This window comes from Triticum urartu, chromosome 6 (assembly GCF_003073215.2).
Source record: "Triticum urartu cultivar G1812 chromosome 6, Tu2.1, whole genome shotgun sequence".
NCBI classification, from domain to species: Eukaryota; Viridiplantae; Streptophyta; class Magnoliopsida; order Poales; family Poaceae; genus Triticum; species Triticum urartu.
Window position 1 is genome coordinate 135,548,129 of NC_053027.1, and position 72,089 is coordinate 135,620,217.

General features: G+C 45.2%; 3 protein-coding genes across 4 annotated transcripts; 2 read left to right on the top strand and 1 right to left on the bottom strand.

Annotated features, from left to right (window-relative positions):
* Positions 1-26,800: 26,800 nt before the first annotated feature.
* LOC125517433 (aspartyl protease 25-like) lies at positions 26,801-28,345 on the top strand. The gene is made up of 2 exons (XM_048682636.1): positions 26,801-26,974; positions 27,053-28,345. Exons 1-2 carry the CDS (start codon positions 26,818-26,820, stop codon positions 28,324-28,326), a joined length of 1,431 nt encoding a protein of 476 aa, XP_048538593.1. The 5' UTR covers positions 26,801-26,817; the 3' UTR covers positions 28,327-28,345.
* A 6,099-nt stretch (positions 28,346-34,444) lies between these two features.
* On the top strand, positions 34,445-38,811 carry LOC125517264 (putative clathrin assembly protein At5g57200). Of its 2 annotated transcripts, XM_048682444.1 has the most exons (15): positions 34,447-34,869; positions 34,994-35,063; positions 35,629-35,726; positions 35,863-36,001; positions 36,165-36,292; positions 36,384-36,476; positions 36,552-36,602; positions 36,704-36,769; positions 36,868-36,933; positions 37,013-37,093; positions 37,223-37,294; positions 37,387-37,560; positions 37,654-37,732; positions 37,918-38,036; positions 38,166-38,811. In XM_048682444.1, exons 1-15 carry the CDS (start codon positions 34,789-34,791, stop codon positions 38,610-38,612), a joined length of 1,764 nt encoding a protein of 587 aa, XP_048538401.1. In that variant the 5' UTR covers positions 34,447-34,788; the 3' UTR covers positions 38,613-38,811. The 2 variants fall into 2 exon arrangements, with proteins under 2 accessions (XP_048538400.1, XP_048538401.1); XM_048682443.1 differs by having other exon boundaries at positions 34,445-34,869; positions 37,387-37,732.
* Positions 38,812-39,163: 352 nt separating this feature from the next.
* LOC125517265 (glycosyltransferase BC10-like) lies at positions 39,164-45,685 on the bottom strand. The gene is made up of 11 exons (XM_048682445.1): positions 45,484-45,685; positions 44,316-44,832; positions 44,102-44,200; positions 42,605-42,705; positions 42,454-42,525; positions 41,951-42,041; positions 40,991-41,071; positions 40,416-40,472; positions 40,211-40,333; positions 40,092-40,130; positions 39,164-39,558 (listed from the first exon to the last, which is right to left on the bottom strand). Exons 2-11 carry the CDS (start codon positions 44,694-44,696, stop codon positions 39,430-39,432), a joined length of 1,173 nt encoding a protein of 390 aa, XP_048538402.1. The 5' UTR covers positions 44,697-44,832; positions 45,484-45,685; the 3' UTR covers positions 39,164-39,429.
* Positions 45,686-72,089: the final 26,404 nt, after the last annotated feature.

Genomic DNA, 72,089 nt, shown 5'->3' on the forward strand with positions numbered 1-72,089 from the left:
CACAGTTATTAGCTAGATGGCTTCTTCTCCCTCTTTGGATCTCAATACAAAGTTCTCCTCGGTATTCTTGGATATCTATTCGATGTAACTCTTTTTGTGGTGTGTTTGTCGAGATCCGATGAATTGTGGGTTTATGATCAAGTTTATCTATGAACAATATTTGATTCTTCTCTGAAACCTTTCATGTATGATTGGTTATTTTTGCAAGTCTCTTCGAATTATTAGTTTGGTTTGGCCTACTAGATTGATCTTTCTTGCAATGGGAGAAGTGCTTAGCTTTGGGTTCAATCTTGCGGTGTCCTTTCCCAGTGACAGCAGGGGCAGTAAGGCACGTATTGTATTGTTGCCATCAAGGATAAAATATGCGGTTTATATCATATTGCTTGAGTTTATCCCTCTACATCATGTCATCTTGCCTAATGCATTACTCTGTTCTTATGAACTTAATACTCTAGATGCATGCTGGATAGCAGTCGATATGTGGAGTAATAGTAGTAGATGCAGAATCGTTTTGGTCTACTTGTCGCAGACGTGATGCCTATATACATGATCTTGCCTAGATATTCTCATAATTATGCACTTTTATATCAATTGCTCGCCAGTAATTTGTTCACCCACCATAATATTTATGCTATCTTGAGTGAAGCCACTAGTGAAACCTATGGCCCCAGGTCTATCTTTTATCATATAAGTTTCCAATCTATTTTAATTTGCAATCTTTACTTTCAATCCATATCATAAAAATACCAAAAATATTTATATTATTATCTCTATCAGATCTCACTCTTGTAAGTGACTGTGAAGGGATTGACAACCCCTTTATCACGTTGGTTGCGAGGTTCTTATTTGTTTGTGTAGGTATGAGGGACTTGCGTGTAGTCTCCTACTGGATTGATACCTTGGTTCTCAAAAACTAAGGAAAATACTTACGCTACTTTGCTGCATCACCCTTTCCTCTTCAAGGGAAAACCAACGCAGTGCTCAAGAGGTAGCAGTGATGAACTACTTTCCAATAAGGGGGAAGGTACAATTACCTCGTCAAGTTCTAATTTCCTCCCACTCACTTCTTTCGAGAGAAACTCCTTCTCTAGAAAGGATCCATTCTTAGCAACGAATATCTTGCCTTCGGATCTGTGATAGAAGGTGTACCCAACAGTCTCCTTTGGGTATACTATGAAGACACATTTCTCCAATTTGGGTTCGAGCTTATCAGGTTGAAGCTTTTTCACATAAGCATTGCAGCCCAAACTTTAAGAAATGATAGCTTGGGTTTCTTGCCAAACCACAGTTCATAAGTGTCGTCTCAAGAGATTTAGATAGTGCCCTATTTAACGTGAATGCAGCCGTCTCTAAAGCATAACCCCCAAACGATAGCGGTAAATCAGTGAGAGACATCATGGATCGCACCATATCTAATAAAGTGCGGTTACGACGTTCGGACACACCATTACATTGTGGTGTTCCACGTGGCGTGAGTTGCGAAACTATTCCGCATTGTTTTAAATGAAGTCCAAACTCATAACTCAAATATTCACCTCCACGATCAGATCGTAGAAATTTGATTTTCTTGTTACGATGATTTTCCACTTCACTCTGAAATTCTTTGAACTTTTCAAATGTTTCAGACTTATGTTTCATTAAGTAGATATACCCATATCTGCTCAAATCATCTGTGAAGGTGAGAAAATAACGATATCCGCCGCGAGCTTCAATGTTCATTGGACCACATACATCAGTATGTATGATTTCCAATAACTCTGTTGCTCGCTCCATTGTTCCGGAGAACGGAGTTTTAGTCATCTTGCCCATGAGGCATGGTTCGCAAGTACCAAGTGATTCATAATCAAGTGATTCCAAAAGTCCATCCGAATGGAGTTTCTTCATGCGCTTTACACCAATATGACCTAAACGACAGTGCCAAAAATAAGTTGCACTATCATTATCAAATCTGCATCTTTTGGCTTCAATACTATGAACATGTGTATCACAACTATCAAATTTAGTAAAAATAGACCACTCATCAAGGGTGCATGACCATAAAAGATATTACTCATATAAATAGAACAACCATTATTCTCTGATTTAAATGAATAACCGTCTCGCATCAAACAAGATCCAGATATAATGTTCATGCTCAACGTTGGCACCAAATAACAATTATTTAGGTCTAAAACTAATCCTGAAGGTAGATGTAGAGGTATCGTGCCGACGGCGATCACATCGACTTTGGAACCATTTCCCACGCGCATCATCACCTCGTCCTTAGCCAATCTTCGCGTAATCCGTAGCCCCTGTTTCGAGTTGCAAATATTAGCAACTGAACCAGTATCAAATACCCAGGCACTACTGCGAGCATTAGTAAGGTGCACATCAATAACATGTATATCAAATATACCTTTCGCTTTTCCATCCTTCTTCCCCGCCAAATACTTGGGGCAGTTCCGCTTCCAGTGATGAGTTCCTTTGTAGTAGAAGAACTCAGTCTCAGGCTTAGGTCCAGACTTAGGTTTCTTCACTTGAGCAGCAACTGGCTTGCTGTTCTTCTTGAAGTTCCCCTTCTTCCCTTTACCCTTTTTCTTGAAACTAGTGGTCTTGTTGACCATCAACACTTGATGCTCTTTCTTGATTTTTACCTCTGCAGCTTTCAGCATTGCGAAGAGCTCAGGAATCGTCTTATCCATCCCTTGCATATTATAGTTCATCACGAAGCTCTTGTAGCTTGGTGGCAATGATTGAAGAACTCTGTAAATGACACTATCATCAGGAAGATTAACTCCCAGTTGAGTCAAGTAGTTGTGGTACCCAGACATTCTGAGTATATGTTCACTGACAGAACTATTCTCCTCCATCTTGCATCTGTAGAACTTATTGGAGACTTCATGTCTCTCAATCCAGGAATTTGCTTGAAGTATTAGATTCAACTCCTGGAACATCTCATATGCTCCATGACGTTCAAAACGTCGTTGAAGTCCCGGTTCTAAGCCGTAAAGCATGGCACACTGAACTATCGAGTAGTCATCAGCTTTGCTCTGCCAGGTGTTCACAACATCTGGCGTTGCTCCTGCAGCGGGTTAGTCACCTAGCGGTGCTTCCAGGACGTAATTCTTCTGTGCAGCAATGAGGATAATCCTCAAGTTACAGACCCAATCCGTGTAGTTGCTACCATCATCTTTCAACTTAGCTATCTCTAGGAACGCATTAAAATTCAACGGAACAACAGCACGGGCCATCTATCTATAACAACATAGACATGCAAAATACTACCAGGTACTAAGTTCATGATAAATTAAAGTTCAATTAATCAAATTACTTAAGAACTCCCACTTAGATAGACATCTCTCTAATCATCTAAGTGATCACGTGATCCATATCAACTAAACCATGTTCGATCATCACGTGAGATGGAGTAGTTTTCAATGGTGAACATTACTATGTTGATCATATCTACTATATGATTCATGCTCGACCTTTCGGTCTCAGTGTTCCGAGGCCATATCTGCATATGCTAGGCTCGTCAAGTTTAACCCGAGTATTCTGCGTGTGCAAAACTGGCTTGCACCCGTTGTGTGTGAATGTAGAGCTTATCACACCCAATCATCACATGGTGTCTCGGCACGACGAACTGTAGCAAAGGTGCATACTCAGGGAGAACACTTATTCTTTGAAATTTAGTGAGAGATGATCTTATAATGCTACCGTAGAACTAAGCAAAATAAGATGCATAAAGGATAAACATCACATGCAATCAATATAAGTGATATGATATGGCCATCATCATCTTGTGCCTTTATCTCCATCTCCAAAGCACCGTCATGATCACCATCGTCACCGGCTTGACACCTTGATCTCCATCGAAGCATCATTGTCGTCTCGCCAACTATTGCTTCTACGACTATCGCTACCGCTTAGTGATAAAGTAAAGCAATTACATGGCGATTGCATTTCATACAATAAAGCGACAACCATATGGCTCCTGCCAGTTGTGGATAACTGTGTTACAAAACATGATCATCTCATACAATAAAATTTAGCATCATGTCTTGACCATATCACATCACAACATGCCCTACAAAAACAAGCTAGACATCCTCTACATTGTTGTTGCAAGTTTTACGTGGCTGCTACGGGCTGAGCAAGAACCGTTCTTACCTACGCATCAAAAACCACAATGCAGTATAGCGATTGCTTTTTGATCTTCAGAAAGAACCTTGTTCATTGAATCTGATTCAACTAAAGCTGGAGAAATAGACACCCACTAGCCACCTATGTGCGAAGCACGTCGGTAGAACCAGTCTCGCGTAAGCGTACGCGTAGTGTCGGCCTGGGCCGCTTCATCCAACAATGCCGCTGAATCAAGAATCAACTAGTGACAGCAAGCAATATGTATATACCCACGCTCACAACTCCTTTGTGTTCTACTCGTGCATATAACATCTACACATAAACCTAGCTTGGATGCCATTGTTGGGGAACATAGTAATTTCAAAAAAATTCCTACGCACACGCAAGATCATGGTGATGCATAGCAACAAGAGGGGAGACTGTTGTCTATGTACCCTCGTAGACCGTAAGCGGAAGCGTTATGACAACACGATTGATGTAGTCGTACATCTTCACGATCGACCGATCCTAGCACCGAAAGTACGACACCTCCATGATTTGCACACGTTAGGCTCGTTGACGTCCCACAAACTCACGATCCAGCAGAGTGTCGAGGGAGAGCTTCGTCAGCATGACGGCATGATGACGATGATGATGATGCTACTGGAACAGGGCTTTTCCTAAGCACTGCTACGATATGACCGAGGTGGATTATGGTGGAGGGGGCACCGCACACGGCTGGAAACAATCAACTTGTGTGTCCTAGGGTGCCCCCTTGCCCCTGTATATAAAGGAGCAAGGGGGAGGCCGGCCGGCCCTTGGGGCGCGCTAGGAGAGGAGGAGTCCTCCTCCTAGTAGGAGTAGGACTCCCCTTTCCTACTCCTACTAGGAGGGGGAAAGGAAGGAGGAGAGGGAGAAGGAAAGGGGGCCTGAGGGAGTCCTGGACTAAGGGGTCCTCGGGCGTCCGGACTGTTATCCATGGGCTGGACTGATGGGCTGTGAAGACATGAAGGCCGAAGATTGCACCGTGTCCAGATTGGACTCTACTTGGCGTGGAAGGCAAGCTTGGTGACCGAAGATTCCTTCTTATGTAACCGACTCCATGTAAACCCTAGATCCCCTCGGTGTCTATATAAACCGAAGGGGGTAGTCCGGAAACGACAACACATATACTCATTACCATACCCACATAGGCTAGACTTCTAGGGTTTAGCCATTACGATCTCGTGGTAGATCCCCTCTTGTAACACTCATATTCATCAATATCAATCAAGCAGGAGGTAGGGTTTTACTTCCATAGAGAGGGCCCGAACCCGGGTAAACATTGTGTCCCCTGTCTCCAGTTACCATCGATCCTAGACGCACAGTTCGGGACCCCCTACCCGAGATCCGCCGGTTTTGACACCGACATTGGTGCTTTCATTGAGAGTTCCACTGTGGCGTCGACGAAAGGCTCGATGGCTCGCCTTGTCATTAAAGACAATATTACCACGGGGCTAGTTTTGGCCCCGGGCCAAACCCTCTGGCTGGGCGACTTTACTATGATCGCCCATTCGGCTGCGGGGCCGACGATGACCTCTCGGGCCATTGAAAATCCCCTTCGCATCAACTCCGAGCACTCCAAGCAGATGGATCCAGTTGAGTTTTTGTCCTTAAACGAGCTCCTAGATCGCATCGCTGCTTTGGGAATCGCCACAGATTACGATCAGATCGGGCCTAAAACCGATCAGGGAGAAACCGAAATCCCACCGGTCACCCACCAGATCGTGGTAGTCCTGGAGCAGGACGGCGAGTTTTCTTCTATATTGAAGACGGACTATGTTCGGGTCGCCGTTCATGAAGAGTCGGATACTCACCCACGAAAGGACGCAATCAGCTCTCCAAACATAGCATCGGACGGCGGTTCCAAACAATCGGAAGATATTCCAGAACCCGGACTGTCTAGTCCAGAAGGCCTTCGGACTCCGGACAACCGGCTATGTCGGGGTTCGAATTTATTTCCACCCACCCACCCGGATGTTGAGGCTCTCATGAGCATAAAACAACAACCTCAGGAGAAGGTCCACCACTTTTGGGCCAGGTTCCTCCTTGTCAAGGACAAGGTAAAGGATTTCCGTGACGAGGACGCAATATCAGCGTTCTACAAAAACTGTGCGGACGAAGGAATCCTCAACGCCGCCAATCGCCGCTGCATACTGAAATTCGCTGACTTAGCAACCATCGTACAAAAATACTGCGCGATGGAAACCGCTTGGGAAACTCGGGCAACTCGCTAGGAACCACCAGACCCAACCCAACTTCCCCTATAGGCGAAAAGGGCGTACCTCATGGCACGCCCAATCCAACAGTCAAAAAACACAAAGCCACTATACGTCAAGGCACTGTTCTGGAAGGGTGGCTCGATGGCCCATGCAAAATACATACAACAGTAGATACCGTGGCAACCCACAGCCTTAGAGCATGTTGGATACTACGACAGGTAGCCAAGAGCGGTGAGGACATCCTTATCAAGGACGCCCCAGAACAACACCCCCCATAAGAAGACGACCCAAGAGTATTGACAGTCTTCGAGACATTCGCTTCAAATAACAAGCGCAAAAGGGCACTTCGCAAGCTCAACCAAGTCTGCCAAATTGTTGTAATAAACCCATGGAACGACACGGCTATAACATTCAAACCCGGTGACGAACCAAAGTACAGAATAGCACGAGCACCAGCCGTGTTAGTCCTCAGCCCCATCGTGGACGGGTTTCGACTCACCAAGGTCCTCATGGACGGCGGCAGCGGACTAAATCTCATTTATGAGGACACACTCCATAAAATGGAAATAGACAAGAGCCGCATCAAACAAAGAAACACAACCTTCCGGGGAATTATTCCTAGTCGGGAGGCGCGGTGCGTGGGCAAAATCACACTTGATGTGGTATTCGGGTCACAGGAGAACTATAGGTCCGAAGAAATAACCTTCCAAGTAGCCCTTTCAGCAGCGGATATCACGCCCTATTGGGGCGGGATGCTTTTACACGCTTCCAAGCTATACCTCACTACGGATATATGAAGCTCAAAATGCCTGGACCAAATGGTATAATCACTCTCGTCAGTGATCCGGACATAGTCCGCGCTGAAAACAAAACCGCATCCTTAGCCCTAGAGGCGCTATCCGAAGCCCTCGCGGATGAAGAATTAACCGCACTACGCTCCACAGTGGACAGGGACGACGTGATCCTTGACAAACGCCCCAAATCCACCTCATTCAAACCGGCAGAAGAAATAGTCAAATTCCAGGTCCACCCAATGGACCCCAAGAAGACATCATCCATCGGAGCTCAACTGAACCCAACAGTTGATGCCGCACTACGAGAATTCCTGCGCGAAAACTGGGACATATTTTCTTGGCACCCTTCGGACATGCCAGGGATCCCACGCAAGCTGGTCCAACATAGCCTCAATATATTAAAGGGGTTTAAACCGGTTAAGCAAACACTGCGGCGCTTTTTCGAACCCAAGCGACAAGACATGGGGAAGGAGCTGGCCAAACTCATCGAGGCCGGATTCATTAGAGAAATTAAACATCCGGACTGGCTGGCAAACCTGGTGATGGTACCAAAGAAGGACAAATCCTGGCGCCTGTGCGTCGATTTCAAAGACCTCAACAAAGCCTGCCCTAAGGATCCCTTCCCCCTCCCCCGCATTGATCAAATCATTGACGCCACCGCAGGACACGACTCACTGTGTTTCCTTGATGCATACTCCGGATACCATCAAATCAAAATGAAAGAATCCGATCAAGCTGCAACAGCATTCATTACCCCATACGGGCCATTCTGCTTCAATACCATGCCCTTTGGGCTCAAGAACGCCGCCGCCACATATCAATGCATGATTCAAACATGCCTGGAGAAACAGATTGGCAAAACAGTAGAAGCTTACGTTGATGACGTCATCATCAAAACCAGACACGTGGAAACACTAATAGATGACTTACGTCTTACCTTCGACAACCTCAGGACGTATGACATCAGGCTCAACCCGGAAAAGTGTGTGTTCGGTGTCCCCACTGGAAAACTGCTGGGCTTCATCGTCTCCAATAGGGGAATCGAAGCAAACCCAGCCAAAATCCAAGCTTTGTCACAATTGGCTAAATCAATAGACCTTAAACAAGTTCAAAAACTTGCAGGTTGCGTGGCAGCTCTAAGCCGCTTTATCTCCAGATTAGGAGAAAAGGCACTGCCACTCTATCACCTTCTACGGCGAACCGACCACTTCGAGTGGACGGACGCAGCAACAGCCGGACTAGAAGAAATAAAAACCCTTCTTGCGAGCAATCCAATCCTGGTCGCACCAAACGCCGGCGAACCGATGTTATTATACATATTAGCAACACACCAGGTGGTGAGCGCCGTACTCGTCGTTGAGCGAGAACAGAACGGACATAAATTCCCGCTTCAGAAGCCAGTATACTACGTGTCAAAAAATAGCATACGCGGTCTTCATGGCATCCCGAAAGCTCCGTCACTACTTCCAGGAGTGTTCGATCACGGTAGCCTCCGAAGTACCACTCAACGAAATTATAAACAACTGCGATGCTACGGGCCGGATTGCCAAATGTGCCATTGAACTCTTGCCATTCGACATTACATACAAACCACGTCGAGCTATCAAATCCCAAGTTCTGGCCGACTTCATCGCCGAATGGAGAGAGGCCGAACTCCCTAAAGATTACGGCACATACTCCAATTGGGCCATGCACTTCGACGGCTCCAAAATGCTGGCAGGGTTAGGAGCGGGTGTCGTTTTAACGTCCCCCACCGGAGACATCGTCCAGTATGTTCTACAAATACTATACACAAACTCCAATAACGTAGCCGAATACGAGGCCTTATTGCATGGTCTCCGGATGGCTGTCTCCATGGGCATACAATGCCTAGAAGTGCGCGGGGACTCCAACCTTGCAATATCTCAAATGAATGGAGATTTTGACGCTAAAGATCCGAAGATGGCAGCGTATCGCAACACAGTCATAAAAATGTCGGCCCGGTTTGAGGGGCTCGAGTTCCATCACGTGGCTCGAGAAAGTAATCAAGCGGCGGATGTTCTTGCTCGTATTGGCGCTAAGCGCAACCCCGTCCCACCTAATATCTTCCTGGAAAGGCTCTTCAAGCCATCTGTGGTGTGGCAGGGGGAAAACGGCAACGCTAGTCTGGACCCAAACATAACCCCAGATCCCGGAAACATCGATATAACACCATCGGTGCATCTCATCATGGCAGTCATTGCCCCATGGATCGAACCCTTCCTGGCCTACCTTAATAGGAAGGAGCTTCCTGAGGACCAGAATGAGGCCCGCTGCATTGTCCGGCGCTCGAAGGCCTACAAGGTTCGTGATGAAGAACTCTACAAGAAAAGCGCCACCAGAGTCCTTCAACGATGTATATCCGAGGAAGAGGGGCGACAGGTCTTGGCTGAAATTCATGCCGGACTCGGCGGTCACCACGCCGCAGCTCGGGCCCTTGTTAGCAAGGCCTTCCGTACAGGGTTTTATTGGCCGACGGCCCGAGCGGATGCACAGGACCTTGTCCAACATTGCGTTGGATGCCAACTCTTTGCCAACCAAAGCCAGATGCCCCCACTACCCTGCAAACAATCCCCATCACTTGGCCTTTCGCGGTCTGGGGACTCGACATGGTTGGACCCCTTAAAGGGGGAAGCCATAAGAAAAAATATCTGCTGGTTATGGTGGAAAAATTCACTAAGTGGATAGAGGCTAAACCAGTCAAAACGGCTGAGTCCGGCCCGGTGATAGACTTCATATCCGATGTTGTGCATCGTTATGGTGTTCCACACAGCATCATCACTGACAATGACTCCAATTTCACAGCCGACGAGATAAAAACCTAGTGTACTACTCTAGGTATCAAACTCGATTACGCCTCCGTCTACCACCCACAAACCAATGGTCAAGTAGAACGCGCCAACGGTCTTATTATGAGCGGCATCAAGCCCAGGCTAGTGCGATCTTTGAAAGAATCAGACAAACACTAGGTTGAGGAGCTCGACTCCGTACTCTGGGGGCTGCGGACCATGCCCAACCGTACTACCGGATACACACCTTTCTTCATGGTGTATGGTGCAGAGGCCATATTGCCCTGCGATATTATTCATGACTCATCAAGAGTGCGTATGTATGAAGAGAGAGAAGCCGAGCTCGATCAGCAGGACAGCCTAGATGCCCTGGAGGAGGAACGTGATGTCGCAAAAGCTCATTCAACAGTTTACCAACAGCAGGCTCGAAGATATCAAAGCAGAGAAGTACGGGCCAAGCCTTACAATGTCGGCAAACTCGTTCTACGCCTCCCGAAGAAGAAAAAGGACAAACTCAAGCCCAAATGGGAGGGTCCCTTCATAATTGATGAAGTTCTCATCGGAGGAGCGTACCGTCTTCGCGATGCATCAGACAATCGCCTCGAGCCGAACCCCTAGAACGCGGCCAGACTCCGGAGATTCTACGCCTAGTGCTAAACTCATTGTTCGTCTCCTCCTCCCCTGTAGTTTCCATTATTTTTTCTCTCTTTTCCGATTACTTTCTTTTCTCGCTTTAAAAGCTTTAAGTACGGCTAGACCGCACGCCATTGGCACATACATCTTTAAACATGTACGCCACTTATATTCGGGGGCTTCTCAGACAGAAGTTCTTGTCATTCCTTGAGCAACAAGCTCCTCGCATATGAGTTTTTCCATATGTACCTTTTCTTTGCCACTATATGCATCGATATGACTTAAGTTTTGGCCAAGCTGGGTTGCCTAGCTCCTGTGCTTATGCCCTACGTTCCCGTTAGTTCGGCTAGGGCATAAAGGGAGCACCTCTGCGATTGTTGCTGCCGGGTCATCCGGATGTGTACCTCAGACTGGGTGAAGCCGAAAGCTAGCGTTCTTAAGGGAATATTCGGTCGGTGAATTAAAGATGTTTTCTAAACTCACTCCATTGTGCACCCCCAGAAGTTATACAAACTGTGGTGCTCGCATCACAATTCAGGCATGTACATTAAATGCATGCACACCCAGGGAAAGGAACCCTTAACGAAACTATTCTCACTGGAAGATGTTTCTTACGATATAAATGTAATATAACATGGCTAGCCGGATACAACTTGTCTGTTAAAGCAACTATGACCCCTGCGTCTAGTTTTCCAATCATACCCCGGCCTATTCGGCCGCGATGGTATTCGGAAACACTCCGCACCTTAGAGTCCGGAGGTTGAAGCGAAAAGGTCTGCCATGACAAATTATATACAATTCAGCTAGATGAGGGAAGTACACCGTCACTTGGACTCGAACACCTCTTCCTCTACACCTTCCAACAGGCAGTCTAACTTACAATCCTGCTGAGAATATTTGGCGGCCACCTCTACTTGGTCATATACTATACTAACGGGAATTTCTTCCCCATTCGGCCCTACCGGCCCGACACGAGCCATGTGATTAGGATCCATCTTGGTATAGCGCGTCTTCACCATGGCCCAGGCCTCTCGCACACCCTCTCGGCAGGCAGATATCTTCCACAGCCGGATACGCTGCCGCGCTCCCTTGAACAGCTCTACCAGCTTCTCCGTGCTTCCTGGAGGGGAGTCGGATGGCCATAAAGCCTTGGCTACACTCCGCATAGCCTGCCGAGCTTGCTCGTGCAACTGCGACAGCTCCTGCAGAAGATCATTTGATGATCCGGACACTTCCTCTTTGGGGCGGTTCATCAACAAACCTGCAATTACAACTATATCAGCTACCGCTACCTCCAAACTGTTGTAAGATAAAAGCGGCCACATACTGAATATGCCGCCTCGGAGCTTCTTGTTCTCCTTCACAGAGCTGGCTAGCTGCACTCGCACATCTTTCAGTTCTTCGCCTAGGTTGATGTTTGAATCCTGGATTTTCTTTTTCTCTTCAACGACATTTGTCAATACACGCTCGCCCGCTACTAGAAGCTTTTTGGCTCCGTGTTCTTCACTTCGAGCGGCGTTCAGCTGCTCTTGTACTTGGTCTAAACGACCCAACACAAAAATTAGAACCCAGATTCACACTATCAGTGTATCCTTATGAATTTTCGATGGAGGAAAAATATTACCTGGAGATGCCTTGTATTTCTCCAGTTCGGTGTTAGCAGCAAGCAGCTGGCGCTGACACTTTTCTAGTTCCTGAGCCAGCTGGGTATTCTTCTCCGTAAGAACCTGGTTGTACATTGATCCTTAAATCAGTTGATTCAACTCCTTTAAGTCTCAAGGGCTACTGGCATATGGTTTTCATAATCAGACAAATCGAATTTACTTGCACATCTTTCAGATATTGCTTTGTGGCCCTGCTAATCCCATCTCGAGCAGCCGGATGTACGCATCGGCTGCGTTGAAGGCATTAAACGACTCTTCTGAAAAGCCAGGATCTTGTAAAAGGGCCCGGCGGTGCCGATGATTCATAGCACTCTCCACTTCCGAGTTGGTGACCGATACATGGTCCGAATCCTCGACTGGAGGACAGTCCGGCATCGCCCCTGCATCAGCCCCCGTCTTCACGGCGGGATTTGAATCTTGGATGTGGGAAGGACGGCCGCTCGGACCCCCAGATACAGTCTGACGCGCCTTCCTCCTGACAAATGGGAAACGGGAAGGTCACGGTTGGACGTGACTGCTCAGGGGCAGGTCGGTGAATTCATACCTCTTCGATGAACGCGCAGCCGTGTCTTCATTTGCTTTCCTCTTGGAAGGATTGTCCGGCGCGGGAGCCGATCTCTTCGAAGTCGCCGAACGTCTCCCCTGCGAAGCACGATACGGTGTGATGGGTAAGATGGAGTAAGAGCACTCTTTTAGAGAAGGCGATTTCTTAATTATTTACCCGAGAAGCAGGAAGAAGGCCTGGATAGTCTGCGGTAATGGACACTTCTGTGCCGTCGTAGCTGGTCTGGTAGAACACTCCCTCCGCAAGCACCACAAATATATCCACGTCTTCTTCGAACCCGAGATCTAGCTCCCGGTTGTGGTCCTCCGGCTATGGGCGGGACTATAAAATCCCTCGGTGACCTTTCGCCAGTGCTGTCATAAGCAAACAAGCTAGAAGTTTATCAAAAGCAATTTGGAGATGGAAGAAGAAAAAAACAGAGGGGTCGGGCCTTACCCAGCTGGGAGGGTTATACATAGAATACCCGTCTCTAGATTTGATGCAGAGAAATTCCTTTTCCTCCCCTTTGAACAGTTCGGCTAATATCTTAGCCAGAGCGGCAGGGGTATCTGGACCTTTCCAGCCGCAGCGAGAAGCGTCGTCCTCCCCATTATAGTGCCACATGGGAAGCCCTCTGTATTGGAGCGGTTGAACCCCTCGCGCTATGGAAATCGCCATAACCTCGATTACTGTGAGTCCGGACTGAGTGAGCTCTCTTATCCTGCTCATCAGCTGACGAACCTCCGCATTGTCTTCCTCTTCAAGACTTCGGGGACGCCAACTGTGGCGTTTCTTCAACAGGACACGGGCAAATTCAGGAAGACCCTTTCGAATCGGGTCAGGAAGCGCAACGTCCTCTATATAAAACCATTTGGAAGGCCATTCATCAGGTGCCTTCCTTGGTGTGCCGGATGGATATCCGGTATCGGCGACGCGCCACACTTCGGCTCCGCCCACTTCAAATATTGACCCTTCGTGATTACGTGGGACGAGACAAAACGGCTTCCTCCACAACTCGAAGTGAGCCTCGACGCCCAGGAAAAGTTCACATAAAGCGACGTAACCCGCAATGTGCAGAATGGAGGCCGGAGTGACATGGTGCAGTTGAAGGCCCTAATATTCCAGAAGCCCTCGGAGGAACGGAAGGATTGGAAATCCGACGCCTCTTAGCAGGTAGGGGACAAAACACACTCGCTCCCCCACGGACGGATTGGGGAAGTCCTCTGCCTGAGTCCCCTCATTGAAGGAAGCTAGCCCCGATCGAACAGGGACTAGATCTGCATGTGGAAGGAATCCCTGCGTTTGCAACTTTATCAAACAGCTATGAGACACGGAACACCTCTCCCACTCGTGAAAGCACAAGTGCTCCCTAGGTGGTTTTGATAATTGATGACAACATATCTCTTGTTGGACTAACACTTCTATCTAGCATGTTTCAGATAAGTTCAACAATGGAGTGGCATGGACTAAAGGTTGTGGGAACTCCTTCAAGATGCTAAGGACAAGGGATTGGCTAAAGCTTCAAGCTCAAGACTCTTCACTTTTACATTTTAGTGATCCAAGATCACATTGAGTCCATAGGAAAAGCCAATACTATTAAGAAGGGATGAGGTGTTGCTTAATGAGCCTCTTGCTTCATGTGCTTAGTGATATGCTCCAAAATCCTCAACTACTTTCCCATATCCACATATGACCTAAACCCTAAGCCAAACTCGGTCCTACCGATTCTTCCTATCCGGCGCCACCGAGTTTCACTTGTCATTAGCCACTGCCAAACCCTAGCAATTCGGTTCTACCGATAAGGATCTCGGTCTCACCGGGATGGGCTTGCAAACTCTCTGTTGCCCATTGCAATATTCTCGGTCCCACCGAGATATGCAATCGGTCCCACCGAGATTGCAATGTAAACTCAGTGTTTCCCCTTTGTAACTTTTCGGTCTCACCGAGTTCCACTCGGTCTCACCGAAAGAGCAAATCGGTCCCACCGAGTTTGCCTGACCAACTCTCTGGTTAGCTAATTACCAAATTCGGTCTCACCGAGTTTGTGTAATCGGTCTCACCGAGATTACGTTATGCCCAAACCCTAACCGAATCGGTCCTACTGAGTTGCATGTCAGTCCCACCAAAATTCCTAACGGTCACTAGGTTTACTACTTTGGTCAGACCGAGTTTATTTATTCGGTCCCACCGAGATTGGAAAACTGTGTAATGGTTGGATTTTGTGTGGAGGCTATATATACCCCTCCACCTCCTTCTCATTCGAGGAGAGAGCCATCAGAACACACACACCATTCCTACTCATATGTTCTGAGAGAGAACCACCTACTCATGTGTTGAGACCAAGACATTCCATTCCTACCATATGAATCTTGATCTCTAGCCTTCCCAAGTTGCTTTCCACTCAAATCTTCTTTCCACCAAATCCAAATCCTATGAGAGAGAGTTGAGTGTTGGGGAGACTATCATTTGAAGCACAAGAGCAAGGAGTTCATTACCTACACACCATTTGTTACTTCTTGGAGAGTGGTGTCTCCTAGATTGGCTAGGTGTCACTTTGGAGCCTCCGACAAGATTGTGGAGTTGAACCAAGGAGTTTGTAAGGGCAAGGAGATCGCCTACTTCGTGAAGATCTACCGCTAGTGAGGCAAGTCCTTCGTGGACGATGGCCATGGTGGGATAGACAAGGTTGCTTCTTCGTGGACCCTTTGTGGGTGGTTGCTTCTTCGTGGACCCTTCGTGGGTGGAGCCCTGTGTGGACTCACGCAACCGTTACCCTTGGGTGGAGCCCTGTGTGGACTCGCGCAACCGTTACCCTTCGTGGGTTGAAGTCTCCATCAACGTGGATGTAGGATAGCACCACCTATCCGAACCACGGGAAAAACATCCGTGTCTCCAAATTGCGTTTGATCTCTCCAAACCCTTCCCTTTACATTCTTGCAAGTTGCATGCTTTACATTCCGCTGCTCATATACTCTTTGCATGCTTGCTTGATATGTATTGTGTGTGTTGAAATTGTGCCTAAACTCCACTTAAACCGAAAAGGCTTAAAAATTGCAACTTTAGCACTAAGTGTCTAATCACCCCCCTCTAGACACATCTACTTCTAGATCCTACAACTCGCCTTTCTATGGGCTGGGACGAGCGGAGGAGCTGGGAGCATTAGCCATGCCAGAACGGTTTCTCCTAAAGCAGTCTCTAGGAATTTCTTCTACGTAGCGCCGAATGGATCTGGGGTCCAATCTCTTTAAATAGGTGCTCTTCCTCGCATGAAGGGGGTGTTATTTGCAAAAATACCCTGACTTTCCACATTCACTCGACACGTGGAGGACAAAGACTATTCAACGCACGAAAGCCAAGGAGGCGACATTGGATCAATGGCTGAATACATACTTGGAGATCGTCGAAGGGAGAACCCGCCTTGCAATGCCGAAGACAGTATGTGTGCCGAGCACCTCGTTATTCAAGACTGGTTTGGGGGCTACTGAGGGAGTCCTGGACTAAGGGGTCCTTGGGCGTCCGGCCTGTTATCCATGAGCCGGACTGATGGGCTGTGAAGACATGAAGGCCGAAGACTGCACCGTGTCCGGATTGGACTCTACTTGGCGTGGAAGGCAAGCTTGGCGACCGAAGATTCCTTCTTATGTAACTGACTCCATGTAAACCCTAGATCCCCTCTGTGTCTATATAAACTGAAGGGGGTAGTCCGGAAACGACAACACATATACTCATTACCATACCCACATAGGCTAGACTTCTAGGGTTTAGCCATTACGATCTCATGGTAGATCCACTCTTGTAACACTCATATTCATCAATATCAATCAAGCAGGATGTAGGGTTTTACCTCCATAGAGAGGGCCCGAACCTGGGTAAAACATCGTGTCCCCTGCCTCCTGTTACCATCCGCCTTAGACGCACAGTTCGGGACCCCCTACCCGAGATCCGCCGGTTTTGACACCGACAGGGGCGCCGCCCCCCTTCCCTAGTCCAATTCGGACCAGAGGGGAAGGGGCGCGCGGCCTGCCCTGGCCGGCCCTCTCTCTCTCCACTAAGGCCCGCGTGACCCATTAGTTCTCCGGGGGGTCCGGTAACCCTCCGGTACTCTAGTTTTCTCTGAAATCACCCGGAACACTTCCAGTGTCTGAATATAGCCGTCCAATATATCAATCTTTATGTCTCGACCATTTTGAGGCTGCTCGTCATGCCCGTGAACACATTCGGGACTCCGAACTACCTTCGGTACATCAAAACACATAAACTCATAATACCGATTGTCACCGAACATTAAGCGTGTGGACCCTACTGGTTCGAGAACTATGTAGACATGATCGAGACATGTCTCCGGTCAATAACAAACAACGGAATCTGGATGTTCATATTGGCTCCCACATATTCTATGAAGATCTTTTATCGGTCAAACCGCATAATGATATATGTTGTTCCCTTTGTCATCGGTATGTTACTTGCTTGAGATTCGATCGTTAGTATATCAATACCTAGTTCAATCTCGTCGCCGGCAAGTCTCTTTACTCGTTCCGTAATGCTACATCCCGTAACCAACTCATTAGCTACATTGCTTGCAAGGCTTATAGTGATGTACATTACCGAGAGGGCCCAGAGATACCTATCCGACAATCGGAGTGACAAATCCTAATCTCGATCTATGCCAACTCAACAAACACCATCGGAGACACCTGTAGTTCACCTTTATAATCACCCAGTTACGTTGTGACGTTTGGTAGCACACAAAGTGTTCCTCCGGTATTCGCGAGTTGCATGATCTAATAGTCATAGGAACATGTATAAGTTATGGAGAAAGCAATAGCAACAAACTAAACGATCATCGTGCTAAGCTAAAGGATGGGTCAAGTCAATCAAATCATTCTCTAATGATGTGATCCCGTTAATCAAATGACAACTCATGTCTATGGTTAGGAAACATAACCATCATTGATTCAACGAGCTAGTCAAGTAGAGGCAAACTAGTGACACTCTGTTTGTCTATGTATTCACACATGTACTAAGTTTCCAGTTAATAAAATTCTAGCATGAATAATAAACATTTATCATGATATAAGGAAATATAAATAACAACTTTATTATTGCCTCTAGGAGTACGACAAGCTCTTTGTTACCTCCATAAACGAGAAACATATCCTTAGTCCTTTTCAGGTATTTCAGGGTGTTCTTGACCGCTGTCCAGTGATCCACTCCTAGATTACTTTGGTACCTCCCTGCTAAACTTATAGCAAGGCACACATCAGGTCTGGTACACAGCATTGCATACATGATAGAACCTATGGCTGAGGCATAGGGAATGACTTTCATTTTCTCTCTATCTTCTGTAGTGGTCAGTTATTGAGTCTGACTCAACTTCACACCTTGTAACACAGGCAAGAACCCTTTCTTTGACTGATCCATTTTGAACTTCTTCAAAACTTTATCAAGGTATGTGCTTTGTGAAAGTACAATTAAGCGTATTGATCTATCTCTATAGATCTTGATGCCCAATATATAAGCAGCTTCACCAAGATCTTTCAAAAAATTCTTATTCAAGTATCCTTTTATGCTATCCAGAAATTCTATATCATTTCCAATCAATAATATTAGAAATGCTACAGAGCTCCCACTCACTTTCTTGTAAATACAGGCTTCTCCAAAAGTCTGTATAAAACCATATGCTATGATCACATTATCAAAGCATATATTCCAACTTCGAGAGGCTTGCACCAGTCCATAAATGGATCGCTGGAGCTTGCACATTTTGTTAGCACCTTTAGGATCGACAAAACCTTCTGGTTGCATCATATACAAGTCTTCTTTAAGATATCCATTAAGGAATGCAGTTTTGACATCCATTTGCCAAATTTCATAATCATAAAATGCAGCAATTGCTAACATGATTCGGACAGACTTAAGCATCGTTACAGGTGAGAAGGTCTCATCGTAGTCAACTCCTTGAACTTGTCGAAAACCTTTCGCAACAAGTCGAGCTTTGTAGACAGTAACATTACCGTCAGCGTTAGTCTTCTTCTTGAAGATCCATTTATTCTCTATGGCTTGCCGATCATCGGGCAAGTCAACCAAAGTCCACACTTTGTTCTCATACATGGATCCCATCTCAGATTTCATGGCTTCAAGCCATTTCGCGGAATCTGGGTTCATCATCGCTTCATCATAGTTCGTAGGTTCGTCATGGTCTAGTAACATGACTTCCAGAATAGGATTCCCGTACCACTCTAGTGTGGATCGTACTATGGTTGACCTACGAGGTTCAGTAGTAACTTGATCTGAAGTTTCATGATCATCATCATTAGCTTCCTCACTAATTGGTGTAGGAATCACTGGAACTGATTTTTCTAATGAACTACATTCCAATTCGGGAGAAGGTACAATTACCTCATCGAGTTCTACTTTCCTCCCACTCACTTCTTTTGAGAGAAACTCCTTCTCTAGAAAGGATCCATTCTTAGCAACAAATATCTTGCCTTCGGATCTATGATAGAAGGTGTACCCAACAATCTCCTTTGGGTATCCTATGAAGACACATTTCTCCGATTTGGGTTCGAGCTTATCAGGTTGAAGCTCTTTCACATAAGCATCGCATCCCCAAACTTTAAGAAACGACAACTTAGGTTTCTTGCCAAACCACAGTCCATATGGTGTTGTCTCAACGAATTTAGATGGTGCCCTATTTAACGTGAATGCAGCTGTCTCTAAAGCATAACCCCAAAATGATAGCGGTAAATCGGTAAGAGATATAGAATGCACCATATCTAATAAAGTATGATTATGACGTTCGGACACACCATTACGCTGTGGTATTCCAGGTGGCATGAGTTGCGAAACTATTCCACATTGTTTCAAATGAAGACCAAACTCATAACTCAAATATTCACCTCCACGATTAGATCGTAGAAACTTTATTTTATTGTTACAATGATTTTCCACTTCACTCTGAAATTCTTTGAACTTTTCAAATGTTTCAGACTTATGTTTCATTAAGTAGATATACGCATATCTACTCAAATCATCTGTGAAGGTTAGAAAATAACGATACCCGCCACGAGCCTCAACACTCATCGGACCGCATACATCAGTATGTATTATTTCCAATAGGTCAATTGCTCACTCCATTGTTCCGGAGAACAGAGTCTTAGTCCTCTTGCCCATGAGGCATGGTTTGCAAGCATCAAGTGATTCATAATCAAGTGATTCCAAAAGCCCATCAACATGGAGTTTCTTCATGCGCTTTACACCAATATGACCTAAACGGCAGTGCCACAAATAAGTTGCACTATCATTATTAACTTTGCATCTTTTGGCTTTAATATTATGAATATGTGTATCACTACAATCGAGATTCAACAAAAATAGACCACTCATCAAGGGTGCATGGCCATGAAAGATATTACTCCTATAAATAGAACAACCATTATTCTCTTATTTAAATGAATAACCGTCTCGCATCAAACAAGATCTAGATATAATGTTCATGCTCAATGCTGGCACCAAATAACAATTATTTAGGTCTAAAACTAATCCCGACGGTAGATGTAGAGGTAGCGTGCTGATGGAGATCACATCGACTTTGGAACCATTTCCCATGCGCATCGTCACCTCGTCCTTAGCCAATCTTCGTTTAATCCGTAGCCCCTGTTCGAGTTGCAAATATGAGCAACAGAACCAATATCGAATACCCAGGCGCTACTATGAGCATTAGTAAGGTACACATCAATAACATGTATATCAAATATACCTTTCACTTTGCCATCCTTCTTATCCGCCAAATACTTGGGGCAGTTCCGCTTCCAGTGACCAGTCCCTTTGCAGTAGAAGCACTCAGTTTCAAGCTTAGGTCCAGACTTGGGCTTCTTCCCTTGAGCAGCATCTGGCTTGCTGTTCTTCTTAAAGTTCCCCTTCTTCCCTTTGCCCTTTTTCTTGAAACTAGTGGTCTTGTTAACCATCAACACTTGATGATCCTTCTTGATTTCTACCTCCGCAGCCTTTAGCATTGCGAAGAGCTCGGGAATTGTCTTTTCCATCCCTTGCATATTATAGTTCATCACGAAGCCTTTATAGCTTGGTGGCAGTGATTGAAGAACTCTGTCAATGACACTATCATAAGGAAGATTAACTCCCAACTGAGTCAAGTGGTTATGGTACCTAGACATTCTGAGTATGTGTTCACTAACAGAACTATTCTCCTGCATCTTGCAACTATAGAACTTGTTGGAGACTTCATATCTCTCAACTCGGGCATTTTCTTGAAATATTAACTTCAACTCCTGGAACATCTCATATGCTCCATGACGTTCAAAACGTCTTTGAAGTCCCGATTCTAAGTCGTAAAGCATGGCACACTGAACTATCGAGTAGTCATCAGCTTTGCTCTACCACACGTTCATAACGTTCGGAGTTGCTCCTGCAACGGGTTTTTCACTTAGCGGTGCTTCTAGGACGTAATTCTTGTGTGCAGCAATGAGGATAATCCTCAAGTTACGGAGCCAGTCTGTGTAGTTGCTACCATCATCTTTCAACTTAGCTTTCTCTAGGAACGCATTAAAATTCAACGGAACGGTGGCATGGGCCATTTATCTACAACAACATAGATATGCAAAAACTATCAGGTACTAAGTTCATGATAAATTGAAGTTCAATTAATCATATTACTAAAGAACTCCCACTTAGATAGACATCCCTCTGGTCATCTAAATGATCACGTGATCCATATCAACTAAACCATGTTCGATCATCACGTGAGATGGAGTAGTTTTCAATGGTGAACATCACTATGTTGATCATATCTACTATATGATTCACGTTCGACCTTTCGGTCTCAGTGTTCTGAGGCCATATCTGCTTATGCTAGGCTCGTCAAGTTTAACCCAAGTATTCTGCACGTGCAAAAACTGGCTTGCACCCATTGTATGTGAACGTAGAGCTTATCACACCCGATCATCACATGGTGTCTCGGTATGACGAACTGTAGCAATGGTGCATACTCAGGGAGAACACTTATACCTTGAAATTTAGTGAGGGGTCATCTTATAATGCTACCGCTGTACTAAGCAAAATAAGATGCATAAAAGATAAACATCACATGCAATCAAAATATGTGATATGATATGGCCATCATCATCTTGTGCCTTTGATCTCCATCTCCAAAGCACTGTCATGATCTCCATCGTCACCGGCTTGACACCTTGATCTCCATCGTAGCGTCGTTATCATCTCGCCAACTATTGCTGCTACGACTATCGCTACCGCTTAGTGATAAAGTAAAGCAATTACATGGCGATTGCATTTCATACAATAAAGCGACAACCATATGGCTCCTGCCAGTTGCCGATAACTGATACAAAACATGATCATCTCATACAACAATTTATATCTCATCATTTTGACCATATCACATCACAACATGCCCTGTAAAAACAATTTAGACGTCCTCTACTTTGTTGTTGCAAGTTTTACGTGGCTGCTACGAGCTTCTAGCAAGAACCGTTCTTACCTACGCATCAAAACCACAACGATTTTTCGTCATGTGTGTTGTTTTAACCTTCAACAAGGATCCGCCGTTGTCAAACTTGATTCAACTAAAGTTGGAGAAACAGATACCCGCCAGCCACCTGTGTGCAAAGCACGTTGGTAGAACCAGTCTCATGAACGCGGTCATGTAATATTGGTCCGGGCCGCTTCATCCAACAATACTGCCGAATCAAAGTAAGACGTTGGTGGTAAGCAGTATGACTATTATCGCCCACAACTCTTTGTGTTCTACTCGTGCATATCATCTACACATAAACCTGGCTTGGATGCCACTGTTGGGGAACGTAGCATGCAATTTCAATAATTTTCCTACGATCACGCAAGATCTATCTAGGAGATGCATAGCAACGAGAGGGGGAGAGTGTGTCCACGTACCCTCGTAGACCGAAAGCAGAAGTGTTAGGTTAACGTGGTTGATGTAGTCGGACGTCTTCACGATCCAACCGATCCAAGTATCGAACGTACGACACCTCCGTGTTCAGCACGCGTTCAGCTCGATGACGTCCCTTGAGCTCTTGATCCAGTAGAGGGTCGAGGGAGAGTTTCGACAACATGATGGCATGGTGATGGTGATGGTGATGTGATCCACACAGGGATTCGCCTAAGCACTACGACAATATGACCGGAGGAGTAAACTGTGGAGGGGGGCACTGCACACGGCTAAGAGAAATCTTGGTGTGTCTTTGGGGTGCCCCTGCCCCCGTATATAAAGGGGGGAGGAAGAGGTGGACGGCCCAAGGGGGCGCGCCAAGGGGGAGTCCTACTTGGACTCCTAGTCCAAGTAGGATTCGGCCCCCCTCCTTCCAATCAACGGAAAGGGGAAAGGGGAAAGAAGACAGAAGGAGAAGGAAAGAGGGGGGGTCGTGCCCCTCCCCTTGTCCAATTCGGATTGGGCAAGGTGGGGGCCGCCACCTCCCGTGGCCTGCCTCCTTTCCTCCACTATGGCCCATTAGGCCCATTAACTTTCCCGGGGGGTTCCGGTAACCTCCCTGTACTCTAAAAAATCCCCGATCCTTCTCAGAACCATTCCGATGTCCGTTTATAACCTTCCAATATATCAATCTTTACCTCTCAACCATTTCGAGACTCATCGCCATGTCCATGATCTCATCCAGGACTGCAAACAATCTTCGGTCACCAAAACACATAACTCATAATACAAATCGTCATCGAACGTTAAGCGTGTGGACCCTACGGGTTCGAGCACTATGTAGACATGACCGAGACACATCTCCGGTCAATAACCAATAGTGGAAACTGGATGCTTATATTGGCTCCTACATATTCTACGAAGATCTTTATTGGTCAAACCGCACAACAATATATGTTATTCCCTTTGTCATCGGTATGTTACTTGCCCGAGATTCGATCGTCGGTATCATCATACTTAGTTCAATCTCGTTTCTGGAAAGTATCTTTACTCATTCAGTAATGCATCATCCCGTGACTAACTCATTAGTTACATTGCTTGCAAGGCTTATAGTGATGTGCATTACCGAGAGGGCCCAGAGATACCTCTCCCATACTCGGAGTGACAAATCCTAATCTCGATCTATGCCAAATCAACAAACACCATTGGAGACACCTGTAGAGCATCTTTATAATCACCCAGTTACGTTGTGACGTTTGATAGCACACAAGGTGTTCCTCTGGTATTCGGGAGTTGCATAATCTCATAGTCAGAGATGTATAAGTCATGAAGAAAGCAATAGCAATAAAACTAAATGATCATTATGCTAAGCTAATAGATGGGTCTTGTCCATCACATCATTCTCTAATGATGTGATCCCGTTCATCAAATGACAACCCATGTCTATGGTCAGGAAACTTAACCATCTTTGATTAACGAGCTAGTCAAGTAGAGGCATACCAGAGACACTCTGTTTGCCTATGTATTCACACATGTACTAAGTTTCCGGTTAATACAATTCTAGCATGAATAATAAACATCTATCATGATATAAGGAAATATAAATAACAGATTTATTATTGCCTCTAGGGCATATTTCCTTCACACTCAAGCCCTATACAAGCAACACAACAAGAGGAACTGCGGCTAGGCCTTCACATTGCACCATTGCTACAAGGACTAGTTGGCAATGAAAAGTGGATTTGGAGGAAATTCCAGACCACACCGAAGAGATCACGGATTAGCAGATCCGTTGAAGCCGGTGACAAGGAGGATGGAAACCCATACAAGAGGTCGGGTGGGCAAAAACTTGCAAAAAAAGAGAGGAAGAACCGGGGAGGCGTTGGTGCCTACAAGGTGGAGCTTTGTGCTATGATTGAGATCGAGAAAGCATTTACGAGAGTGAAAGCAAAGAAGAGAAGGTGGCAAGGTGGAACGAGCTCAAGTGCTTGGAGGACGAGAAGTGAATGTCAAAGTTGGCGGCCGAAGAGAGGAAGGTGAAGGCGGATGAGCATAGGATTTTACTCGAGGAACAAAGGCTTGCAAATGAAAAGAAGGATGAAGAGCGGACTATCATGTTCATGAACCATGAATGATGGATGCCACGACAAGGAAGTATCGGGAGCTCAGTCGTGTGGAGACCATGGCCCAATCGAAAGTCTCTCATGGAGGTGATTGGTGGTGACCATGGGGGTGATGGTGGTGGTGTCCATGGATGGGACAGTGGTGGTATCTATGGAGGAGATGGTGGTGCTGGTGTCCATGGATGTGACGGTGGTGGTGTCTATGGAGGAGATGGTGGTGGTGATGATTTCCTTGGAGGTGATGGCGGTGGTGATGAGCACAAAAGTGCTTGAGTTGATTTATTGCCTCAGTAGACAAACTATATGCATGTTTATAGTTGATTTATTATGTATGTTTTGTCCAAACCATTCGAATAATTGATGAAATAATGCCAAATTGTTTGAAACGTACATGACAAAGACCGTGCCCTAAATTTTCTCCTTTTTATGCAAGAAAACTTCCAATTTATTCATCTTCAGTCATTGCAGTCAACAAACACCAACAATAATTAAAATTACATCAAGGTCCGTGGACCACCTAGCGACGACTATGAGAACAGGAGCGAGCCAATGGTGCGCCGCCATCGTCGCCCCTCCCTTGTTGGAGCCGGGCAAACCTTGTTGTAGTAGATAGTCAAGAAGTCATCGTGCTAAGGCCCCGTAGGACCAGTGCACCAGAGCATCAACCATCGTCAATGAAAAAGTCATGATTGAAAGGATCAAATATGTAAACACCCAAACGAAGACGAATGTATCCAAACAGATCCACTGAAGACCAGCACCGACCTAATCCCGCGGGATCCAACGGAGACACACCTCCACACGCCCTCCAACGATGCTAGACGCACCATCGGGGCAGAGATAGAATGTGGGAGACATTATTCCTACCGAGGGACATCGCTGCCGCCACACAGTCCCAACCATGATGCTAAACCTAACAAGAACGAGAATGGGGTCCTTCCCGCGGCTGGGGGCTGAGGTTCTCCGCACCTCTATGGCCCAAAGGCCATTGGAGATGGAGCGGACCGGCGGCTGCGCTGACAGGAGGAGGCGAAAGCTTGAGATCTTTACTTGTGCCCCAAATTTTCTTTGAAGTTAAATATAGCGATTCGGCTAAGTACGGCCCCTGTTTAACTCCTCAAAATTATAATAAGTTAAGTATAAGAAATCATATAAAGAGTTAAAATACAAGGTATCGGCTAGAGATGCCCTAAGAGCATGTTCTTCGCACCTATGAGGCTTATAATCTACTCTCTCTCTCTACTCTTAATGAAAATGGCAGGCAGTTACTTATTTTAAATAAGGCATGAAAAAGATACAACACATCATAAGCATATATACCCGTCTTTCACATAACTAGAATGCACACATTAAAAGCTCAAATCAGCGAACCAAAATGTGGTTGGATGATTAGAGGGACAGTGGTATTTCCAGCCCACGAAGGTTCAAGTCCTGGTGCTCGCATTATTCCTGGATTATTTCAGGATTTCCGGTGATGCGTCCTCAGTGGGAGGAGACCCGCCGACGACAAGGTGCCTACGGCAACTTCATAAATCTCAAGATGATATGTCGGCTCAGTCTCTTGGAGGTGTTTATAGGGGCAGGGTGTGCGTGCGGGTCTGTACTGATGTTTAAAAAAAAAAGCTCAAATCATGGTGCCGGTTAGCCGCACGATTTTGTGATCGCTCTGCTGGAAGCACACGAACGCTAATCCCGATCCACCTACGTACGCACAAACGTCGTGTATACGTACCAGCTTTGGGCTGATCGTACGTGGAGACATATAAACAAGAGAAACCACGCAGAAGGCTGAGAAAAACCATTTTATATTAGTCGTCGCAGGATGACAGAAGAACCCTAGCTACGTAGTACAAGAACAATGCTGATCGCACAGCCTCGACGCCATGGCTATATATATGTGACATGTCTCTACGATATACCATACGCAGCAACCATTTGCTACACATTACAATCGAAGTACCACAAGCAATGGCTTCTGCCATTCCTTCTCTGCTGTTCTGCCTGCTCGTTCTCGCCCCTCATCTCGGTAGCTCCTACCACACCAGCTTCATCAATGGCGGGAAGCAGACCTTCGTCCGCTCGTCCGATTCGATGGCCCCGCCGACCTGCTCGCCAGCGCCTTCAGGTGAAGTGTCGATCGCATTACTACTAAAGTACATCAGAACGTGCACTTACTAATCAACTTGTCGACACATATGCACAGATGGCGGTGAAGTACCGGCAGGACGCCTACCTGTAGTGCACCGGCTGAGCCCGTGCTCTCCTTCCGGCGCCGGCGAGGGCCAAAGCATGCTATCTGCCGGCGACGCCTTCGACCGCGACTCCCTCCGCCTGCGCGCTCTCTTCGGCGAGTCGGAGCCGGAGGACTCCAAGGCTGGCCTCACCATCCCCGCGACCGGCGCTCCCCTCGCGGCTCTTCCGGGCGCGGCGGACTACAGCGTCGTCGTCGGCTTCGGCACCCCGGTGCAGAAGCTCGCCGTGGGCTTCGACACGGCCACGGTGGGGGCCACGCTGCTCCAGTGCAAGCCGTGCTCCGCCGACGGGGACCCGTGCGTCAGGTCCTTCGACCCCTCCCGGTCGCACTCCCTCGCCCAGATCCCGTGCGCCTCGCCAGATTGTCCCCTCAGGGCTTGCAACGGGCCCAGGAGCTGCACGGTCGCCCTGAAGAAGAAGGGCGCCGTGCTGCTCAACGCCACCGTCGTCACCGACACGCTCACGTTCTCGAGGTCGGTCCATGCCGACGAGTTCAGGTTCGCTTGCTTGGAGATGGGCGCCGCCGCCGACACGACGACGGAGAGGTCGTCCGGAGTCCTAGACCTCAGCAGGGAGCGCCACTCGCTGGCGTCACGGGTCCTTGTGTCTCCGGACACGGTCGCCTTCTCCTACTGCCTGCCGGCGGACCCGGGCTTCCCGGGTTTCCTCTCCCTGGGCGCGACCCGGCCGGAGCGCTCGGGCCGCGGCGTGGTGGGCGGCTACGCCACCGTATGGGACAAGGCTTCCCACCCGAACCTCTACTTCCTCCGGCTCGTCGGCGTGAGCGTGGGCGTGCGGCATCTCCGCGTCCCGCCCGCCGCGCTCGCCAGCGACGCGCTGCTGGAGGTGCACACCACCTTCAACTACCTCAGCCACCACGTGTACGCGGCTCTCCGGCACGAGTTCAGGGAGCAAATGCGGGAGTACCGCCGGGCGCCGCCGCTGGGGGAGCTCGAGACGTGCTACGACTTCTCGCGGGAGAGCTCTTACTCGGTGCCGATGATCACCCTGAGGTTCCACGGCGGGGCGGAGCTCGTCATCGACCACATGCTGTACTTCAAAGACCCCAGAAACGTCTTCGGCGTGGCGTGCCTCGCGTTCGCGCCGGCGCCGGCCTACGCGCCCGCCGGCGTCGCGGTGGTCGGGTCGATGGCGCAGGCCAACATGGAGGTGGTCTACGACGTGCGTGGTGGCAAGGTTGGCTTCGTCCCAAACGGCTGCTAACTCGTCGATCAAATCATCAAATAAGGATCGATCGAGCACGCGCGTAGCATGCTCTCATCGATCAGCCATCATGCGTACCCAGCATGTTGGTACAGTTTGCTTGCTTCAAATCGATAATAAGACTGTCATAAAAGTGACGTTGGTGTGTAAGTGTGGAGTGGAGTTATCTTCACGCAGATGAATAAGCAGCAGCTACATATATGCTGTCGCTGCAGATTTGCATTTTTTCCAGATATATGTAACCACTGCTTACTCTTGATTTTATTTCAAACAAGGAGAGTGTTGACGTATAAATGCTTAGCTCAGCTTTCCCCATCAGTTTGAGTTTTTGTGTAACCTGATTGATGCATGCAATTCTATATGATATCCAAGCCAATAGGTCTTGAGTTCATAACCCTGCCAACGCCTACATGGCTACATCGATCTTATGTTTAAGGGCTAAAATAGTCTAGACGTGAGGAGGGGTGTTGAAATATATTGCACTCCTTTCTCCATCAATTCGGATTTTTGGATGACTTGACTGGAACATGAATTCAACATGGTATCGGTGACAAGATATCTTGAGTTCAAGACCCGGCTGATACAGTTTAATAAAAAAATAATTGCAACCATTTTTGGTCCACGTTTAGGTCCGAGGAAGCCACACGTGAAGTGTTGACGTATAAATGCCTAGCACACCTTTCCCCATCAGCTTGAGCTTTTGGGTGAACTGGATGTGGCTGGTGTGTGCAGTTCTACAAAGGGGATCTTCATATGTTCTGTCGAGGGATTGTTTGTTGGGTCCCTCGATACATGATGTATCTTGGGCACACAAGGTGGTCTAAGAACCTGAATGTAATTTTTACTTTTGGTGTTTTTTTACTATTTTGACAAATGTATCTTGTGTTGGGAAACGCAGTATTTCAAAAAAATTCCTATGATCATGCAAGATCTATCTAGGTGATGCATAGCAACGAGAGGGGAGAGTGTGTCCACGTACCCTCGTAGACCGAAAGCGGAAGCGTTTAGTAACGCGGTTGATGTAGTCTAACGTCTTCGCGATCCAACCGATCCTAGCACCGAACGCACGGCATCTCCGTGTTCAGCAAACATTCAGCACGATGACGTCCCTCGAGCTCTTGATCTAGTTGAGGACGAGGGAGAGTTCCGTCAGCACGACGGCGTGGCAACGGTGATGATGAAGTTACCGGCGCAGGGCTTCGCCTAAGCACTACGACGATATGACCAAGGTGGTAAACTGTGGAGGGGGCACCGCACACGGCTAAGAGATTGTCTGTTGTCCTTTGGGGTGCCTCCCTGCCCCCGTATATAAAGGAGGGAGGAGGAGGCCGGCGGCCAGGGAGGAGGCGCGCCAGGGGGGAGTCCTACTAGGACTCCAAACCTAGTAGGAATCCCCCCCCCTTTCCTAATCCAAGAGGGGGAAGGAGGGAAGGAGAGGGAGAGGGGAAGGAAGGGGGCCGGCCGCGCCCCCTCCCCCTAGTCTAATTCGGGCTGCCCTTGGGGTCACCTTGTGGCCTTCCCTCTCCTTCTTCCTTATGGCCCATCAAGGCCAATAACTTCCCCGGGGGGTTCCGGTAACCCCTCGGTTCCCCGATAAATATCTGAAATGTCCCGAAACCATTCGGGTGTCCGAATACCTTCGCCCAATATATCAATCTTTACCTCTCTACCATTTCGACACTCCTCGTTATGTCTGTGATCTCATCCGGGACTCCGAACAATCTTCGGTCATCAAATCACATAACTCATAATATAAATCGTCATCGAACGTTAAGCGTGCGGACCGTACGAGTTCGAGAACTATGTAGACATGACCGAGACACATCTCCGGTCAATAACCAATAGCGGAACTTGGACGCTCATATTGGCTCCTACATATTCTACGAAGATCTTTTATCGGTCAAACCGCATAACAACATACGTTGTTCCCTTTATCATCGGTATGTTACTTGCCCGAGATTCGATCGTCGGTATCATCATACCTACTTCAATATCGTTACCGGCAAGTCTCTTTAGTCGTTCCGTAATGCATCATCCCATAACCAACTCATTGGTCACACTGCTTGCAAGACTTATAGTGATGTGCATTACCGAGAGGGCCCAAAGATACCTCTCCGATACTCGGAGTGACAAATCCTAATCTCGATCTATGCCAACTCAACAAACACCATCGGAGACACCTGTAGAGCATTTTTATAATCACCCAGTTACGTCGTGATGTTAGATAGCACACAAAGTGTTCCTTCGGTATTCGGGAGTTGCATAATCTCATAGTCAGAGGAAGATGTATAAGTCATGAAGAAAGCAATAGCAATAAAACTAAACGATCATTATGCTAAGCTAACGGATGGGTCTTGTCCATCACATCATTCTAATGATGTGATCACGTTCATCAAATGACAACACATGTCTATGGTCAGGAAACTTAACCATCTTTGATTAACGAGCTAGCCAAGTAGAGGCATACTAGGGACATTCTGTTTGTCTATGTATTCACACATGTACTAAGTTTCCGGTTAATACAATTCTAGCATGAATAATAAACATTTATCATGATATAAGGAAATATAAATAACAACTTTATTATTGCCTCTAGGGCATATTTCCTTCATCTTGGGCGCATAAAAAGTAGTTTTAGGGCATCTCCAACATTAGTCCATAAACCGGACATCGCATCCGTCCGCGAACAGGGAGGGATCAATCCGTGGACATGGGGACATGGTTGCGGGAGCCGGCCATCCAAAACTACACTAGTACAAAAAGGGTCATTTGTCCCGGTTCTAGAGGGCCTTTAGTCCCGGTTCTGGAACCGGGACTAAAGGGTCGTTACTAAAGCCTCCCCCCTCTACTCCCGGTGTAAGAACCGGGACTAAAGGCCGTCCACGTGGCCGTTGTCTGGAGCTCCAACTTTAGTCCCGTTTACGAAAAAAATTTGATTTTTTAATTGTTTTTTAATTTTTAATGTTTTTAAATTTTCAAATTTCTGAATTATTTTCCAATCTAATCTGTAATCACCCCTCATCACTGCTCAATTAAACCTCTAATCTCTAATCACCCCTCATCATTCTAAATCATCTAACTTCCCGGCCGGTCACAACCGGGACTAAAGGTATTTTTACTAAAAAAATGAAAAAAAAATAATTTTTTTGAATTTTTTTTATTTTCAAATTTCTGAATTATTTTTCAATTTAATCTATAATCACCCCTCATCACTGCTCAATTAAACCGGACACCGCATCCGTCCGCGAACAGGGAGGGATCAATCCGTGGACATGGGGACATGGTTGCGGGAGCCGGCCATCCAAAACTACACTAGTACAAAAAGGGTCATTTGTCCCGGTTCTAGAGGGCCTTTAGTCCCGGTTCTGGAACCGGGACTAAAGGGTCGTTACTAAAGCCTCCCCCCTTTAGTCCCGGTGTAAGAACCGGGACTAAAGGCCGTCCACGTGGCCGCTGTCTGGAGCTCCAACTTTAGTCCCGTTTACGAAAAAAAATTGATTTTTTAATTGTTTTTTAATTTTTAATGTTTTTAAATTTTCAAATTTCTGAATTATTTTCCAATCTAATCTGTAATCACCCCTCATCACTGCTCAATTAAACCTCTAATCTCTAATCACCCCTCATCATTCTAAATCATCTAACTTCCCGGCCGGTCACAACCGGGACTAAAGATATTTTTACTAAAAAAATGAAAAAAAAATTAATTGTTTTGAAATTTTTTTATTTTCAAATTTCTGAATTATTTTTCAATTTAATCTATAATCACCCCTCATCACTGCTCAATTTAACCTCTAATTTCTAATCACCCATCATCACTGCTCAATTTAACCTTTAATCTCTAATCACCCCTCATCATTCTAAATCATCTAACTTCCCGATAGGTCACCCATCCTCTCACTACTCCAGCCTGAGCACGCTTAACTTCCGGGTTCTATTCCCCCTCGTTTCCAAGTCTGCACTTATTGTTTTCCTGACAATAGTAACACTACTATTTCTTGAATAAGTAGTTTGACCATATTTGACCAAAATTCTAAAAAATGTAATAATTATTTAGTAACACTAATATTCTTGAATAATTATTTAGTAACACTAATACTTCTTGAATAAGTAGTTTGACCTGATTTAACCAAAATTCAAAAAAAAACTGAAATTTGAGCATAACTTTTTTTCCTTTTAGAATTTGAGCATAAATTTTTGTGCTGAACATTTTGATATATTATACGTTTTTTCGACATCGTATGCAAAAGTTATAGCCATTTTACTTTTTTATGACACTTTTTTGCAAAACATGTCCAAATTTAAGTTTTTTAATTTTCCTAACTAGTAGATGTAGTAATATAACTACATCTCGAAGGATTTTATTTTTTGAAGTTTTTATCATTTTCTTTTGCTTTTTTACAAAACTGAAAAGGCGATCCATGGGGGGTGTAGAGTTAGAAAATGGGACCTTTAGTTCCGGTTTGAGGCACGAACCGGGACTAAAGGGCATTGCACCCTTTAGTCCCGGTTTGTGTCTCAAACCGGGACTAAATGTCTAATCTTTAGTCCCGGTTTGATATACGAACCGGGACTAAAGGGCATCGCACCCTTTAGTCCCGGTTCGTGTCTCAAACCGGGACTAAAGGGCTCATTTGAATTGGGACTAATGCCTTTAGCCGCACGAACCGGGACCAATGCTCACATTAATCCCGGTTCGTAACTGAACCGGGACTAATGGGCTTATCTGGCCCGAACGAAAGCCCTGTTTTCTACTAGTGCTAGGCCGGATGGGTTACATGCAAACCAGATGATTTCCATACAAGCCGGACAAAACCATTTACATTTCGGACATATTTCAAATAAACTACACCGGACTAGGCTGAATCTAGTCTAATGCCGGCCATGACGGATCTCCATTCCAACGGCATGTATTCCCTATGCTAGGCAGCCCACTCATCAAACTGTTGTGAGCCCCGAAGGGATATGCTTCAGCAGGAGGAGAAGAATAGCCTCCCTCCGCCACCGTGAAGCACGGATCAGGGTTGGTTTTGGGGCAGGGGAAGACGGTCGTCGTGGCCTACAAACCCCTCACCAGGCAAGTCACCGGTTGTGCAACCCGGGAGGCGGTAGCAGTGGCCTTCGTGGTACCCAAGCGACGGCAGCGGCCTCCCATGTTCTACTTTTCCTTATTATCGGCAACAGATGCGGGCATGCCTCCTTCGTCGTTGTGGCGCAGGGGCGCGACCGACGCGTTGTTGGCGAAGTCGTCGTCCATGCCCTAGGCAAATCACTCCGCCGCTGTGTCAAAGTGCGCTAACATGGCTTCTTTCTCCGCCCGTCGATGTGTTGCCGCCATCGCTCACGCAGGATTTATCGGGAGACGGCATTGGTCAGCATGGACGGTCGAGAACGACCTGGCAATGGCAATGGCGCCTACTTCGGAGGGCTTACTGACAAGCCAACGTGTAACCAGCTGGCACGCCGGGCAACCCAGCTAGCTCCAATGTTAGTGATCTCCTTCTGCTCGGGCGAGAGGTTGTCCCAGAGGGATGTGGAGCTCGATGAGGCCATGGCGGATGTGGTGCAAGGAGGAGACTGATGTCGGGGTGTTGTGTGGTTTGTCCGGCGCGTGCTCACGCTTAAATAGTGGGTGGATGTGAGGCGTCAACCAGAGAGTTGTTTAATGTTGGTCGGCAGAGGGATGGACGTGTGGCGCTCGGAATGCCAGAGTGTGTTCCTTGGCACAAGCGCTGGTTTAATGAAGGTAGGCGGGCAGACGGGTGCCCTTTTAATGCGGAGAGAAAGCGGGTGCAGCGTGCATGCAGCGAGCGACGCTCTCGTCCAACAAGACGCTTCAATGCTGGCGCCAGTGAGAGGTCACGTCTGCTTTAGACTGGCTTTAGTGCGGAGCGTAAACTCTAGAGGAAAAGAGCGCAGGTGAGGGAGAGGATTTTGGGTAGGCCAGGTTTGTTAGAAGCGGGCGTGGCAGCGGTTCTGACTCCCGCAATCACCTGTTTGATTCTGGTTCATGGAAAAAAAAGACGTTCGAACCGGCTCATGAATGGATATAGAGCCCACGTTGAATGGCAAAACGCATCCGAACCGTATGGTCCGGACGGTTACGGGCGCTTCTTCGTCTTCTTCTTGGTCCTCCCGTGCGTTTCTAGACAGAGCTCCGCGGTAATCGGTCACATACGAACACGACGTCACCACCCATGATTCTTTCTCTCTCATCGTGCTCAAATTATTCGTTTCCGCTTAGGCGTAGGGGCGAACGGACGGCAGCTGGATCGCTCGCACCGGCACCGATGGAGCTAGCAGCTTGCTTTGCCAAAATTAGCGCGAGGGGTCAACGAGAGCCAGCCCGGGAGGGGGGCCATTCCCCCACCCCCACCCCCACCCGCCGGTTGGGCAGAGGGAGGCAGCGAGCGAGCGAGGGAGGGAACCACGGCGCGGGGGTGATCGTGGGGTGGGGGGAGCCTGATGGGGTCGTGGCGCAAGGCCTACGGCGCCCTCAAGGACTCCACCAGGGTCGGCCTCGCCAAGGTCCACAGCGACTTCAAGGTCAGCCACCAACCAACGCATGGATGGGTCACTCCTTGTGTGCGATTAATTTCTCTTTTCGATGTGCATTTCCTACCATAATCGATGTGTGATTCACAAGGCTAGCTTTGCTTGGGTTTGTCAGGATTTGGATATTGCCATTGTCAAGGCGACCAACCACGTAGAATGCCCTCCCAAGGAGCGCCACGTCAGAAGTGAGCAATCGATCCGCTCTTTCATCGCCTAGAAAATTTAGGACGGTTTCTCTCGATAATTCAACCCGGAGCCCTCACATGTGAACAGTACCTTGATTTAAAATAGAAAAAAGTTCAAACAATTCTAAAAAAAATTGTGGTGCAAGATGCTCCTGTGCGTGAATTCCGTGCAAAATTTTGTGAAGCTTGGACATTCGAGAAGCTCGTGGCAAAAAAGATAAAATCAGGCATGAACAATGCGATTTCCAAAAATTTCTCAAACATCTGAAATTTGCCTTTTTTCACGAGCTTCACGAATGTCCAAACTTCATAAAATTTTACACGGAGTTAACGCACAGGATCATCTTGCACCACAAAAAAATTGATTTTTTTAAAATTTTTAAATCACGGTACTGTTCATGCCTGGGCTCATCTGAGCCCGGGCACCAAATCGCCACTCTCCGGTTTCTCTTCCTTTTTTGCCAGGCTCATCAGGTTCATCTTGTAAGCTTGTCATTTTGTCTCGCATTGTTGCAAAAATATTCTTGGCATCTTGTAAGTGCCATTTCGTCTCGCATTGTTGCAGAAATATTCTTGGCAACCTCGATGACCTGCCCTCGCGCCGATGTCGCCTACTGCATATACGCCTTGTCCAGAAGGCTGTCCAAGACAAAGAATTGGACAGTGCGTGTCCTTCCTCGTGGCCTCCTATCAATTTCCTCATCTTCCATTCTCATGGTCTAGGTTAGAAAGTAAACCATGTTTCGAGCCTTCTTTTCAGCACATTAACTACTGCATTGTTCATGCCATCTTATTGTAGGTTGCCTTGAAGACGTTGATAGTGATACACAGGCTTCTGCGAGAAGGCGATCCTACTTTCAAGGAGGAGTTCCTGGCCCACTCACACAAAAGAAACCTTTTGCACATGGCGAATTTCAAGGATGGCTCGAGCCCATTAGGTTGGTCCCTTGCAATGCCTCCTTTTCCTCCCAGGAACAGGGAAAAAGATGTGAAACATCCTTGCATCAATGAGGCAAGATACCCCAAGGCAATGGCATTTCCCGATTCATAATCGGTAGAAATGGCACCTCAAATGATTCACCTTGTTCTCGATCTTGGCAGCTTGGGATTGCTCCGCGTGGGTTCGCACCTACGCGCTCTTCCTGGAGGAGCGGCTCGAGTGCTTTAGGAATCTAAAATACGACATCGAAACCGAGCGTCTGATGAGATCTCCCCAGCATTCTGCCAAGGTAGGGACTATGTCTTTTCAGCAATCGTGGCGGCGAAGTTTTGTTTGTTTGCCTTGTGCGGATGGGAAGGTTGTGATCCTGAGAAATGCAGGCACATAGTAGAACCAGGACGATGCCTTGGCTTGATCTTATGGAGCATTTGCCTTCATTGCAGCAGCTGCTCTTCAGGCTTATGGGCTGTCAGGTCAGATCACTGCCTTGTTACGCTACTGGCTCTAAGAACTGTTTACTAGCTGAATTCATGTTTTCACCTTTGCAGCCTGAAGGTTTAGCATGCTCAAACTACCTCATTCAATATGCATTAGCCTTGGTAAACCACAAGCCTTTTTTTTACTACAAAGGTTGTCGTTTGCATTTTGCGAGGTAATATTTGTTCTAGGAAATCTTATGGCCGTGTGTTGCATGCGACAGGCTTTGGAGGAGAGCTTTAAAACATATTGCGCAATCAATGATAGAATCATCAACCTTGTTGATATGGTAAAGTGATTTTTCATGACATTGTCATACATGACTTATATTTGTTAATACCTCTAAAGTATAACCACAGATTTCCGGATCTCATTGGTATGATCCAGTTCTTCGAGAGGCCGAGGTATGATGCTATCAAGGCTATTGCAGTCTATAAAAGAGCTAGCATGCAGGTCTGTCATCTTATTTATGCCAAATTTGTACTCTGTTATGGCTTTGAATTCTAGCTTAGAATTTTTGTCTAATCCGCAGGCAGAAAACCTTGCTGATTTTTACGAATTCTGCAAGGATCTTGAGCTTGACACGACATTCCAGTTTCCTACTCTCAGACAGGTCGGTTCCTCATCATCCTTCTGCACATCTCTTCACCTTGGTCTTGAACAATGGAAGGGTGAATGACTAACTTCTTCATCTCATGATCATGGTGTTCTAATGTGCTTTTCATCGCGCGATGTTCTACAGCCACCCCCATCATTTCTTGCAGCCATGGAGGAGTACATCAGAGAAGTGCCACGTCCCACAATCAGGAGACTGGTGAGTGCAGACCTGTTCTACAAGTAAGTGCAAGTGCCACAGCAGTTCTTTTGTAACACTCTGTTTGGTAACTCTTCCTGTTGCCAAAACAGGACAGCGAGGAGAGGAAGCTACTAACCTACAGCCAGGAAGCTCCAAAAGAACCTAAAAAGCCGGTGGAAGAGGAGCAAGAAGAGCCTGCACAGCCTGAACAAGAACCAGAGCCTGAGCCTGAGCCTGAGCCTGAACAACAACTGCCCGCAATGGAAACCACTGGAGATTTACTCGTATTCTTCTCCATAAGCTATTTTTCTGGTCCATTTCGGTTCATCTCCTCTGAATCTCACTACTGTCCTTTCCTGCTTGCATGCTTCATGCAGAACCTGGATGAGGAGGTGAATCCCTTTGTCGTGGATCTTGATGAACACAACGCGCTTGCACTCGCTATTGTGGCACCAGGTACAGAAGGAGATCACCATATATACCTCTGCTGTCAAGCTCTCTCAAATAGCATCATACAGTAATATACAAGCATGGTTGCCGAAACATTGAGCTCTAATGTCTAATTAACTTACCTGCATTGTTGCTCCCAAATGTTCTTCGAGAAAGTGTCATCGGATGTTTTTTTTGGTCTCTGCTTGTAGGAGATGGAAGCAAAGCATCAACTTGTCAAGATTTGTTTTCTGGCAGCACATCTGGGTGGGAGCTGGCCCTCGTCACTGCTCCAAGCCGCTACACCAGCCAACCAATTGAGACCAAATTGGTCAGCATAGTACCGTTGCTAATTAGCTAGTTCCTGTTAGCCCAATTAATAGTCAGAACTCAGAAGACATTGCCCATGGCTGTAAAATTCAAACTGATGACACTTGCACATTTTCCATCTGATTAACAGGCTGGGGGCTTTGACATAATGCTACTCGACAGCCTCTACGAAGACGGGGCGAGGAGGCAGCAGATCGCCAGCGTGGCCTACAACGGCAGCCTTGGACAAGCCAACAATCCCTTCGAAACGAACGACCCTTTCGCCATGTCCAACAGCTTTGCGCCCCCTTCCAACATCCAGCTGGCAATGGTGACCCAGCAGCAGCAATACTTCCAGGCTCAACAACATCAGCAGCAATACTACTACCAGCCTCAGCTCCAATACTACCAGCCCCGGCTGCAGCAGCAGCATCAGCAGCAGTATTTCCAGGCTCAGCAGCATCAGCACCAGTATTTCCAGCAGCAGCCCCAGTATTGTGTGCATCCGGCCGGAACTTACAATCCGTTTGGTGACCCTTTCACTGACCTTGTAACTCTGGCTGCTCCTTCAAAACAAGGCGATTTAAGTTTGCTCTGAATTGCCCGGCCCTGTTTCTGATCTCAGTCAATATAGATGGGTACTCCCATTCTCAGTAGAGCAACCAGCACAAATTGAATTCTTCTGTTGAGTTAAGATGATGTACAGTTGTACACTGCTGACCTTTGCAATATCCACATTTGGAGCAAACATGACAAGTACAACTGCATTTTTTATACTAAAAACTACTCCCTCTGTCCCATAATGTAAGACGTTTTTTGATACTAGTGTAGTGTCAAAAAACGTCTTACATTATGGGATGGAGGGAATACTTTGAATACTGAAAAAAAATGCTACAGGTAAGAAATTGCACAAATGACATACTAACTCGCCATAAGCCTAAACTACTGCGTATGTGTATCTGGAAAACAAAGAGATTAGAAATATAAACATGTCAGCAAAACTGAGCAAGCTAGACTATAAGGCTGCTCTCATTTCATAATCAGTGTCCAAAAAGGATGGGTATAGTAACAGCTGAACTGGACAAAACTCCTGTTTCTCAAGAGATGGGAGCTAGGAAACTAGGAAAGCGAAAGTTAGAAATACAGGAATGAGAAAAAAAGATGAAATGGACAGCTAACAGAAACATGCACAAGGCACAGTGGATTACAATGAGGGCAGTGTCCATATACTAAATAGATATAACATCAGCCCTACCTAGGGTCCCAGAATGACAGTGTGTCGTTATAGTTGCTACAGCAACGACATGTCTCTGGCCCTGGATCTCTGTTAAGAAGCTAAGTATCAATTGCAAAATTTACATAAAAGAAAAAATCCTAGGGGAATCCTAGGCCAATGGCAAAGAATCGTGTAGAATTCAAGCAGATGTGTAACTGGGAAATAGCTTCAGTAGATTGTTGACAGCATCTGGGTAAAATTTTCTTGCAAAAAGGAAGCACGGTCTCTTTCTTCCGTTCAATATACATGGGGTCGATGTCACAGTTCTCTGCAATATAGATAAAGAAATATGTAAAATCATTCACATCAATGCTACAACACGACTATTTGCATCTAGAAATTTCGCTGAACTATTGGAATGGAATTCTTCAGAATGACTGCTGATGACACGAACACAATATCTTAATGTCCATTGGATAGCGGTCTGGTAATAGGATTAGTGAGGCATAAGGGAAACGTGTAATCTTATTACCAACTGGTTGTGCTAGTCTTTTGTACTCTTGTATGACTTGTATGCATGCTGAAACTATGCAACAATAGATGGCTGCTTGCATCAACCGATGCAGAGGCCAGGGGTTTCCCCTCCTTTTCGGAAAAAATACATCCATAAATAGTAATCACATGCAAGGTATGTTTTAGTTAGATTCCTAGTACATGAATGCAAAAACCCAAAACGAAAAATATCTTCAGGCATTCAAAGGCAAGTACTAGATCACAACAATCAACTAATTATCACCAAGTCCTAGTAACAGAAAAATCATATATTGTGATTGGGCGATAAGTAGGAATAGTTATGCTTACAGTCTCATCACTTGCAATGTGCACAATCTCATTGAAATACTGCAGAACATTTAAGTAGTTGAGTCAGTGTATAACATACAGATCATGTTAATTGGCAAAATTAAGATAAAAGCATATACCGTTATGTTTCTTAAGAGTTCATAGGTAATATCAGCAGCTCTATAGGACCTCGGATGCCATTTCCCCTCAGACCAGTCAACATGTGTCACTGAATAATTAGAGATCCCACCAGGATCTACTATCTGAACATTAATGTGGAAGTAAATAAAAAAAGCAAATGGAGAACAGAAAGCTAGATATCTGTTCAAAAGATTTATTACTAACTTTGAACAAGGTTGGCAAATAGTGCTCATCAGCGATACAGTTCCGTCCCACTGTTGGCTGCAAAACACAAAGCAAAAACATTGCTTATCTAAAACCAACTTCCAAAGAACAGTCGCAAGGTGAAACACAAAGCATAGGTTCTGAAAACAGCATGAGAACAATCATGGCACCATGTGATGTGGCTATTTGAGCCTGATTTTATAGCCTGAAATAGAAGGCACCTGTCAGCATGTGATGTGGCTATTTGAGCCTGATTTTATACAGTGCCACACTGCTGAAATAGGAGACACCTGTCTGAAGGTCTGTGAGCATTCGTTTGAAACACTATCCCCCATGATTCCATGTGGTTTTTTCTATGAAGCAACCGAAACAAGGTACTGCGGCAGAAGCCTTCTCCCAATTTCAGATCATTTTCAGTTATACATCTTGAGGTTTAGACCTAAACTAACACCTTAGCATTATTATCAAATGTTATTCTACAAAACCTACTTATTTTCTCGTAGAAAAGGAGCTAGCAGTTATCACTGTATGCATGCAACAAGCAATGACATAACCGGCATCAGAGTGAAACGTACCTTGCAATATAGCTTGAATTTACGGTAGTAGAGGTTGTCTGCCATTATCAGTATAGCATGCCTTCTTGTTATAGCAAACCACTACAGGAAGCACAAAATTATTCAGCAAAGCATGAAGAAATCCAAGTGATTACATATCTGCGATAGGGAGGATAAGGTGCAGTCTGTGCCTTTATCTCCAAATCACCTTGATACACAAGTTAGGATAGTATCAATCTGTTTAGTTTTTTTTTAAGTTTGTTAGTGCTTAACTTCTCCTTCAGATTCGGCTTAAGCTTTTTCTTTCCCAATTCCTCTATATAAAGAAAGGCTGGCTATGTGATCCTGATCGAGCTATCAGTAAACTTATTAAGAGATTAGTATCCAAGACCTAAGTTACCGCTGTACCTACCGGCATGCCATTGCGGCACCTGTGAAGGCGAAGGTTGTACCCCCTCAACTCAAAACCCACCAGGTCACCACAACTAAATCTAGCACATGAGACCAACTTTCTCTGCAAGTCCAATAATCCTCAGCTATAAAACCATTAAGTGTTACAATCCCTTACCTCTCAACTGGTCAAAACAACCCCCTCTCCCTAAAACATTATAGTTTCGGTTGATGTGACACTACATGTTTCTATGACAGTGATGTGGGCATTGAGACAAACGCCCCCATCATCATTTTCTATTTACTTAGGATTCCACTCTATATAGAGTCGCCTGTTGGGATGCCAGATAAGCCAAGACAACTGATGTGGCTGCTAACATGTCGAGACCCACTCATGAATCTAGCCTAGGGGAAACGACCGAAAGGTGGACAGTTTCAATAGTTGGAGGCTAAGAAAGGAATGGCTGGAGGTGTTTTCTGGACTTCTGGAAGAGTTGATGGTGTAAAATGGACTTGTTCCTTTGTGATACCATATGCATGTTGTGGTACATTTTATAAAACACGGTAGTAGTAGTAAAGCAAAACATGTACCTGCGCACCCTTCCTGAAGTCCCTGTGCTCTATTTCAGGAAACATTTCTATAGAATACCTTCCACTTCCATGAGGACCAGGATCCAGGAAACTGATAGTATGGACAAACAATCAATAGAAGGCTAAAGACATGCATATTTTACTCTGCCATACAAAGTGGGCAGCAAACATATCTCCTTGCTATATTCTTTCGAAAAGGAAGATACAGGTAATGTATTCTAAACTATCCTTTCGATGACGTATGTGCTGTGTTCATTCCTTTGATATAAGAAATACAAGCGATAGTGAGATAAAACATGCACACTGGAGCATCTGCCATATTCACAACTGTTTCCATGTAAATAGGATGATAAGCGAAATTAGACGAGCGGAGTATAGGTATTGTCATCAATACATGAGTTGATATCTTCTAAATAGCACTATGTGTTCTTGGCGCTACGCTACATTTCTGTCTTTTGCGTTTTCTCTTACAGGTATCCAAATATTAGTTAAATTGCTCTTACCTGTCAATGAAGCTAACATTTGTTCCCATCAGATAATTATAGATGTAATCAAATGTATGTAGTGGAATACAGCTGCCATGCAAAGAAAAAGGATATTAACATACTGGAAGAAAATTGACTAAGGAACCCTTTTGCAAGAATTATTCAAAACCTGTCAGAAAGCAAGACGAAAAATTGATTATCAATGTCTAGCAATGCATTTCCTAACAGCCTTTTCTCTGCATCAACCATTGAAACCCTGCCCCATACTACCTGCATTATAAAAAAATTACAATGTTTAGTTTTATAAAGAAAAACATGTAGCTTATAAACTAATAATGTGATGTGTTGTATACAGAAAAATGATAGGAATCACAAATTGCTGTGAAATTCTAGAAGTTGGGAATGGTTCTTTTGCTGCAAAGCAGTATAGTGGTCTTCTTATAAGAGAACCAACCGCGTACAAAACACAGGAAGTTGCAGCCAGACAAAATAGCTCATTTCACATGCATGACCACAAAAGACAGCAAGTTACAGCCAGGCAAAAAACTCATCTCGCATGCATGACTAATCCAGTTGCATTCACATATTCCTATGTCAACTGTAATGAGTTCTACCAATATATCATGTACTCATTTTTTCTATGCATATTGCAATTTTCTATCTCAATGCATTCTATCATCCAATCATCCCCATAACCTCACAATAACATCTGTTATATTTTGGTAGACTAGCTGAAAATTTGTGCTTTGCTATGAAAAAACTATACTGATCATGTTAAACCAATGTCAATGAACCAGCCTGCCTTATATCTCAGTTGCATTCTTGTGCTCATCTGAGTTCTGCCAAAACCGGCATCATGCATGGCCTACAGCCTCACACCTTCACAGCCACACCTAGTCATGCTTCTTTACGACCCTTGAAGCTCAACTTTATTTTTCTAGGAAGTGGTTAAATTCGTTTATTAAACGAGCTTAGCAATGTTTCAGTGAGTTGGTTAGTTTTCTTTCTGTTACAAGATTTTTTAGCGATTAAAAAAAGGAGAGAAGGAAGGCGTTGATGAACCACCACAACCTCTCATTTACAGAAAAGATTTTCTAATCTTGCGGAAATTCCATAAGGCACATGAGATAGTCTCAATAGTAGAAACAAATTCCATAAGGCATACAGACGAAGTCTCAATAGTAGAAAAGCATTAATCTTTTATTATATAGAGACATAGTATGGTTTACGGTCAGATTATGAGACTTGGGCATCTTGTAATATGAGCAACATATAGTTATCTCGGCACCCATTTTTGAATGAGCAAACAAGTTATCTTGCATTAGCGTGGTTTAAATAATCACCGAATAATGCTATATAGACAATCAGTCATCATTGTACAGTACCCTTTATACATGTACTACTGCCCAAATGTAGCCTTACACCCTTGTCCATATTTCTAACTGCGGTATGATCCATATTTGTTATTGTTTTGCCAGTTTTGCATATCGATTAAGAATGTAGGAAAACACGAGCGATGACAAGATTTTCTTCTTTCTCAACAACCACATAAAGTGTTAAATTACGATGATCTTTCTTACTTATTTGAATTCCATTGCCTGATTAGACGTGTGGATTAAGATAAACGGAGAAAAGAAGCATACTAAGTAGTGGTGGAACTTCGTACCTTTTCACTGCGAATTTCTCGGCCCACAAACAAAGGACTAGAATGCACAGGCTTTTCACGAGATGCATGGATATAGATGGAATATCGTCCCTCATGGCCCTGTATACAGAAGTTCAGGCACACCATTTCTCGTTTTAGATTAAGAAAAATGTTTCTACATACAGACATAATATAAACTCTATATATTCGTCTAAAAGGAATATCAGCAGAGAACCTGCAAAAAATTCTCCCACAATTTCTCAAAGGGCAATGAACCAGGTGTCAAGAACATAAATGCAATCTTTGGCTTCTTGGAGACGGGCATAGGCATTGAAAGCAAATCCCTGATAACCACAGACGAAAAAACCTCTTGATCGGTCGGCTCCCGCCGGGTCACAGCAGGGAGCCAATCCTTGAAGGGAGTACAAACACTTGAAGCAAAGAAGTAACAGGTCGAGTAGCGCCGTGGAGGATAGACATAAGCCCCAATCAACGAAACACAAACAATTGACAGTAGCACAATTATCCACATGGGCTTCTTGGCAGTGCGGTGGCGCGGATGTGGCATGGCTGTCATGTCCTTGCTGCCCCGCTGCCACACCCGCGGTACTTTCATCTCCTTGCCATTGCAGAATCAAGAGTAATATATCCGGATTATACCCTCCGCCAACATATACTTCAGAACGCCAAAACTACGTGCCACGTACCAAACAGGGTGAGAACAAAATTATCCCCCCAATGCTGCCACCTTTCTGCAATGCAAGGTTACACAAGATTAATCCATTAACCACATTCATCTACAAGAAACAAAGCAATGGCGATCACTCAAGGGATCTGTCATGTACGAAGGGAATACGGCAAGATGGCACGCAACAACGAAATCGTCCTGAACCTTCTTACATGTTATTCTATGAGATCTACTGCTTTTTCTTACCGTTGCCACTTGTTTCGGCTGTGACAACGAAGTTTGGCATGTAGGCCCCAAATAAACATTTCGAGCTAATGGCATGTCTAGACGATTAGAACAGCAAAGGCACGAGGCGGCGATCTCCCTGTCCAAATCAAATCGCAGGGCATGGTCAAAATAGCCGCTGCTCCCAAAAGTCAACTCGCGGCCAATCCCACGATCCCCACCGAGACCCAGACCGCATTCCCAATCCGAACCCGATCGCCACCTTGACAAAACGCGCAATCCCGCGCCAAATCACGCGCGCCACGCCCAAATCACCTCGCGAAGCCCACCCGCGAACCGGAGCCCCGGCGCCCCAAACAGCACGAGCAACAGCGCCGGAACGCAGCGGCAGGCCGCGCCCGTCTCCGGGGCGCCCCGCTCCCCAATGCTAGGAGGCCGGGCGGGAGCGCGGGGCCGTGGTCGAGACGGTGGGAGGAGGAGGAGGACTTACACGCAAGGCGGAGCGGGAGGAGGGAGCGTCGTGCCCAGGACCAGGAGGCCGGGGCGCGTCTCGTCGCGGGGCGGGATCCGGGGCCCGGCGGCGGCGAGATCGGAGCTAGGGCTGGAGCTGGGCGGTGGCGGAGGTGGTGGGAGGGAGGGGAGACGAGGTGGTGGTGGTGGTGGTGGAAGTGGGCGAGGAAGGGGAGGACGGATTTAAAACAGAAATGGATTAATTAATATGTGGCTCCCTCCCGGCTGTTTATTCGCTTCGGATGTTACCCTTTTCCGGCACCCACTTAAGTGTGGAAACGGGAGGAAGATAAAGTGGCCCTATACACTGCATTGATTAAGAACATCTGCTGTTTCCTAAAATTAGCAGCGTAAAATGTTAACTACCTGCGTCCTTGGTTGAATTCACAATAAATACTCCCTCCTTTTCGATTTATTAAAGCTCACTTTCAGAATCCCTTAGATGGTGAGTGGTGTATTAAATTCCGTATATTGCAAAAGTTCCTAATTACTACGCTTGTTTTACTCAAAAAGTTATGTTTACTAATGCATTAATTACAATGCATGATCATTAAATGATCAGGAACTTCTACATTGATGAGTTTTCTCTTGGTCCTTGCATGCAGTGATTTAATGCAAGCGTCTTAAAATCTAGACATGTGATAATAAATAGTACAATTGCATCTCAAAATTTGAACATGTGATCATAACCCAAAATAAAATTTCTGTAGCAGAGAAGAAACTACTCATCTCTTGTTTGCAACAGCTAAACAAATCTTGGTTGGGACACTTTATCCCTTTGCGGATTGGGCCGCCATTATTAAGGTTCTTTAGCGCACGATAGGTACACCATGCATCTCCTCCAACTCTAGATAACGCTACCTTTTTCAGCCTCAAAATTATACATGCACGAAAAAGGTAGTTAAAATCATTCTGCGTGACCACGACGCTGCACTCTAGTGGCCCCGCTTCTGGATCGTCCAGTTCCAGGGGGGATCTTGCCGTGGGCGGTGGATCACACCGGGGCATCATAGGAGCCACGAGGAGCATCAAAAACCAAAAGATGGATTAGGCTGTCACAATCACACAGGACACAACAAAATGGAAAGCGTCCAACCTAACAGGTAGTGGCGTTCTAAGGAAAACAAAACACACAGGTAGGTGCAGAGAGACAATCGAGGCAATGCTGGATGAAGAAAAGCCAAACGGGGCCTACTCGCTGTCTGTTCCTCGGCTGAAAGAACTATCTGCATGTTCGATTGTGGTTCCTGCGGAAGCCCTTCACATGGGAATTTGGGATCTAGTCAAATGACAGCCTGCTGGTCCAAATAGGGAGAGAATCTCCCATTATTAGGGCATATATTAAGTAGAGTAAAATGCAGTGCGTGTTGACTATATATGCAATTCTTTTTTTTTCTTTTTTTGTGCGGGTGACTATATATGCAATTTACCCCGCAAAAAAAGACTATATATGCAATTTGCATATGAAACTATTGAATGAAGCAGACTTCCTCGTTCTTCACTCAGTAGCTTTTTTTTGGGTAAAAATTTGTAGTCACAAACATCCACAAGATTAAATTTTGCTAAACACAAATCAACTGCGTTTTGTGGTCAAGGACTCAGCCAGACCACAACTCGCTCTTCTAAACAAGCAAAATTAGCCAAGTTTCAATTAAGATGGCCATCGATGAAAAAGTTTTTTGCGTCGTCGAGACAAACAAGTTTGCTTTTCGGGTCATTTCTAGCCAAACAATGCGCTGCCAGAAATACCATCCGAAATGAAGATGGTCGGACAATCTGGCCGAACGTCCTCCAAAGCCAAAAATACCGTCGCCCATGTCCAGACATGTCTGATGTGGCCACTTTGTCCAGACGATCGAACCTGACTATCTAGTCCTAGCCAAGAAAAACACTATCGTCCATTCCCGACATGTGTGATGGGAGGCGCGGGATTTCACCCTCAAAATGGACTCAGATTGGAAAAACGCCCAGCATGAAAGTTCTTTGTCTTGTCGAGTCCATTTCAATCTGAGATGGTATGCAGCATGTGGGTCCCAAACACCAAAATGTTGTCTCGGGCCCATGTGTAAATCCGAGTTAGCTTGGTTTTGGGAAGATTTGGATTTTTTATGGTAAGTCTAGCTGCCTCATAAATACATGTGAGGTGTTGGTCTATTTAACAACAACACACAATCACAAACACATGTACTACCTTTTCATCTATTTTGGTGTCTCTTCCATTTTTTGCTCCCTCGTTCTTCGTGCTGGAGAGCAGTGAGTCGTGGGGCTCTAGGGGCATTGAACCGACCTAGGGAAACCCATAGCCACGGCACTCCCTCACAGGTCCCTGTTGGGCGTGTGGGTTTTTAGACCTTCAAAAGTTCTCACCAACATGTCTTGCATATTGCGCTCCCAGCGATCCCCCCTTCCTGCGCGCGACATTGTCTTGTGTATCGCGCTCGACGTCAGGGTACACCGTGACGTGTTTGCGTGTGAACATACTTTTGGGCGACTCTACTAGGGACTAAAGATCAAGAATTATCATCATCCATCATGTCCGATGACAAGCTTCCAAGCCTCGCAGAAGTTAGTGCCGATAACATCATTAAGCCTAATCTTGAGGATTTATCGAATGATCATCGTGAAGCTTATGAGGCATATAAGAAGGTGTGAGAATAGAAGGAGTTGCAGGAGTTCCTTTCAAATTCAAGAAGGATCGTCAAGACAACATCACCTCGATTGGAGAAATCAAGCCCCCCCCCCTTCATGACGAGCATGGTTAAACCCTCTGTGAGTAATACTTTCTCTCCCGAGCAGTGAGCTAAAATTGAAAGTCATATTACTGATAGTAATAATCTTATATACCAAGCTTTCATGGAAAAAACTAAAGCTTAGAAAAATATGCTTGTCGAGATACGTGATCAGAGATTTGCAAATCTAGCCATTCCACCAGCAAATGCATATAAAATATTTTAAGACCTTCGACGTGCATGTTATATGCATACACGCAACATGCATGCCATGTGGGTGAGAACAACAGGTAACATAATACATTTCTATGATAGAACTATAACATATATATATACAACAACTCTAAAATGAGTAAAGTTTAACAACCAAATACAAACAAGGGTCTCACAACCTAGTTGCAGCTCTCATCGAAAAACGGAAATATACCTTAAATATGCCAATTTAACAAATGCTTTAAGAAGGCTACGGTACATAACTCTTTTTAGGCCACTGCTTAGGATAACCGTAGCTAACGCCATCCCTCACTACTAGAGATTACATGTTCCAAATGCTACCATCCCATTTTTAAAATTCAAATCAAACGAATAAATAAAGCATGGTGAATATCAGATATACTCGTAAGACTTCCATCAGAACTAGCTACACATATGCATCGGTATCAAAAGAAAGGGATATATGTGGGCCGAACTACAACAGCACAAACATTAATACTACGAAAGACTACTTAAGCTACCAATATTTGGGATAGGGGGTAAGAGAGTGCGTACGAGTCCATCTATCTAAGCAGCACAACAATACACCACAATGATCCTCCCTCAACTCACACACGAGGAAGCAATCCATGACCCTCTTACTTATCTTGGAAAATTTTATTAATAAACGTTAAAATTTTCTATGATCATGCAATAATGTACAAGTCGTTCATAACCATGAACACAACTATTCGAATAGATTTAACCCTACAGGAGTGCACCAACACTACAAAAAGACACATGCTTGATGTTACTTGATTGCCATAGTATGTATCTTTTTTTATTAGCGATGTACATCTGCGACGGTTTTATGATAGAATCAAGATAGTCATACATGTGTTGTCATAGATGAGTTCCACACCAGTAGTCATTTTTTCATCATGGAAGTGTCCTCTTGCATGACAGAAAATAAAGCGTCATTGAAGTGTTTCGTCAAGGGTGACTGACTTGTGGCAACCACCATAACAGATTGCCATTAAGCTAATGGGTCCAGGTTCCATTTAAGAATGGGCCCAACCGACGTGATGACATGTGGTTTCAGAGCCAGATGGTCATATGAGACAACTTATTCCCCTTGACTGAATCTGCAGCCGGATTTTGCTTGATGCCAATTAAAGAGTCTAGATAGCTGCACAGGAACCAGCAAGAAGCTTCCATAGGTGGTGATTTTTTTATAAACCACCTCATTGTGAATATGCTAGCATATCCAAAGCATCATTACTAACGTGTAGTGTTCAATCTCTGAGGGAGGGTCTAGGGCATGAAAGAGCCATCAGTTCTAGTATTTCTAAGTTCATTGAGCATTGGGAGTCGCCAGGGCTCTGACATGGTTTTTCGAAGTTCTCTAGCTAGAGGGCATCTACACAATGGATGGAAATTATCTTCTAGTTCAGAGTCACAAATCGGGCAGAAACTCTAAACTTCTAGGCCTGTTTTATGCTTATTACACCAGTCAGGAGTGAGTCGACGGCCACACGACATGCAAAGTTTTGTACTATAGGAGAAACTCCACATGACCAGATCATTTTCCAATAGGACTGATGATGTCATGTCTAGAGCTAGAAGCCCTTTCAAATGCTCGATTTGGCTCCTCAAAGGTAAGTTTATGGGTGCTTCATCCTGGAAAAACACCAACATTCCCAGGGCCACAAGCAAGAGTACCTTCCTCCAATCCAGGAGATGCTCATATTTTCAAATTTCATCAACATCCGAAGGTAGGAAGTAGTTTATTAGGAGGTCAATATTCCACACCATGCTCATTCAACAGCTCAGAAACAAACCAAAATGTGCACCTTCCATGAATCATGGCCGGTTTATAAGAATGGGGCATCGGGATCCGGTTATAACGTCATACCAATATGCTCCTTCCACTGCTAACCTGCCAAACTAGGCCCTTCTTCAAAAGATCGAGATAATAGCTAATCTCTAGCCATGACGGTGATGTGCTGCCAGTATAAACAGTTTCTTCGAGCCCGCTGGTTGATAGTAGCAAGCCTTCTGGACCTAAGCATATAAACTGCCAGGTTCGGTAATAAGCTACCATGCTTGCTAAGCAGGGCTTGTTTAAACGTGTGATAATCCCTGAAATAAACACCTTACCGAAGCCCCTACGTTGATGCAAATGAATCCAAGAGGGTTCATTAAACTTTACAAAATACCTTACAAATGTGACACATGTCATAATCCAGTCAACCCATCAATGAGAGAAACCCAACTTTTGCATTACTTGCTTCAAGAAATTCCAGTTAACCCTGTCATAAGCATTTGACAAGTCTAGCTTATAAGCACAATTACTCTATGTGGGATTGATACATCTCCAACGTATCTATAATTTTTTATTGTTCCATTCTATTATATTATCTGTTTTGGATATTTTATATGCATTAATATGCTATTTTATATTATTTTTGGGACTAACCTATTAACCTAGAGCCTAGTGCCAGTTTCTGTTTTTTCCTTGTTTTTTAGCTTCTCGGAGAAGGAATACCAAATGGAATAAAACCTTCGCTATGATTTTTCTTGGACCAGAAGACACGCCGGAGACTTGGAGATCAAGTCGGAAGAGCCACAAGGCGGCCACAAGGGGGAAGGGCGCGCCCCCTGCCTTGTGGGCCTCCCGTGACTCCCCTGGCCTAATTCTTCATCCTATATATTCAAATATATTCCCGAACCTCCAAATGCATCCACGAAGACACTTTTCCACTGCCGCAACCTTTTGTTCCCGTGAGATCCCATCTAGGGGCCTTTTCTGGCATCCTGCCGGAGGGGGCTTCGATCACGGAGGGCTTCTACATCAACTCTATTGCCCTTCCGATGAAGTGTGAGTAGTTTACCTCAGACCTACGGGTCCATAGCTAGTAGCTAGATGGCTTCTTATCTCTCTCTTTGATTCTCAATACCATGTTCTCCTCGATGTTCTTGGAGATCTATCCGATGTAATCTTCTTTTGCGGTATGTTTGTCGAGATCCGATGAATTGTGGATTTATGATCAGCTCATCTGTGAATATTATTTGAATCTTCTCTGAATTCTTTTATGCATGATTTGATATCTTTGTAATTCTCTTCGAACTATCGGTTTAGTTTGGCCAACTAGATTGGTTTTTCTTGCAATGGGAGAAGTGCTTAGCTTTGGGTTCAATCTTAAGGTGTCCTTTCCCAGTGATAGTAGGGGCAGCAAGGCATGTATTGTATTGTTGCCATTGAGGATAAAAAGACAGGGTTTACATCATATTGCTCGAGTTTATTCCTCTACATCATGTCATCATACTTAATGCGTTACTCTATTCTTCATGAACTTAATACTCTAGATGCAGGCAGGAGTCGGTCGATGTGCGGAGTAATAGTAGTAGATGCAAAATTGTTTTGGTCTACTTGACACGGACGTGATGCCTATATTTCATAATCATTGCCTTGGATATCATCATAACTTTGCACTTTTCTATCAATTGCTCGACAGTAATTTGTTCACCCACCGTATTATTTGCTATCTTGAGAGAAGCCACTAGTGAAACCTATGCCCCGAGGTCTATTTTCCATCATATAAGTTCCCGATCTACTATTTTCCATCATATAAGTTTCCGATCTACTATTTTGCAATCTTTTACTTTCAGATCTATAAACCAAAAAACTCAACAATATTTACTTTATTGTTTGTTTAGTTTCATCTATCTCTATCAGATCTCACTTTTGCAAGTGCCCGTGAAGGGATTGACAACCCCTTTATCGTGTTGGGTGCAACTTGTTTGATTGTTTGTGCAGGTATTGGTGATTTGTGCATTGTCTCCTACTGGATTGATACCTTGGTTCTCTAACTGAGGGAATACTTATTTCTACTTTGCTGCAGCACCCTTTCCTCTTCAAGGGAAAAACTGATACGTCTCCAACGTATCTATAATTTTTGATTGTTCCATGTTGTTATATTATCAATCTTGGATGTTTTATAATCATTTTATATCATTTTTTGGTACTAACCTATTGACATAGTGCCAAGTGCCAGTTGCTATTTTTCCATGTTTTTTACATCACAGAAAATCAATACCAAACGGAGTCCAAATGCCATGAAACTTTACGGAGATTTTTTTGGACCAGAAGGAACATAATGGGCCCTGGCTGCGCATGGGGGTGCTCCGAGGAGAGCACTGAAGGAAATATGCCCTAGAGGCAATAATAAAGTTATTATTTATTTCCTTATATCATGATAAATGTTTATTATTCATGCTAGAATTGTATTAACCGGAAACATAATACATGTGTGAATACATAGACAAACAGAGTGTCACTAGTATGCCTCTACTTGACTAGCTCGTTAATCAAAGATGGTTATGTTTCCTAACCATGAACAAAGAGTTGTTATTTGATTAACGAGGTCACATCATTAGTTGAATGATCTGATTGACATGACCCATTCCATTAGCTTAGCACCCGATCGTTTAGTATGTTGCTATTGCTTTCTTCATGACTTATACATGTTCCTATAACTATGAGATTATGCAACTCCCGTTTACCGGAGGAACACTTTGGGTACTACCAAACGTCACAACGTAACTGGGTGATTATAAAGGAGTACTACAGGTGTCTCCAAAGGTACATGTTGGGTTGGCGTATTTTGAGATTAGGTTTTGTCACTCCGATTGTCGGAGAGGTATCTCTGGGCCTTCTCGGTAATGCACATCACTTAAGCCTTGCAAGCATTGCAACTAAATGAGTTAGTTGCAGAATGATGTATTACAGAACGAGTAAAGAGACTTGCCGGTAACGAGATTGAACTAGGTATTTGGAATACCGACGATCGAATCTTGGGCAAGTAACATACCGATGACAAAGGGAACGACGTATGTCGTTATGCAGTCTGACCGATAAAGTTCTTCGTAGAATATGTAGGAGCCAATATGGGCATCCAGGTCCCGCTATTGGTTATTGACCGGAGACGTGTCTCGGTCATGTCTACATTGTTCTCGAACCCGTAGGGTCCGCACGCTTAAGGTTACGATGACAGTTATATTATGAGTTTATGCATTTTGATGTACCGAAGGTTGTTCGGAGTCCCGGATGTGATCACGGACATGACGAGGAGTCTCGAAATGGTCGAGACATAAAGATTGATATATTGGAAGCCTATGTTTGGATATCGGAAGTGTTCCGGGTGAAATCAGGATTTTACCGGAGTACCGGGAAGGTTACCGGAACCCCCCGGGAGCTAAATGGGCCATGATGGGCCTTAGTGGAAAAGAGAAGAGGCAGCCCTACATGGGCTGCGCGCCTCCTCCTTCCCCTAGTCCTATTAGGACTAGGAGAGGTGGCCGGCCCCCTCTCTCTCTTTTCCCCCTCCACGAATCCTATTCCAACTAGGATTGGGGGGGGGAATCCTACTCCCGGAGGGAGTAGGACTCTCCTGGCGCGCCCCTTGTGGCCGGCCAGCCTCCCCCCCTTTGGTCCTTTATATACTGAGGTAGAGGCACCCTAGAACACACAAGTTGATCCACGTGATCTATTCCTTAGCCGTGTGCGGTGCCCCCAGCCACCATAATCCTCGATAATACTGTAGCGGAGTTTAGGCGAAGCCCTGCTGTTGTGGAACATCAAGATCGTCACCACGCCGTCGTGCTGACGGAACTCTTCCCCGACACTTTGCTGGATCGGAGTCCGGGGATCGTCATCGAGCTGAACGTGTGCTCGAACTCGGAGGTGCCGTAGTTTCGGTGCTTGATCGGTTGGATCGTGAAGACGTACGACTACTTCCTCTACGTTGCGTCAACGCTTCCGCAGTCGGTCTGCGTGGGTACGTAGACAACACTCTCCCCTCTCGTTGCTATGCATCACATGATCTTGCGTGTGCGTAGGAATTTTTTTGAAATTACTACGAAACCCATCAAGCACAACCCACCAGGGGGTGCTCCGAGGAGAGCACAACCCACCAGGGCGTGCTAGGAGGCCCAGGCACGCCCTGGTGGGTTGTGCCCACCACGGGTGTCCCTCGGACCGCCTCTTTGCTCTATAAATACCCCAATATTCCCAAAACCCTAGGGGAGTCGACAAAATATTGATCCAGCCATCATAGAGTCCAGAACCACCAGATCCAATCTAGATACCATCTCGGATGGGGTTCACCACCTCCATTGGTGCCTCTCCGATGATGCATGAGTAGTTCTTTGTAGACCTTTGGGTCCTTAGTTAGTAGCTAGATGGCTTCCTATCTCTCTCTTGATTCTCAATACAATGGTCTCTTGGAGATCCATATGATGTAACTCTTTTTGCGGTGTGTTTCTTGGGATCGATGAACTTTGAGTTTATGATCAGATCTATCTTTTTATATCTGTGAAATTATTTGAGTTTCTTTGATCTCTTTTATTCATGATTGCTTATAGCCTCATATTTCTTCTCCGATATTTCGGTTTTGTTTCGCCAACTTGATCTATTTATCTTGCAATGGGAAGAGGTGCTTTGTAGTGGGTTCGGTCTTACGGTGGTTGATCCTAGTGACAGAAGGGGAACCGACATGTATGTATTGTTGCTACTAAGGATAAAACGATGGGGTCTATCTCTACATAGATAGATCTTGTCTACATCATGTCATCGTTCTTATTGCATTACTCCATTTCTCCATGAACTTAATACACTAGATGCATGCTGGATAGCGGTCGATGTGTGGAGTAATAGTAGTAGATGCAGGCAGGAGTCGGTCTACTAATCTTGGACGTGATGCCTATGTAATGATCATTGCCTGGATATCGTCATGAGTATTTGAAGTTCTATCAATTTCCCAACAGTAATTTGTTCACCCATCGTTTGCTATTTTTCTTGAGAGAAGCCACTAGTAAAACCTACGGCCCCTGGGTCCCTTTCTCATATATTTGCCTTTGCGATCTAGTTTTCCTTTGCATTTACTTTCAGATCTATTAAACCAAAAATACAAAAATACTTTGTTGCACTTTATTTTATTTGGCGTTCGATCTATCAATCTACTACAAATTTATCCTCCATCCATGCACCAATTTCTGGCACCGTTACCCGAAAGGGATTGACAACCCCTTTAACACGTCGGGTTGCGAGTATTTGTTATTTGTGTGCAGGGGCTTTTTACGTTGTGTTGCTTGGTTCTCCTACTGGTTCGATAACCTTGGTTTCATATCTGAGGGAAATACCTACCGCCGCTGTGCTGCATCATCCCTTCCTCTTTGGGGAAATACCGGCGTAGCTTCAAGCGACATCAAAAGGAATTTCCGGCGTCGTTGCCGGGGAGGATCTTCAACATATACCAGGTTCCTAATCACAAATCTCATATTCTCGCAATTTACATTATTTGCCATTTGCCTCTCGTTTTCCTCTCCCCCACTTCACAAAAAACTGTCGCTTTATTCGCCCCTCTTTTTCTGTTCGCCGTTTTCTTGTCAGATCTATCATTTGCTTGCAATCATGACTGATTTCGGTATGGCACCAACAGATGATGGCCTAACTCCTAAGATTGGACGTACGGGCAATCTGGATGCTAAAACTTTTATTTTGGGGTAAGGGAACGTTATGGGAAAAGAACGTATCCAAGAATTTTTCAATTGTGTTGGGAATCTAAGTCTTGATGATGCTCCTATACTTAAAACTACTAGATCTTATGCGGATGCTATTTTAGCACTAGTTCTAAAACTTGAAAGTAAATTTATTCATACCCATCCTACTTTTGCAAAGATTGTTTTTTGAGAATCCCGTTATAAAGAATCCTAGGGCCAAAAAGTTGGTCACCCTTGTCCTTATGAATGAGTTTGATTACATAATACGTGAAGCTAGGGAAATCTTTGATTTTTATGGTATGAATCGTGAAAAACCTGTGATAGATGAAATTCTTTACAATAGTGACTATGCTTTAAGACATTTGCTTGGGGATAATAAAATCTTTGATGAGAATCTTAAAACGGAAGTCCCCGTTTTAGATATAATCCAACAAGTTTTCAATAATGTTAATCAACATTACTCTTGGATTGTTGCGGGGAATCAAAAAGGTTATGATGAACATCAACTTAGGAATGCTAAGGTTTTTATGGATAATATGTTTTATGTTGTGTTTACAAAACCCCATGACCTGAGTCAGTCCTACAACCCCTTCCGGCTGAGACACGAATCCTAGCCTATCTGAGTCACAGAATGAAGGACTCTTCAGAAGGCGCCACCTAAGTCTCCTTTGATACTTCGAAGTCAGGAATTTTTTTCCAAGGAAGGCTTGAAAACACCTCTAAGAAGGTTAAAAAGAAGGATGACAAAACTTATATCCTTGCTTTATGCCTAGCTAAGGGCGTAAAACTATAGCGCTTGTTGGGAGGCAACCCAATGAATAAAATTTATTTTTGCTTTTTACTTCCTGTTCTTGAGTGTTTGCATAATTATTCTACTGTTATGATTGTGTTTTTATGTTTTAATTAGTGTTTCTGCCAAGTAAAGCCTTTAGGATCTTCTTGGGTGATAGTTATTTGATCTTGCTGAAAAAACAAAAACTTTTGCGCTCACGAAAATAATTCTCATTCTTAACCAGAGAGCGATAAAATACCCATTCCACTTGTAGTAAATCAATATACAAATTTCTCAGGTCGTCCTAATTTTTCAGAATTTTTGGAGTTACATAAGTATTCGAAATAGTCATATTGCTATAGACTATTCTGTTTTGACAGATTCTGTTTTCTTTGCGTTGTGTGCTTATTTTGATGGCTCTATGGTTTTCTTTGATGAGTTTTTGCCATATAAAAGTTGGAATATGATAGATATAATGCAAGAACAAAATATGAATTGGTTTGATACATCACTTATAGTAGTGATTTATTTTCTTATACTAACGGATCTCATGAAGGTTTTGTTAAGTTTTGTGTGATTGAAGTTTTCAAGTTTTGGGTTATCTTACGATGGATGAAGGAATAAGGAGTAGAAGATCCTAAGCTTGGGGATGCCCCGACATCCCAAGCTATTATCCAAAAATGAGCAACCAACTAAGCTTGGGGATGCCCCCGAGTGACATCCCCTCTTTCTTCTAACAACCATCAGTATTTTACTCGAAGCTATATTTTTATATGTCGCATACTATGTGTTTTGCTTGGAGCGTCTTGTATGATATGATTCTTTGCTTGTTTTATTTTGTGTTTTAAGTCTTGATCCCTTGCTGAACACACCTATTTGGGAGAGCCAAAATTATGTCATGACTTGTTAGAATTGCTCTCTTTGCTTCACTTAAATCTTTTATGAGCTATGGACTTGCTCTAGTGCTTCACTTATATCTTTTTGAGCACAGTGTGCTTAGTATTTTTGAAGAATTGCTCTATTGCTTCACTTAGATTTATTTTTTAGTTAGTAAAATTTTCAAGAAATTCTCTCTTGCTCCACTTAAATTAATTTGAGAGAAAGAAAGAAATATTTTGCTCATGATCTTCACTTATATTTGTTTGATCTTATGAAAAGCAACACATGAAAATTAGTCCCAAAGTGATAGATATCCAACAAGGATATAATAAAAACTTCCATGAAGATCATTGGACAAATAAACTTGATTCTTAGTAATAGTTTTGAGATATAATGATGTGATATGTGAGTCATCTTGATGAGTAATTATGTGATACGTCTCCAACGTATCTACTTTTCCAAACACTTTTGCCCTTGTTTTGGACTCTAACTTGCATCATTTGAATGGAATTTACCCGGACTGACGCTGTTTTCAGCAGAATTGCCATGGTGTTATTTTTGTGCAGAAATAAAAGTTCTCAGAATGACCTGAAAATCAACGGAGAATATTTTTGAAATATATAAAAAATACTGGCGAAAGAATCAATGTCAGGGGGGCCACATCCTGTCCACGAGGGTGGGGGGCGCGCCTACCCCCTGGGCGCGCCACCTGCCTCGTGGGCCCCCTGACGCTCCACCGACCTCAACTCCAACTCCAGATATTCACGTTCGGGGAGAAAAAAATAAGAGAGAAGGATTCATCGCGTTTTACGATATGGAGCCGCAACCAAGCCCTAATCTCTCTCGGGAGGGCTGATATGGAGTCCGTTCGGGGCTCCGGAGAGGGGAATCCGTCGCTATCGTCATCATCAACCTTCCTCCATCACCAATTTCATGATGCTCACCGCCATGCGTGAGTAATTACATCATAGGCTTGCTGGACGGTGATGGGTTGGATGCGATTTATCATGTAATCGAGTTAGTTTTGTTAGGGTTTTATCCCTAGTATCCATTATGTTCTAAGATTGATGTTGCTATGACTTTGCTATGCTTAATGCTTGTCACTAGGGCCCGAGTGCCATGATTTCAGATCTGAACCTATTATGTTTTCATGAATGTATGTGAGTTCTTGATCCTATCTTGCAAGTCTATAGTCACCTATTATGTGTTATGATCCGTTAACCCCGAAGTGACAATAATCGGGATACTTACCGGTGATGACCATAGTTTGAGGAGTTCATGTATTCACTAAGTGTTAATGCTTTGGTCTGGTACTCTATTAAAAGGAGGCCTTAATATCCCTTAGTTTCCAATAGGACCCCGCTGCCATGGGAGGGTAGGACAAAAGATGTCATGCAAGTTCTTTTCCATAAGCACGTATGACTATATTCGAAATACATGCCTACATTACATTGATGAACTGGAGCTAGTTCTGTGTCATCCTATGTTATAACTATTGCATGAGGAACCGCATCCGACATAATCACTGATCCATTTCCTACGAGCTTTTCACATATTGTTCTTTGCTTATTTACTTTTCCGTTGCTACTTTTACAATCACTATAAAACCAAAACTATTACTTTTGCCACTGTTACTGCTACTATTATACTACTTTGCTACTAAATACTTTGCTGCAGATATTAAGTTTCCAGGCATGGTTGAATTGACAACTCGGCTGCTAATACTTGAGAATATTCTTTGGCTCCCCTTGTGTCGAATCAATAAATTTGGGTTGAATACTCTACCCTCGAAAATTGTTGCGATCCCCTATACTTGTGGGTTATCAAGACTATTTTCTAGTGCCGTTGCCGGGGAGCATAGCTCTATTCTTTGAGTCACTTGGGATTTATATCTGTTGATCACTATGAAGAACTTGAAAGATAAAAGAACCAAGATTTTTCCCTCAACTACAAGAGGAGGTAAGGAACTGCCTTCTAGCTCTGCACTTGATTCACCTTCTGTTTTGAGTAAACTTGCGACACCTACTCCTGCTATTCATTCTGATATGTCACATGTTATTGATGATGCCAATTCTGCTTTGCATGATACTTATGATGAAACTGCTTCTATGCTTGATAATATTGTGCCACTAGGTGAATTTCTTGATGAACAACTTGCTAGGGTTAGAGAGAATGAAATTATTGAAAATGATAATATTGATGAAAGTGATGATGAAGATTCTCCCCCTAGATATGAATTGCCTGTTGTGCCTGAGGGTTGTGTTATGCATGAAGAAACCGCTAGAGACTTCTTAGCTTGCAATGATAGATCTGATCTTAAGAAATTATTAGCTAAGCTTAAAGAAAAATCTTTGAATGCTAGAATGAAATATGACCATGCTTTTGCTACTTCACCTATCTTTATTTCCAATAAGGATTATGATTTCTCTATCGATCCTGAGTTAATTACTTTGGTTGAATCTGATCCTTTCTATGGCTATGAATCTAAAACTGTTGTGGCACATCTTACTAAATTAAATGATAGAGCCACCCTGTTCACTAATGATGAGAAAACTCGCTATTACTTTATTCTTAAGTTATTTCCGTTCTCATTAAAGGGTAATGCCAAAATATCGTTTAATTCTCTTGATCCTGGTTGTGTGCGTAGTCCCCAGGATATGATTTATTACTTCTCTGCTAAATATTTCCCCGCTCATAAGAAACAAGCTGCCTTAAGGGAAATATATAATTTTGTACAAATTTAAGAAGAGAGTCTCCCACAAGCTTGGGGGAGGCTTCTCCAATTACTTAATGCTTTGCCTGATCACACACTCAAGAAAAATGAAATTCTTGATATCTTTTATAATGGACAAATCGATGCTTCCAGAGACCATCTGGATAGTTGTGCTGGTTGTGTTTTCAGGGAAAGAACTGTTGATCAAGCTGAATTGCTATTGAATAATATGTTGAGTAATTAAGATGATTGGACATTTCCTGAACCAACTCCTAAGAAAAGGGGTATTCTATTTCTCAGTCCTGAAGATATGCAAGAGGCAAAGAAATCTATGAAAGAAAAAGGTATTAAAGCTGAAGATGTTAAGAATTTACCACCTATTGAAGAAATTCATGGTCTTGATAACCCGACACATGTAGTAAAGGTAAATTATCTCTATAGATTTGATGAAGGTGATATTCCTCGTTATAAGTCTGCTAGCCAATGCTTAGATGAGTTTGATAATTTTATTGTTAAACAAGAAAACTTCAATGCTTATGTTGGTGGACAATTGAAACGCAATGCTGATATGCTTGAACACTCGAGGGATCATATGTCTAGAGTTAAAGGTGAACTTAAACTTATTAGTAAACATGCTTCTATGGTTACCACTCAAGTAGTACAAGTACTTAAAGCTCACAATGATTTGCTCAATGAATTAAATAATAAGAAAAATGACAATGCTGTTAGAGTTATGACTAGAGGGGGTAAAATGACTCAGGAACCTTTGTATCCTGAGGGCCATCCTAAGAGAATTGAGCAAGATTCTCAGAGAACTAATGTTGACGCACCTAGTCCTTCTAAAAGGAAGAAAAAGAAAAATGATAGAACTTTGCATGCTTCTAGTGAACCTGTTGTTGACACACCTGAGAGTCCCAATGATATTTCTATTTCTGATGTTGAAACACAATCTGGTAATGAACATGAACCTAGTGATAATGTTAATGATGATGTTCATGTTGATGCTCAACCTAGCAATGACAATGATGTAGAGATTGAACTTGCTGTTGATCTTGATAACCCACAATCAAAGAATCAACGTTATGATAAGAGAGACTTTGTTGCTAGGAAGCACGGTAAAGAAAGAGAACCATGGGTTTAGAAACCCATGCCCTTTCCTCCTAAACCATCCAAGAAAAAGGATGATGAGGATTTTAAGCGCTTTGCTAAAATGATTAGACCTATCTTTTTGCGTATGTGTTTGACTGATATGCTTAAAATAAACCCTTATGCTAAGTACATGAAGGATATTGTTACTAATAAGAGAAAGATACCAGAAGCTGAAATTTCCGCCATGCTTGCTAATTACACTTTTAAGGGTGGAATACCTAAGAAACTAGGAGATCCAGGAGTACCAACTATACCTTGCTCCATTAAGAGAAACTATGTTAAAACTGCTTTATGTGATCTTGGAGCCGGTGTTAGTGTTATGCCTCTCTCTTTATATCGTAGACTTGATTTGAATAAGTTGACAGCTACTGAAATATCTTTGCAAATGGTTGATAAATCAACTGCTATACCTGTCGGTATTTATGAGGATGTGCCTGTTGTGGTTGCAAACGTTACTATTTTAACGGACTTTGTTATTCTTGATATTCCCGAGGACGATAGTATGTCTATTATCCTTGGTAGAACCTTTTTGAATACTGCAGGGGCTGTTATTGATTGCAACAAAGGCAATGCCACTTTTCATGTTAATGGTAATGAGCATACAATACACTTTCCGAGGAAACAACCCCAAGTCCACAGTATCAATTCTATTGGGAAAATTCCAACAATTACTTTTGGAGGTTTTGAATTTCCTCTTCCTACTATCAAAAAGAAATATGATATTCTTATTGTTGGGGATGTGCATATCCGAATTGAGGTAATATAGTGTTATTCGAAACTTCTCTGGTTTCATGCGATTCGGAATGAGTTTGTTAACAAGACTTGATCAACCTTGTTAGTGGATTCCTTTTGATGAGCATGAGATGGATGAAGTTAGAAAGCACAACCTTCTCTACCCTCTTTTTACTTTCTATTATTTAGTTTAAATAAAGGAAAAATAGTATTTTCTGTCTGTTTTTTGAATTATCCTTGAAATAAAAAAATACCTCGAAAATAAAAGTTCTCCAAATGCCCTGAAATTTCAATATGATTTTTTCTAGAATATTTAAGAATTATTGGCACTAAGAACACACCGGGGGGGGCTCACCATGTGCCCACGAGGGTGGAGGGCATGCCCCTGCCTCGTGGACCCCACGTGGATCCCGTCCACTTATCCTTGCACCCACACACTTCGTCTTCCTCCAGAAAAAAAATCATCCACCAGCTCAAACTCGTGTTCTAGCTCATCTTGCTGCCATTTTCGATCTCCTTGCTCAAAGCTCCATTCAGAAAACTGCTTTGGGGGATTGTTCTTCGCTATGTGACTCCTCCAATGGTCCAATTAGCTTTTGTTCTAGTGCTTTATTTATTGCAAATCTTTGTTTCTTAGGTGACCCTGTTCTTGAGCTTGCATGTCAAATTTATGTGGTCAAAAGTAGTTTTAATGCATGATATAGTCTCTAGGCAGTTGTAGGAGTAGTTGCTATCAATTTTGTTGAGTTTGGTTCACTTTTATTTTGAGTTACCAAAAATTTCAGAAATTTTTAGAATAAGATGAAGAGGTTTTTTAGGGGCTCTTCGATCCGAAGCTCGAAGGATAAGTAAAGTGAAGAAAATAAGAAGCCCAAATATAATCTCCCTCGCAATGCGGAGGTTCGGCCGTGTGAATGGCCTTGTGATGAGTTCTTGAGAGAAACCGAGATTTATGAGGATTTTTATTATTTGGCTGAGAATGCAGGCCTCACCGACTTCCTCCATGACCAGCGTGAACAGTATCTTCTACTCACCAATATTTTTGTGCAAAATTTTCATTTCCATGCTAGGAGATCGCCACCTTCGGTGGAATTTTATTTATATGATGAGCATAAGGAGATGTCACTTTTTGATTTTTGCAGGGTTTGTAGGATACCCTTTGAGGGCAGCATAGAGGAACCACATCATAATGATGTGGAGGGATTTATTGATATGATTGCTGTAGGGGAAACGAGGAAAGTTTCCGATGCAAGAATCACTAGCATACATTTTCCTATTCTATGTTACTTTGCGATATTTTCTAGTAGATGCTTAATTGGTTGCGGGAACTGTGGAAATCTTAGTGCCCCTGATATTGTTATTTTGCGCCGTGCTTTGTTTCGTGATACCACTTTCATTTTAGGCGCTATTGTTGCTAAACAGTTAAATCTGAACCGTACAAAGGGTCCCGTCTTAGGAGGCATCTTCGCCTCGCGCCTTGCTGCACACTTTAACATACCTATTTAGGCATTATGAGAAAGAGGAAAAGTTGCTACCTCATATTTTTCTAGATTATAAGAGCATGGTAGCACATGATTTTATTGTTAAGAATAAGAAGAAGATGCTTAACTATAGACTGATATTTGATAAGAATCACTTTGAGACTATTACCTTGCCTGCTCCCTCTTTGTTCAACATATTTTCAGGCACGTACCTTGTTTTGCCGGAGGCCGTTCAGGCATACTAGAGCCTGACATCTGCTCCAGAGCCAAAGACACTATCTGATCCTCACCGTCAATCTGTTTATCAGTGGGATCCGGAGGAGATCGCTAACCAGTGGCACCCCAAGGACCCTCCTCGGTACACTGGAGGGGATCATTTCGATCCATGGGCATAGACCAACTTAGGCCAAAAGCCTAAGCTTGGGGGAGTATGTATTTCTCACCGACATTACATTCATGTTCACGCACTCATGCCAGTTGTCGGTGCTCATACTTTTTCATTGTATCATCCATGCTAGTTTATTTTCTTTTCTGGCATTCTTCTTGTGTGTTTGAAAAACCTTAAGAAAAAAACAAAAAAATAGTTGTAGCTTTTAGCTAGTTTACTTTCCATGCTTGTAGTAGTAGTAATTAAAAAGAAAACCCAAAAATATTTCTCGTTCTTCTTTTGCTTGTTGGGATCTTTCCCGTGTAAATAGTTTTGTTTCCTTTCTTTTCCTTGGGGGTCGAGAGGAGAAGACCACGATGAAAATGTTGAGTGGCTCTTATATGCATTATTGTTGATCTAACAAAGAGCCCATATTACCTTGTCTTCTCCCTTGAATTGAATGCTTGCAGATTCCATCTTAGTCCAATGCACGTGCACTATTATTATTATCCACACCATTCGGTCGTGCAAGTGAAAGGCAATAATGACGATGTATGATGAACTGATTGAGATGAGAAAAGCTGGTATGAACTCGACCTCTCTTGTTTTTGTAAATATGATTAGTTCATCATTCCTAATTCAGCCTATTATGAATGAAACATGTTTGCAATGACAATTAGAGATTATAGTTGCTCATGCCATGCTTAATTCGCAAGAAGTTTATAATGGTTTACCTTGTGTGCCAACATGCTATTAAAATGGTTGTGATGTGGTATGATAGGGTGGTATCCTCCTTTCAACGATTCGAGTGGCTTGACTTGGCACATGTTCATGCATGTAGTTGAAACAAAATCAACATAGCCTCCATGATATTTATGTTCATGGTGAATTATATCCTACTCATGCTTGCATTCAGTGTTGATTAATTTTAATGCATGTTCATGACTGTTGTCGCTCTCTAGCTGGTCGCTTCCCAGTCTCTTTCTAGCCTTCACTTGTACTAAGCGGGAATACTTCTTGTGCATCCAACTCCATAAACCCCAAAAGTTATTCCATATGAGTCCCTCATACCTTCCTATATGCGGTATCTACCTGCCGTTCCAAGTAAATTTGTATGTGCTAAACTCTAAACCTTCAGATGAAATTCTGTTTTGTATGCTCGAATAGCTCATGTATCAACTAGGGTTGTCTGTATCTTCCATGCTAGGCGGGTTATTCTCAAGAGGAGTGGACTCCGCTCCTCACTAATGAGAAAATGGCTGGTCACCGGGATGCCCAATCCCATGCTCAAATCAAATCAAAATAATTGCAAACAAAACTCCCCCAGGATTGTTGTTAGTTGGAGGCACCCGTTGTTTCAGGCAAGCCATGGATTGATGCTTGTTGGTGGTGGGGGGGTATAAACTTTACCATTCTTCTTGGGAACCGCCTATAATGTGTGTAGCATGGAAGATATCGAGATCTCTCGGTTGTTATGTTGACAATGAAAGTATACCGCTCAAAATATTATTCATCTCTATTTCAAAATCGAGCTCTGGCACCTCTACAAATCCCTGCTTCCCTCTGCGAAGGGCCTATCTATTTACTTTTATGTTGAGTCATCATCCTCTTATTAAAAAGCACCAGTTGGAGAGCACCGCTATCATTTGCATGTATTACTATTAGTTTACATTGAGTATGACTGTGACTGGATCTCTTTTACCATGAATTACAATTTCCAGTCAGCCCTTGATCTTCAGGGGTGCTCTGCATTTACATTTTGCGGTCTCAGAAAGGGCTAGCGAGATACCATCTTATTATATCATATTTTGATTGTTTTGAGAAAGTGTTGTCATCCGAGATTTATTATTATTGCTCGCTAGTTGATTATGCCATTGATATGAGTAAATATGAGACCTAAATGTTATTGTGAATATGGTTAGTTCATAATCTTTGCTGAAAACTTGAATGCTGGCTTTACATATTTATAACAAGAGCAAACAAAGTTTGTAAAAGTTTTCTTTATCACTTTCAGTTTGTCAACTGAATTGCTTGAGGACAAGCAAAGGTTTAAGCTTGGGGAGTTGATACGTCTCCAACGTATCTACTTTTCCAAACACTTTTGCCCTTGTTTTGGACTCTAACTTGCATGATTTGAATGGAACTAACCCGAACTGACATTGTTTTCAGCAGAATTGCCATGGTGTTATTTTTGTGTAGAAATAAAAGTTCTCGGAATGACCTGAAAATCAACGGAGAATATTTTTGGAATATATAAAAAATACTGGCGAAATAATAAACATCAGAGGGCCCACTGTCAGTGTCAAAACCGGCGGATCTCGGGTAGGGGGTCCCGAACTATGCGTCTAAGGTCAATGGTAACAAGAGACAAGGGACACGATGTTTACCCAGGTTCGGGCCCTCTCTATGGAGGTAATACCCTACGTCCTGCTTGATTGATATTGATGAATACGAGTATTACAAGAGTTGATCTACCTTGAGATCATAATGGCTAAACCCTAGAGGTCTACCTTGTATGGCTATGATAATGAAAAATCTTCTTCTCCGGACTAAGTCCTCCGATTTATATAAGCACCGGGAGGATCTAGGGTTACACAAGGTCGGTTGCAAAGAAAGGAATCTACATATTTGGTCGCCAAGCTTGCCTTCCATGCCAAGGAGAGTCCTATCCGGACACGGGTACAGTATTCGGTCTTCGTATCTTCACAGCCCATTAGTCCGGCCCATGGCTAACAGGTCGGGCGCCCGAGGACCCCTTAGTCCAGGACTCCCTCAGGAGCCCCTGAACCTGGCTTCAATGACAAGGTATCCGGCGTAGATCTGTCTTCGGCATTGCAAGGCAGGTTCCTCCTTCCGAACTCCCAAACAGTCTTCGGATGTACCGATGTGTCCGGACCTGTAACTCACACCACACACAACCGTAGAGAGAATATAATATTTCACGAATCCAATCTGCTGACAACTCTTTTATAACATGACATCACGCCTGCTTGGTCACTATATCCAACCATTTTGTTTGCCATCCCATGTTTCGAGATGCGGTTTCCATTGGCACGTCTTGTCAAAGCAGAGATCGTGTCCCCTTATTACGGGATTCTCATCAATACGAGCGTGGGTAACCCAACTGCGCCGTTTACACAATCCTTGGGAATAGGCGAGTTTTAAGGCGAGTAGGGAGGCGTTTGATATTCGCGGCCTTTCTAAGGGGATAAGGATTCACCCTTACTCACCCTTGCCTTCTCCTTCCTCTGCCCATCCATTCTTGAGCTCCAGCGCCCAAGCCCTAGCTTCCCCCGCTGGAGAAAACACTCCAACCATGTCCAGATCTGGAGCTAGTGGCAAGTGGATAATTTCCTATGTTAAGAAGAAAGACATCAAGGAGCTTCGAGAGGATGGATACCTGGCCAAGGAGATCGTTCACCGTCTCCCGGCCGAAGGACAGATCGTCCCTACCCCAGAGCCCCCCTGAGAGGGTTGTGTTTCTCACACATTTCGTCCGCGGGCTGGGATTCCCTCTCCACCCGTTTGTCCGAAGACTGATGTTTTACTATGGGCTGTACTTTCATGATCTAGCCCCCAACTTTATCCTCAACATCTCAGCATTTATAGTCATTTGCGAGGCCTTTCTCCACATCCTGCCTCACTTCGGCCTATGGCTGAAGACCTTCAATGTAAAGCCGAAGGTGGTGAGAGGCCAACAAGCAGAGTGCGGAGGCGCCATGGTGGGCAAGATGCCCAACGTTACATGGCTCGAAGGCTCCTTTGTGGAGACGGTGAAGGGGTGGCAGTCAGGGTGGTTCTACATCACCGAACCGCGTGACACCAACTGGGCGGCGGCCCCCGAATTTCGATCTGGAGCTCTGTTGTGGCTCACCTCCTGGCAAGAGAAGGGCCTCGCCTAGGGCTCTTTGAGCGAGCTGACTGGGCTCCAGATGTGCGTTTAGAACAGGACAACCAAGAGGATCAAACTCGTCAACGTGATCCAGGTTATGCTCATTCGCCGGATCCTTCCGTGCCAACGCCGGACTTGCAATTTGTGGGAGTTCGATCCGGCCAAGCACCAGACGCTACTAGAGCTCTTCGGCACAACGCACGAAGATATCTGGAAAGTGCTCTTCAAGGCCGGCGAGACACCACCCGCACACGACCGAAGATCATGGGCTCAGCTTAAAACGCCAGGCCAATTCGGTAAGTTTTTTCATGTATTCAAGGTATAGCCTTTACTGGCATATTTTGAGAAGGAGTCTAAGCCTTCATATCAATTTTTAGGCCTGGATCGACATAGCGGGGCAGATTAATTGCCCAGCTCCACTACCCAAAGACGAGGAAACCCCACTCCTAACGAAGATGCTATTTCCGGCGCCTTATGATGTGTCGAAGAAGAAGGCCAAGAAGACGGCCAAAGGGAGCAGGAGTGGCCTTCGCCGAAAGGGTGCTTCGGACATGTCGTCCGAAGACAAGACCGACTTTTCGGCTGTTGAAGACGACAGCGAGGAGGAGGAAGAAGGCGGCTTCCCCTCGAAGGGGGGAAAGAAGAAAAGAGAGGCCTCCACAAATCTGGAGGCGAAGGCGCCCAAGAAGGGGAAGGGCTCCCTTGCGGATAACTCCGCATGGGATGTCGAAAGCAGTCCGGAGAAAATGCCCCGGACCAAGCCTCCGGCTGCCTTGTAAGTACCAAAAACCTATGCACCTCCCAATACCTGGCCTTTCTTGTTTATAATATTGATATGTTTAAACTATGCCATTATAGTCCGGCCCGTGACGGCTCCCCGCAATCCTCGATAGGGGGTTCGCTGGACTCAATGGAGATGGCTAGCATGTCTCCACCGCCCGCTCACTCTGCCTCACCCAAAGGGTGATGATGAGGTGGCATCCCGAAGGACCTTCCCAGGTCAGGGGAGATTCCAGAAATGGGGACTGGCAATGGGGTCCAAGTTCCCTTCGGCCCTCAGCCGGTGTCGGATTTCGGGTTCCGGCAGACCCTTGAGGTTCGAACACTTGGGTGCGCGCGGAGATTTCGCCTTCTACCTACCTGCACCCCTTCGCCTCGCTAAGATCTAAGCTATGGAAAGAACAACACAAGAGACACATGGTTTATACTGGTTCGGGCCACCGTTGTGGTGTAATACCCTACTCCAGTGTGTGGTGTGGTGGATTGCCTCTTGGGCTGATGATGATGAGCAATACAAGGAAGAACAGCCTTGCGAGGGTCTGTTCTTGGCCAGGGGGATGAACTGCTAGGAGGAGTTCAGTCGCCCTTCTCTCTCTCTCTCTGTGTGTGATGCTACTCGATCCGATCCTAGCTAGTTTCTCTCTTGGCTTCTAGATTCTCCCTTCTTGATTGCCCCTCTACCCTGGGGGTGGCTAGTCCTATTTATAGGCAAAGGCCCTGGGCCTCTTCCCAAATATTAAGCGGGAAGGGCGCCAACAATTGGCCATTTTGAAGGGGAACATCTGGTACACTTATCCTGACTAAAGTTGGTCCTCGCCTGCCAAAGGCTCTGGTGGTGACGCTGGCTTGGGCTCCACAATGACTTCCTCCCTGCCGTTGGACTGGTCTTGGTCTTGTTGCACCGAAACGGGTACCTTTGCTTGATGCTCTCGCCTGCGCTTGCTCCCTTTGCACCAAAGAGGAAAGGAGGACACTGCGCGGCTGGCGCCCGCCTGGCGCCTTTGGTCATCATGGCTTGTGTCACGGGCACCTCGTGAGGTACCCCGCCTTGATCTCTCCGCCTCCTCGCGAGCCAGCCTGATGAGGCCGTGCCTGACGAAGCTCCGTGTCGTCCGCCCCGCGAGGCTTGGCCCCTCGCGAGGGTCTTGGGTCTGTGTTGATGAAGATGGGCCGCGCTGGGCCCCCTTTTGAGCCACGCCGCAGGCCGCAGGCAGGCAAGTCTGGGGACCCCCGTTCCCAGAACGCCGACAGTAGCCCCCGGGCCCAAGGCGCGCCTGGACTTGGCCGTGCAGGGAGGCGAAAGGGCAAGAGCGAAGCGCCGCGGGCCCTAACAGCCTGCGGCCTTGGGCGCCGCGTGGCGGTTGACTGGACATGGGCGCCTCAGCAACCGCGCGAGTTGATAAGGGAGCGGCATCTGCCTAGGCTTTGCTTTTTTTTGCTTTCTCCGGTTGCTGCTCAGATCCCCTTTCTTGCGCCTCTCCTTCCTTCCTCCAAAATTTCCAGTTCTAGTCCGACCGCGTGACCTAGGAAGCCATGGCGCCTCGTCAGTCCCCGGCCGGAGCTTGGTACTCGTCTGCCCTGGACTCACCGAACGTGTCGGAGGTGAGCCTCGCCCGGTTGCGCCGGATGGCGGCGGCGCAGGGCATCGACGGGGCAAAGGTGTTCAAGGCCGGCTCCGCCACCCCTGAGGGCCAAGGGAGCACCTTCTGTCCGTTCTTTGTAAGCGCCATTGCTGCTGTCCTGGTGCCTCCCTTCTCCGAGTTCTTCTTCTCTGTTCTCCGCCATTATAAGCTACAGGCTCTGCATCTCCACCCCAACTCCGTCCTTCTCCTGGCAATCTTCGCCTATTACTGCGAGGCTCACGTAGGGATGCAGCCCTCAGTGGCCTTGCTGCGCCACTACTTCTACCTCCGGACCTCTCGCGGTCCTGCTTCTGCGTGCACGAGCTTCATCGTGTACGGTGGCGCCATTGCCATTTCGAACCCCGGGAAAAGGATTGAGGGCTTCAGGAGAAAGTGGGTCTTGGCAGATGCTGGGCGCATCCACCCTCGGCTGATCTTGCCCACGGAGCAACCCACGAGCTCCAATGATTGGGGTCGAGCGGAGCTCGCGGACCCCCGCGCGAAGCTGGTGTTGGAGAAGATGGACGCGGATCTGAGGCCGGCCAACATGGCGGCGGCGAAGCTGACCGGCGCGTCGCTGCTGAGGGAATTCCTGGAGCACCAGCTGGCTCCGCTTCGGCAGTACTCACTTCTGATGTGGAGGCCCCATCCGAGCCCCGCGGCCTTGGCTGACGAAGATCTGGCTGCGGTCCTCCAATCTCTGGTCGGGGGCGATGTGGCGAGGTTGGAGGGCGCTCCTACGCCGTTGTTCCTCCGCGACGACTGGGAGCAGGTAGTGGAGTCCATGCCCGTCTTCAACGGGGATGGCCCCGTGCCCATGGAAACTCCTGGGGAATCGGTGGACGTGTCCTCCGATGACTCCAGCGAAGAGGAGGAAGGAGGGGAGCAGGAAAAAGGGCCTGACTCCGAGGCAACTGACGGAGAGTCGAGGGCTCCCCTCCCCCGGCGCAGGTCCCGCGCTCTCCGCCTCTCTCCAAGCGATGAGGACGAGGATGATGACGAGCAGGGCGGCGGGAGCTTGCCCCCGATACCGAAGAAGGACAGGACCGGGCTGATCTCCCGCGGGTCTGCCCCAGCCCCGAGGCGGACCGCAGACACGCCTTCCGCTCCCGAGCTTCCCAAGGTTGACCCTTCCAGCCGGCTTTCAGGCTTCAAATTTGGCCGGAGGCTGCCTGAGCTCACTGGCGACGACCCGTAAGCGCTTGATTCTTGTCTTTATTTCTTGTTCTGCTGCTGAGGCTTGACGTCCACATCTCTTGGACAGGCTGGCGCCCGCAGCAAAGAAGCCGAAGGGAGCTCCCGAGGTTCCATCCGTGGCAGCGCCTCTGCCCGCGAAGGAAGGTGACCGCGACGCACGGGCTTCTCCTACCCGGTCGTCCTCGCGAGGCCTGGCTGAGCGGCTGGGGCGAGCTCAGCCCCCATGGCCCAAGTGACTCCCGAGGTGCCTTTGCCTGCTGCCGCCACTACAGCCGTTGGGGCGCAGCAGGCTCCGCCTCAGGATGCTGTGGTCGCGCTGCCACCTTCTCCTCCTACTCCACCGACTGCTGTCTCTCTGACTCCTCATGCCGTTCTGGATCGTGCTGCTGCTGAGCTGGACCGGCTGCGATAGGATCTTCTTGGCGCCGACCCTCGCTTGGTGGCCGGGCGCTTGGAGCTGGCTTCAGGATGGATTCGCTCCGACGCTTCGATTCGGGCGGCGCTGGTCCAGGACTCGA

Coding starts and splice junctions, on each gene's coding strand:
- LOC125517433 (XM_048682636.1), top strand. CDS start 26,818: ATGGCTTCTGCCATTCCTTCTCTGCTGTTCTGCCTGCTCGTTCTCGCC. Junction 26,975..27,052: donor CTGCTCGCCAGCGCCTTCAG/GTGAAGTGTCGA, acceptor ACATATGCACAG/ATGGCGGTGAAGTACCGGCA.
- LOC125517264 (XM_048682443.1), top strand. CDS start 34,789: ATGGGGTCGTGGCGCAAGGCCTACGGCGCCCTCAAGGACTCCACCAGG. Junction 36,293..36,383: donor CTCCCCAGCATTCTGCCAAG/GTAGGGACTATG, acceptor TGAGAAATGCAG/GCACATAGTAGAACCAGGAC. Junction 37,094..37,222: donor AGTTTCCTACTCTCAGACAG/GTCGGTTCCTCA, acceptor GATGTTCTACAG/CCACCCCCATCATTTCTTGC.
- LOC125517265 (XM_048682445.1), bottom strand. CDS start 44,696: ATGAAAGTACCGCGGGTGTGGCAGCGGGGCAGCAAGGACATGACAGCC. Junction 42,526..42,604: donor TTCGTCTTGCTTTCTGACAG/GTTTTGAATAAT, acceptor TTTGCATGGCAG/CTGTATTCCACTACATACAT. Junction 40,334..40,415: donor ATTTGCCAACCTTGTTCAAA/GTTAGTAATAAA, acceptor ATTAATGTTCAG/ATAGTAGATCCTGGTGGGAT.